Source organism: Myotis yumanensis, unplaced genomic scaffold, assembly GCF_028538775.1.
Source record: "Myotis yumanensis isolate MYYU_CA2020_CCGP unplaced genomic scaffold, mMyoYum1.0.hap1 SCAF_5, whole genome shotgun sequence".
In the NCBI taxonomy this organism is placed as follows: domain Eukaryota; kingdom Metazoa; phylum Chordata; class Mammalia; order Chiroptera; family Vespertilionidae; genus Myotis; species Myotis yumanensis.
The window spans coordinates 85,292,450-85,350,335 of NW_027223756.1; the positions used below are offsets into that span (position 1 = coordinate 85,292,450).

Genomic DNA, 57,886 nt, shown 5'->3' on the forward strand with positions numbered 1-57,886 from the left:
CTGCTGTCTCCTGTGGGGCAGAGCTTCAGTTTCCATCATCAACCATCCAGGGAGCAATTCAGACTTCCACACGGAGACCTTCCTCTCAGAGACCCAATGACTCTGGGAGGCCAGTAGGTACATCAGGAGAGGGTCTGAGAGGATGGAACCTGTCAGCCTTTACCTGACATACCTGGGAGCACAAACAGCCTAGCCCAGAGACAAGAGATCACTTTGTCTGCATTCTTGGTTAAGTAACAATTTGTAATTTATTGAACACATTAAGAAAGATGTGCTTGATTAATTTGCACTACAAGGGCCATAGTTGACAATTAAGTGAGGGATATGCATATACAGTGGGGCCTTGACTTGTGAGTGTCCCAACTAATGAGTTTTTTGAGATACCAGCTGTCTCTCAGCCGACTTTTTGCATTGAGTTGATAGAGTAATTTGAGTTAACGAGCTCCTTAACGAGCTCGGTCTCAGAATGAAATAAACTCGTAAGTAAAGGCCCCACTGTATAGTTGAATGACACTGTAGAATGAATGAATGCATAAAGTGATTGCAGTAAAATGAAAATGTATCTGAGATTTGTTTTTCAGGGAGGAGGTAATTGGGTATTAGGTGGGAAGAACAGTGCAGTGGATGGGGAGTGTTTGCATTAAATTTATTTTTTTTTTTAAATTAAATCTTTATTGTTCAGATTATTACAGTTGTTCCTCTTTTTCCCCCCATAGCTCCCCTCCACCCGGTTTCCCCCCCCTCCCTCTGCCCTTACCGCCCCCCACTGTCCTCATCCATAGGTGTATGATATTTATCCAGTCTCTTTCCACACCCCCCACACCCCTTTCCCCCCCAGAATAGTCAGTGCACTCCCTTTCTATGCCCCTGATTCTATTATATTCACCAGTTGATCTGTTCATCAGATTATTTATTCACTTGATTTTTAGATTCACCTGTTGATAGATGTGTATTTGTTGTTCATAATTTGTATTTTACCTTTTTCTTCTTCTTCCTCTTCTTAAAGGATACCTTTCAGCATTTCATATAATACTGGTTTGGTGGTGATGAACTCCTTTAGCTTTTCCTTATCTGTGAAGCTCTTTATCTGACCTTCAATTCTGAATGATAGCTTTGCTGGTTAAAGTAATCTAGGTTGTAGCTTCTTGCTATTCATCACTTTGAATATTTCTTACCACTCCCTTCTGACCTGCATAGTTTCTGTTGAGAAATCAGCAGACAATCGTATGGGTACTCCCTTGTAGGTAACTGACTGTCTTTCTCTTGCTGCTTTTAACACATTGCATACCGCATAGAAATCTCTAAGACATACGCCAGGGACCGCATGTTTTGGGGGCAAACTGCATGTTATTTAAATCATCATAATGCACTTTAGGTGTTGTTTTTCAATAATTATAACATTTTTATTTACAAAAACAATTAAACAATTAAAGTTCCTAGTACTTTTTTAACTTATGGTACTGCGTAAAACATTTTCCTCTAAGAAGAGGGACCAAACAAAATTTACATAAGTATCTAGATTTGCTCCTTTTTCCATGGGCATGAAAAACGAGAACACTCGTGAGCGGTCCTTAACAGATGGCGCGCGAAACACGAGAAAACTCCTGAGCGGTACGAAATGTGTTAAGATTCTCTCTTTGTCTTTTGCTCTTGGCATTTTAATTATGATGTGTCTTGGTGTGTTCGTCTTTGGATTCCTTTTGTTTGGGGATCTCTGGGCTTCCTGGACTTGTAAGTCTATTTCTTTCACCAGGTAGGGGAAGTTTTCTGTCATTATTTCTTCAAATAGGTTTTCATTATCTTGCTCTCTCTCTTCTTCTGGCACCCCCATAATTTGGATGTTGGTACGCTTGAAGTTGTCCCAGAGGCTCCTTACACTATTGTTGGGGTCCAACCTCAGCAGGTCCAGGGGTTCCCAAAGGTGAGGATGGAGTTGGCGAAGAAGGAATGACATGGAGACAGCGTTCAGTTGATCAGCAGCCTAGCCAGGTTCTATAGCCAGGTTCTAGCCAGGATCTGTTATATTAATTTTTTTGTAACTGGTAGCCAAGGCACATGGACATAGAAATGTGTATTGCACAGGAAGGGCTAGAGGAGGCAGAAATTTGGAAAGAAAAATTAAGATGTGGAGAAGTGGGCAGTGGTGATTCTCAACACATGGCATGTTGACTTGCTTCAAAGATGACGGTTGGATGGATGGACAGATGGAACAAGCCACACAAAAAGTTATTTGTGACTGAGTTGTGTTGTTCTAAAGAACAGGGTAAGAGAAAAAGATGGCAAAGAAATTGTTAGTACTCCAGATGTGTGCCTCAATTTTTAATTCTTTGCATACACCTTCATATTTATTCCATTTCCATATGCTATCCTCACTAACATTTTCTCAATTCAGGTATCTACTGCTTAATGTCAGTTATGCCTAAAAAGCAGATGCACACGAAAAGGTCCATTTTGACTCTATAGTCCATTATTTTAAATTAGAGGCCTGGTGCATGAATTCGTGCACCAGTGGGGATCCCTTGACCTGGCTTGTGGGATTGGGCCAAAAGAAGCTCTCCTACATCCCCCAAGGGGTCCTGGATTGTGAGAGGGTGCAGGCCAGGCTGAGGGACCCCACCAGAGCAGTATCAGGACTAGGGAGAGATGCGAGAGGTTGGCCAGCTGGGGAGGAACTGTGGGAGGGCTCCAGGGCATTTCCAGCCCATGTTGCCCAGTCTGGATCAGCCTGACCTCAGCAGCAAGCTAACCTACTGGTCGGAGCGTCTGCCCCCTGGTGGTCAGTGCACGTCACAGCGAACAGTTGAGTGACCTTAGCATATCATTAGCATATTATGCTTTGATTGGTTGAATGGCAGACCAGACACTTAGCATATCAGGCTTTCACTATATAGGATGGGAAAGATTGTATTATAACTCTCCACCAATTTCCTGAAGTATAGCTAAAACCAATTAAAGGTTTATGTGTCTGTAATAAAATACCATGTTAGGATATAAAATACTTATAACATTGCTTCCTTTTGACTGCCAAATGAACATAGTTGCTAACACTATTTTGGTAAGAAGTCATATTTCTACTCCGTTGGTCACATTTACAAGATGTTCTTTTTACTCCCTCAACTTTTGGAGGACTGACTCATTGTAGAAAATAACCTTTGCTTTTGGCAAAATGTAGAAAGTCCCGAGGAAACAAGTTCAGGATGAACCCACTGTAGTAGGAAATGACTGACATTGAGTGTGATGTTATGATGACCTCTCTTAGCACCAACAATATCTGACACACACACACTTTACTTTGTTTTCACTTGGGGCACTTTTTCTACACATTGTTTTATTTGAAATCATGTATTTAGTTCGAGATATAAACTTTTCCTGTGTAATCATGGGCCAGAAAATATTATACTGAGAGATACACACATTTTAAAAAGTTCAGACATTATCACACAAACACACAAAACAACAGCACAACAACAAAACAAAACAAAAAAAAACAAAATAAAACCAACAACAACTGCATTCTACTGGGAAAAGTTTAACGAGGGAGATAGTCTGTGGAATATATCCATGTTTCTTCTTTCTTTCTTTCTTTCTTTCTTTCTTTCTTTCTTTCTTTCATATTGAGGCAGCATTGGTTAATAACATTATATGTTATAATGTTAACATTAAAATAATTTGATATAATTCAGCAATTTTTCTTCTGAGTATCTATCTGAAGAGCATAAAAAACCAATTAAAAAAGATATGTATACCCGTATGTTCATTGTACTATTTACAACAATCAAGATATGTAAACAACACGTGTCCATTGATGGTTGAATTTATAAAGAAGATGTGGTACATATATGCAATGGATTACTATTCAGTCATAGAAAAGATCAAATATTGCCATTTGAAACATCAATTCTGAGAGTATTAGGACATAAGTGAAATAAGTCAGACAGAAAAGGACCCAAATCACATGATTTTACCTGTTTTTCTTTAATCACTCACCTTTAGTTTTCTTAGAATTGACTTAATTTTCTTTTTTCTGCTGTTGTTCCATCACCTTTTACCTGGGGAAGAGACAAAACTAAAATGATGGAAATGGCTAATAAATAAGTAAGTAAATAAATAAATATTCAAGTCTTTTCTCAGTTTTTCTGGAAAATTTAAAGAAACATTCATGTACCTTCAAGCAATTATTCTTGTGTCACATTGTTTTATCTCTATGCACACAAACACACTTTCACTTAATATCAAATTTACAAACTTATGTAATACATGAGATTCACATAACATAAATTAAGTCATTTTAAATTATACAATTCAGTGGCAGTTAGTACATTTGCTACATGCATTCATCCCCAGTATCTAGTTCTAAAACATTTTCATTACCTCATGAAGACTCCACGTTCATTAGGTAGAAATTTCCCATCACTGTCTCCAAGCTCCTAGCAACAACCAATCTACTGTCTGTCTCCACAGATTTATCTATACTGGATATTTCATATGAATAGAATTGTCCAATATATAACCTATTATATCTGATTTTTTTTTTTTTTTTACTTAGCTTAATGTTTCAGAGGGTCATTCATGTTATAGCATTGTTATTGGTTGAATTATATCCCCTAAAGATTCATATGTTGAAATCCTAACCTCCTGGACCTCAGAACATGACTCCCCTTAGACAAAGGGTTTTAAAAGAGGTTTTAAATTAAAATAAGGGCACTAGGGTGAGCTCTAACTCAGTATGACTTGTGTCCTTACTCAAAGAAGGGAGATTAGGGTAAGATGGCAGAATAGGAAGCTCCAGATTTCCTTCCCCTCATGGACACATCAATTCAACAAAAGTACATGAATCCATTTCCTTTGTGAGAAATCCAGAGATCACTTGAGAGGCTCCTGCACCCCAACTGAGTACGACACCAGCTGCATTGAAGTAGTAGGAAAATTCATGGCACCATCTTGCCACAGGAGATGGCTGAATTATACCGTCAACATTCTAACATTTTGAGGGTCTGCCTGAGAGTGAGTTTTGTCACGCCTGAGAATGAGCACCAATGGGAAAGTGCCACAAGTTAGGATGCACTGAGAACAAAGGGGATAGATTAGACCAGCACACATTCACTGTCATTGACCTTTCCCCAGACTGCAAGAGGGCACAGGACGGGCTCTCTCTCTATATATGGAAATCTTATCCTTTACGACAGCATGAATGGACCTGGACATTATTATGCAAAATGAAATAAGAATACAAAGACCATATGATTTCACTTATATGTGGAATCTAGTGAACAAAATAGTTTAGCAAAATAGAAACAGAAGCATAGATACTTAGAACAGATCGACAGCTGTCAAAATGGAAGGGTTTTGGGGAGCTGGATGAAAAAGGTGAAGAGATTAAGCAAAAAAATAGATACATATGACATATAAACATGGACAAAAGTATGGTGATAGCAAGGGAGAAAGGTGGGTGGGGGGAGGGGGAGGTGGGCAAAGGAGGATAAATGGATGCAAAGAGAATTTGCTTTGGGCGGTGAGCACACGATGCACTGTGCAGATGATGTTTTATTGAGTTGCACACTTGAAACCTGTCTGTTTTTTTAAACCAATATCATCCAAAACTCGACAAGAAGTTTATAAATACTGTACTTCAGGAAATTATTCAGAACTAAACAGAAGAGAAAGTACATGTAACAGGTTTAACACAGGAGTGTCTAGATTTCATTAGTGTTTTGAAAGAATCCCTCTGACTTCTGTGTAAAGAGGAATTGGAAGGAGACAAGAGTAGGAAGGGGTAGTTGGTCAGAAGGGAATTGCAGTGGTTCAGACGTGAAGATGGCAGCCTGGCTCAGGAGGGGGTGATGGAGACTGAGCCATCTGGGCACATGAGGGACATACTGAGAAGATAAGAACAATAGGGCTGTATAATGACTAGGTTGTAGGGGGAAATAAGGGAATGGATGTAGTGCCATTCAGAGACACAAAGACACCATGGAAAAGGATGGGATTAGGGTGGAGATGGTGAGTCATAAATTGGAAGGCTGAGTTTAAGGTGCCTTGGTAATATTAAAGATATCAAGTAACTGGAAATACTCCTCTAGTTCTCAGAGCTAGAGAAACGTATGTGGCCATCATTTGCATCTATATGGTGACTGACACTAAGGAATGAATTCTATTGCCTAGGAAGAAAGAATTTAAATTGGTTGAAGCTATAAAAGAAACAAAGAGAAAAGCTAGAGATAATGGAGAAAGACATGGAGGAAGGGCATGTGAATAGATTCTAGACAGGATAAGGATAGAGTGTTTCATGAGAAAGAGTGATAAATAGTTAAGAAGTTTCTGGAAAGATTTTAGGGGCATGGAGATCATTGTAAACCTAAGAGATATTTGCTTTGATGGAATGATTTGGGAAAGAAGCCAAAATACATGAATTGAGGGAATGAATTTAAGACAAGGAAAGAGCGACAAAGAAAAGTCAATTCTTCACTGGTAACTAGAAGGAAATGGTAGGCCAAGTGGTACATGTTTGTAACATGGAAAAAAATCAAACATGTTGCTACAACATTGGGAAGAATGCTTTTTAGATGGTGAGGGAAGAATGAAGGGGATAAGGGTGGGAGAAAGGCCAAGAGGGAGGAGAGAGAATGTGTGAACAATAGTGTAAGAAGAATTCATAAGGCAAGAATGATGGGATTCAAAGTGAAGGTGAATGTTGTCTTCAGAGAGAAGGGAAATGGTGTGAATGATATGGCAATGTGGAGAAGGTGCCTGCTAATTTATGTGTGTTCAGAGGGTGCACTTCACAGAGTGCTTGCAATTACTCAGATTTTCTCTGTGGAATATATGGTACGAATATTTGCTGAGAAAGGGAGAGGGGATAGAAGATTCAACTGTGAAACCAGTGTTTGTGGAAGATGAATGAACAGGTGAAAGATATACAGAACTTCCTGGGTGTATACCAGACTTCTTCTTAAAAAAAATTATTTTAAAATATGTTTTTATTATTTGAGAGAGAGTGAGGAAGGTAGAGGGATAGAGAACAAGAAACATTTATCCACTGACTCCTGCATGCCCCCTACTGGGTATCAAACCCACAACTCAGGAGTGTGCCCTGACCAGGAATTGAACCAGGGACCTCTTGGTGCATGGGTCAATGCTCAACCACTGAGCCACAGTAGGGAGGCATAGTAGGCTCCTTTAAATGGGAAAGAAGACACAAGGGGTTTAATGGAAGATGGAAGAGCTAAGAAACTGTAAGTAAAAGAACTGTCTATGTCTGAAAATTTTTTAAAAAAGAATTTGGTAAATCTAAACCACTGGTGGTTCTTAATAATTATTGCCATGAATTATCACATGCAATGATGGCTTTTCCTTCCTGGTTTTACAGTGGATGGAGGGTGCCGAACATATCAAGCAGCCTCCCTAAGTCTAAAATGCTAGCTAACACTTATTTCTTTTTATTTCTTAAACATGTACATCATATCCTCCAATTTTGACTTTTGTTGTTTGGTGCTGAGTGACTACAAGATAGAGGTGAATAGAGGATAAGATAATGTGGGACTGAGTGGAATGTGAATCCCTGCTTCAGAGCATTGATTCTTGCTTATTTAGCTAACCATGCATGGCACACGGCAGGTGTTCAATAAGAGTGCTAATGTGTAAAAGTCAAGATGAGCACAGTTCCTCAGGGGCAAGAGCAAAATATATATTTTCTAAGTGAGACCATTGCTAATGGTTAAGAAATCAAAGAGTAAATTCAGTGGGAGCCATCCTAGGGCATCACCTGCTGCATACCCAGGTTGTCCAGTGTGTTGGGCATGAGGTACTCTAACAGTTAGTGAAGTGCTCTGGGAGCAATGCATGGCCTTACCACACTGTGTTTACGGGCATTCGACAGTAGTCCGCTGGAGAGGGTGTATTGCTCAGACTCCACTTGGATTTTCCCGACTTGTTTCAACCATTTCCTGTATTGTTCCCGGACCTGCAGAGGCAAAGCATGCTCTGAGTCAGCTCACTGAGAGGAGTGTGAATGGAAAGAGTCCTGGGTGGGAGGTGGACAGTGGTACCTGCTGGCTGAGGAGACAGTACACCAGGAATATGAAGACACCCTGCAGGCTGTTGATGATGGTGAAGAGATAGGCCATGGCGTGAGCAGCTGGACCCACCTGCAGGATTCCCAGACACCACGTGCAGCCCAAGATGAAGAGTTGAGCTATCGCTTTAAATGTCAGCATCCTGGGTAGAACGAGAAGAGAGGCCCATAAGCACCCAGAAGAACAGGATCAAGGCCATTCTCATCTCCTCCCAGTGAATGCTCCTGCCTTCCCCTGTGGGTGATGAGGTCACAGACAGACTTGTGTTCAGCTTTGACCTTTACTGTCAATGATTCTCCCTTGGGTCCAGGATGGCATTTGGATTGAACTGAGTAGGGTCTCGACACTTCAGAATGTAAGTTCAAAAAAAAATTCTATAATGCTCCATGGCAATGCCTAATTTTATCTAACCAACATTACCAAGTGTTTTCTGTGCATCAGGCTGTGTGCTGGGACCTGCTCATTAAAAGTTACAGAGGCAAGATTTCCATTTTCATAAAGGTCACAGGCTATTCCAATGACTAATACAGCGGAATAATGACATCCAAAATGTAGAAAGGATACTGGAGAGGGGTGAGAAGGAGCCTGACTGAGAGTGAGTATGGAAGTGTAGACTGGGTTGTGGGAGGAGTCGCAGATTTTTCTAAGTGAAAACAGTTTCTTTGTACTTTTGCTGTAGGACTGCTGACCAAAGGCCAAAGAGTGTTTATCAACCAATGTCAATTCCTCCTATTGCTGAGGGAGTTACAAGATGGGATTAGAGACAGAACACTGTGGCCAGGAAGTCAGCAGCCCACCACTAAATCCAAGCTGGCTGCCATTGGAGGACAGCTGCATCTCTTTACTCTGGGGTCCTCAGAAGACTCCAAGAAGGGACGCCAGGGCTGCTGAGGCACATGGATTTGCTCTTGGGACCACACATGTCTGTGGGGTTGTCACCCTCTTCTCCATTTTACCTTGTATTCTTGAGGGTGGACACATCACTGTTGAGTGAAGAGAGTTTGCTTTTCAAAATGCAGAGGGTCATCAGAAAGAAAGCTAGATTGACCTTTAGGAAAACACACAAGGTTTAGTGAATAACATTTTAGTTTGTTATCTCTAGTCTAGCCCGTCCAACAGAAATTCCACATTTAAGAACTTTTCATATTTAGTAAGAGTGTTAGAGCTTGTAGTTTTGGGAGGAGTCTTAGAAAACCAAAGCAAACCCAGACAACACAGGGACATTCTTGCTCATGTCATCCTCCCGCCTCCTCATAAGTCTAATGACCCTCAGCTGAGCTTTAAGGATGCTCTGATGTCATCACTCACAAAGAGGATGGCGCAGACTGGTCCAAGGAAGCCCCATATAAATCCCTTTTCCAGGTGGAGCCAGCAGCTAAGAAAGAGAGAGAATTAAAAATGCATTGGTCCTTAGAATGTAGAACAATTATGTAAATTCATTCATTAATTCATTCATCAACAAACATAGAGTGTCTCTTCTGTGATAGGCTCTGTGATTGGCTCTGAAGATAGAGTCATGAAGAAAGTAAGCATGGTCTTCAATCCCACACATCTCACAGACATACAATGAGACATACTGCAACAACAAAATAAAAATGGGAAGCTAACGCTCTGTCCAACTGAGCCAAAGCAGCTAGGGCGGAGTTTTTTAAATTATGACTTTTTTGAGAGGTAGCTTACATACCATAACATTCACCCATTTAAACTGTACAGTTCAGTGACCTTTAAAATATTCATAGAGTTGCCCTAGCTTGTTTGGCTCAGTGGATAGAGCATCGGCCTGCGGACTGAAAGGTCCCAGGTTTGATTCTGGTCAAGGGCACATGCCCTGGTTGCAGGCTCGATCCCCAGTAGGGGGCATGCTAGAGGCAGCCAATCAATGATTCTCTCTCATCACTGATGTTTCTATCTCTCTCTACCTCTCCCTTCCTCTCTGAAATCAATAAAAATATATTTCAAAAAATTCATAGTGTTGTGCGATCATCACCACAACCTAACTTTAGAACATTTCTAACTCCTCTAAAAGAAACTCATTCATACTAGCAGTCACTCCTCATTCCTGCTCCCATGCACCCCCACCGCCCATAGCCCACAGCATCATTAATCTACTTTCTGTCTCTATGGATTTGCCTATTTTGTACATAAATGGAGTCGTATGATACATGGTATTTTATGACTCGATTCTATCACCTAGCATGTTTTCAATCAAGGTTCATCCATGTTGCAGCAAGTTTTTATGGCTGAATAATATTTTTTTAAATTCTTCTCCTTATTTTTGTTGTAATTACTCACCCGAGGATATTTTCCCATTGATTTTTTTAGGGATAGTGGAAGAGAGAGGGAAAGACAGAGAGAAACATCGATGTGAGAGAAACACATCGAATGGTTGCCTCCTGCAGGCGCTCCAGACCAGTGCCTGGGAGGAGTCTGTAACCAACACATGTGCCCTTGATGTGAATTGACCCAGGACCCTTTGGTCTGCAGGCCAATGCTCTATCCACTGACCCTAACCAACTAGGGCTGTTTTTACATTTTAACACTTTAACCTAATCGCTGTTATGTGACATCTCATTTTGATGTTTTTGATTTTCATTTTCGTAATGACTGATGATGTTGAGCAACTTTTCATACATTCACTGGTCATTTACATATCTTGGAAGAAATGTATATTCAAATCTACTCTTGTGCTAGGGGGAGGAAATGAAACATGAGAAACTTATTGAATGTGTTGGGGGGAGAGACTGCGGCCTGGAAAAAGCTACGGATTATGTCAAGGGCAGGGACCAGGGGAGAGAAAAATTGCTAATTATCTTGCTAGAAAAGGAATGTATTATGATTGAATCCAGCCAGGTATGACCCTGCTCATAATTTTATATAAACTTTTTACCCTGCCAGTACTTAGAACGGCTAATGAACTGCTTTGTAGTTAGTTTTTTCTTTTTTTTTCTAACACTGTGTAGTTGACAATAAAAGATCTTGCTGCACCCTTGGTGGAGGCCACATGCTGCAAACCTTCCCAGAGGGGGAAGGTGTGGGCTGTGGTCAGCTGGCCAGCTTCATAAAGGCTCTTAAATTTAAATTCTGAGTCGGTGGTCTATCTCGCTGAGCCAACCCATAACACTGTCCATTTTCATTTATTTATTTATTTATTTATTTATTTAAATATTAAAATTTTTTAGTATATATTTTATTGATTTTTTACAGAGAGGATAGGAGAGGGATAGAGAGTTAGAAACATCGATGAGAGAGAAACATCGATCAGCTGCTTCCTGCACACCCCCAACTGGTGATGTTCCTGCAACCAAGGTACATGCCCTTGACCAGAATTGAACCTGCGACCCTTCAGTCCGAAGGCCAATGCTCTATCCACTGAGCCAAACCAGTTAGGGCTAAATCTTAAATTTTTTAAAAATTGATTTCAGAGACGAAAGGAGAGGAAGAGAGAGATAGAAACATCATTGATGAGAGAGAATCATTGATCAGCCCCGCACTGGGGATCCAGCCTGCAATCTGGGCATGTAACCTGATCTGGGAATCAAACTGAGGACCTCCTGGTTCCCAGATCGACCCTCCACCACTGAGTCACACCAGCTAGGCTATTTAAAACTTTATTGCTGAAAGTATTACATCGGTCCCCTTTTTCTTTTGTCCATTTTTAAATTGGGTTGTCTTTTGTTATTGAGTTGTTCCACCTAATTTTAACAACAGTGCTAAACAGAAGTTCTCTTATGATTTAGGTTTGTAACTGAAGTGTAAAGGGCTTAGTTAAGTCTATTTCTTAAGATTTTACTGTGACAGAATTTACTCTTGATTCACATGAGGGTAAGAACAGGGGTGGGCAAAAGTAGGCTTACAGTTGTGTGTATGTGAAACAGGTTATTCTTGTACTATTATTTATTATTGTATTATTTTCCATACCAACAATTGTAAACCTTCTTTTGCCTACACCTGTACAGAGGACATTTCAGGTCAATGGAGAGTGTAGTAGGACATTGAAATATACACTGAGAAAAATATAAATAGGAAAGAACTGATGTGTCCAGGAAGGAATCTCTCTAGAGTTGAGCTGATGCAGGCGCACGTAAGTTTGAGCAGCATATTGTGGATAAGAGTGCAGCTTCTGCGAGACTGACTTCCTGAATGTAAGTGTGCAGACTTGCTCTCCTTCTAAAAACAACAAATGCTTAAGCAAAATAACTAAGACCAGCCATTTCAAAACTCTGACAGCTACCCAAAGCCTCAGAACAAACTGAAATAGTCTCTCCGAGAGAAACTACCGAAGCTGGGTAAGATTGGTGAGGAAGGACTCTGTGGTGTTTCAACTCTGAACTCTTTCCACTCCTTCTCTCCCCAGCTTAGTGGTGAGGCCGCCAAAAGCTGATAGCATTGCAGACAGCAGGGAGATCTGACATTTTTGGAGGTCCTTTGAGAGCATCATCATTATCCCCAGAGCATCGTCAGTATTTTTTTCTGACCCTTTAGTTCTCCAGGCACCCTGTATTCTCCAAATTTGGTGTATATTTTATTCCACTAAAAGCTCATCTCAGTGAGAGACAAACAGCTTGCCCCTAGGGCATTGCCAAAATAATAGCAAATGCCTGTCAATAACTTTGCTAACTGCCTAAGGCTGTGATTTCAGGTGATGTCAACAAGAATTTGTCTTAGGCCCTGGCTGGGTGGCTCCGTTAGTTTGCATATGGTCCCAATGCGCCAGGTTTGCGGGTTCAATCCAGATCAGGGCATATACAAGATTCAACCAATAAATGCATAAATAAATGGAACAAAAATTGATCTCTCATTCTCCCTCTCTTTCTTTCTCTAACCCCCTCATTTTTTAAAAATACATATTTGTTGTTGTTAATCCTCACCTCAAGGATATTTTCCATTGATTTTTAGAGAGTGTGGAAGGGATTGGGAGAGGCAGAGAGACAGAGAGAAAAATCAATGTGAGAGGGCCACATCGATTGGTTGTCTCCTGCATGAACCCACAACCAAGGCCTGGGAATCTGCAACCAAGGTAGGAGCCCTTGACCGGAATTGAACCTGGGGCACTTCAGTCCTTGGGCTGTCGCTCTATTCACTAAGCCCAACCAGCCAGGGCTCAACCCCCTCATTTGTATGTCTTCTTGGGAGAAATGTCTATTCAGGTCCTCTCCCCATTTTTTATTTGGATTGTTGTTGAATTGTATGAGTTCTTTATATATTTTAGATATTAATCCCTTATCAGAAGTGTTGTTTGCAAATACCTTCTCCCATTCAGTGGGTTGCCTTTGAATATCTATCCAAACATTTTTAAAATATTTGTTCACAAAGATATGTGCATGACTATGTTCATTGCAGCATTATTCATGGTGGTCAAGACATGAAAACAACCCAAGTGTTCTTCGATAGATGGTTGGATAAAGGAGATGTACTTATTATATACAATGGAATACTACTCCACCATAAGGAAACATGAAGTTCTGTCTTTGTGACAACATAGATGGATCTTGAGACTATCATGCTAAGCGATACAATTTAGACAGAAAAAAATCAAGAATCCTATGATTTCACGCATATGTAAGATACAAAACTGAAAGCAAGAAATGAACAAACAAGACAAGCAAACAAACAAAAAATCATAGACACAGATAGTAGTATGGTGGTTACCAGAGGGAGAGAGGGGTGGGAGGAGGTAGTAAAGGGTAAAGGGGAAAATATAGGTTCATGGGAGGAGATTTGACTTTGGATGGTAAACATACAATGCAATATACAGATTATATATTATAGAACTGTACACTTAAAACATATATGATGTTATTAACCAATGTCACCTCAATAAATCTAATTAAAATATTTTAATTTGTCCATGTATGTTGATAGCAGCATTTTTCATCATAGTAAAAAAATGGAAACAATAAAAATGTTTGTCATTTGTTGGATGGATAAAAAATGTGATGTATCTATATAATGGAATGTTATTTACAAAACAACAATACCAGCAACAACAATTCCAGGCGAGGCTGGAAGCTGCAGAAATGACCACAATCACAGCCAGGACTCCGTAACCCACAGGTCATGATACTTGCTGCAACATGATGAACCTTGAACACATCATGCTAAGAATCCAGTCACAAAACACAACATTTATGATTTCATTTATGGGATCATCCAGGATAGGCAGATCCATGGATTAGTGGTTGTCAGGGGTTGAGGTATGTGGACTGTTAGTGGTATGTCAGTGGTAACAGGAAGGAGGACTGCATGATATTGTGTACAAGATTTCTTGCTTTTTGTTGTTGCTGTTGTTGTTAATCTTCACCCGAGGATATTTTTCCATTGATGTTTAGAGAGAGTAGAAGATAGGGGGAGAGACACAGAGAGAGAAACATTGATGTGAGAGAGACGTATTGATTGGTTGCCTCCGGAAAGCATGCCAACCAACTGGGTCCCAAACGGGGCTGACCGGGGATCAAACCTGCAACCGAGGTACATGCCCTTGACTGGAATCGAATCTGAGACCTTTCAGTCTGCAGGCCACCACTCTGTCCATTAAATCAAACCAGCTAGGGCATGAGGTTTTCTTTAGGGATTTGAAATCATTGTGAAATTTGATTGTGGTGATAGCTGTACCACTCTGCAATTATTGTGAGAACCCTTTAAAGATATGTGAAATGTATTTCAAAAAGAAGTGAAAACATTAAACTTAGTGTAAAAAGCTGACAATAAAAGAGTGCAAGCTCTGGAGAATGACTCCCTTGATTTGAATCCCAGCTCTGCTACTTACTAGCTGTGCCCCTTTGGGCATTTATTTAAACTTTGTGCCTCTATTGACTTATCTGTAAAATGGGTCAAATCACAGGGTCTAGTTCACAGTACTGGTGTGAAGATGAATTGCATTAGCTAATATAAAAATGGTTAGAAAAGTTCCTGGCACAGCCTGGCTGGTATGGCTCAGTGGATTGAACATCATCCCATGCACTGAGAGGTCGCTGGTTTGATTCCCAGTCAGGACACATGAATGAATTGTGGGCTCCATTCCTAGTAGGGGGCACGCAGGAGGCAGCCCATCCATGTTTCTACTCTCTCTTTTCCCTTCCTCTGTCTCTAAAAATCAACAGGAACATATTTTTTAAAAAGAGATAGAAAAGTGCCTGGTACAGTCCAGCTTGTGTGGCTCAGTGGTTGAGCGTCGATCTATAAACCAGAAGTTCATGGTTTGATTCCCAGTCAGGAGGTCACAGTTCGATTCTCAGTTTGTGGGCTCAATTCCCAGTGTGGAGGGGGCAGGAAGCAGCCTATCAATGATTAATGTTTCTCTTTCATCATTGATGTTTCTCTCTCTCCCTCTTCCTTTCTCTCTGAAATAAATATTTTAAAAAGTACCTGGCACAGAGTAAGCACCATGTTAATCTCAACTATGTTACAATCTATAGTTTAGTTTATTTAAATCAGCTCTATTTTTCCAAACATAAATTAGGGACAACTTGTACTATTTGGATAAAGAGGTAGGTTAAATTGTTTATAATGATGTCCTAAGCACCTTTTTCATGACACCTTTGTTATTTTAAGGAGAGTTTTAGAGACATTTTTCTTAATTATTATAAACTAGAGGCCCAGTGGATGACATTTGTGCACTGAGGGGGGTCACTCAGCCCAGCCTGTGCCCTCTCAAAGTCCAGGACCCCTCAGGGGATGTCCGAATGCCAGTTTCAGACCACTCCCCTAAGCTGTTAGTCGGACATCCCCTGAGGGGTCCTTAGCGCTGCCATGGAGGTGGGTGGGGTCAGTGGGAGGGCATTGACCACCAGAGGGCAGCTCCTGCATTGAGCATCTGCACCCTGGTGGTCAGTGAACATCATAGCAACTGGTCATCCTGCCATTTGGTTGATTTGCATATCAGCCTTTTATTATATAGGATAGCCATCTGAAAGATGCCATAACCATCATCACTTATTGTCTCTATTCATATGATCTGTCATAATCAGAATGCTATGTTGGTTCCACAAAGCCATGCTCATGGGGAAGAAGAAAAAGAAAACACAGGAATTTTCCCTTACCGGGCAGGTGTTCCATAAAGGTGAGACCTGGATGCTGCAGAAATGGCCACAATCACAGCTGGGACTCCGTAGCCCACAGGGAGCATGAACTTCTGCATGAACCTGCTCACATTGGAGTAGTTGACGACCGTCAGGTTGCGTGCAGTGAGGAAGAGGTGCAGGCCCTCCAGCAGCATCCAGGTGAAGGAGGCCAGGTAGAGATAGTGTAAGACACCTGCGATGATGGCACACAGCACCTGGGGAGGAGTGAGTCACCAGGTGGGATTGTCAGGGTGGAGCATGGCCCCCAGGACCTCTCCTATCACTTGGCATTTGGGAGAACTCTGCTATATATGAAGGAATTGTCAAAAGAAGGTGTGATTTCTAGTTGGGACAGTCAGTGTAAAATTGGCTACTTACCCCTCTAACATTTCCCAAACCCAAAGTCATTTTATTAAGGTGTCCAATGCAAGTGTACTCCTCATTCCATGGTCAGGGCATGCTTCCTTTGGGACAGTGTCGGTACCTTAGGCTCAGTTCTGTCGATGGCCATGAGGAAGAGCAGGTGGGCCAGGAAGAGGCAGACCGAGAGATGCAGGTGGAGTGAGGTGCTGGTGTTCTGGATGGCTTTGCACAGCAGGAAGGTGAGGGCCGCCAAGAGGAGGCACAGCAGAGAGAGGCTCAGCCCCACGTAGGTGATCACAGCCAGGGCGGGATCCTCCTCCTGGGACCCAGCAAAGAGGAGAAAGCAGTCACACTCTCCTAATCTGGGTTAATGACCCTTCTACCATTTTGAGTTTGGGGTGGGTGCAACAAAATTTGGATTGGAGGAGCCAGGTAAATTTGTGATGTTTATGGACACTGTTAGAATTCTAGGGGGTTCTGGACTGATTCATTCAGATCCTGTAAACATTGAGGGATAAGAGAGTCTCATTCAGGACCAAGCCCTGGAAATCATAGGGTTGATTTTCCTTCATGACTATGCTTATAGGTTATCATGCAACAGTCACAGAAGCACATGGCTTTGTGTTGAGCACCATCCTCCATCCCCATGATGTGATACTGTGTGACACAGTCTGCATCCAGAGACTCGATGTCCAGGGATCAACTCCCCACCTTGGACTTACTCACCTCATCCCTGCAACACCTGTTCCTTACAGATTTAGATCCTTGGTTAAAGAAGGGGAAGTACTGATGATGGTGGTAGCTTAAAATTAATATTTCCAGCCTAATGTTTTATTTGTTTTTTAAAATATATTTTTATTGATTTAAGAGGAAGGGAGAGAAAGAGAAAGATAGATACATCAACGATGAGAGAGAATCATTGATCGGCTGCCTCCTGTATAACTCCTACCAGGGATTGAGCCCATAACCCGGGCATGTGCCCTTGACCAGAATCAAACCTGGGACCGATCAGTCCACATGCTGATGCTCTATCCACTGAACAAAACTGGCTTGGGCTCCTGACTATTTTCTAAAGATTAAAATTTTTCCTGCCTGATTTTTCGAATCATCTTAAATCCATAAGGAGAACTTAAAAAAATTAATTTTAGTGTAAGTATGTGAGAAGGAGAAAGAGGGAAGGACAGAGAGAAAAACAGAAATGTGAATGTGATAAAGAAAATGGAGGACAGCAATCCTCAATGGAGATGCTTGTGTATGACCCTGACTGACAACCCAGGTGCACCATGTTTATTTATTGACTCACATAAATTTCAGAATAATAAATTATATTATTTTAGGTGCAACTTGCATGGGAACTTATTACATAGCAATAGACATTGAACAAAGTCCCTTCTCAAGGCTCTCACCTGCACATCATAGTGGGCCATGAGGACGGCAAAGCTGCTGAGGTGGCTGCATTGGCAGGTGGTGCTGGTGTCTCCGGTGCCCACCATCCAGCAGCCTTTGGTGGACCAATGACCACTTCCATTCTGGCCAGGCTCCCAGAAGACACAGAACACCTTCTGCTTTGGCCCCAGGGTCACTGTCTGTAGGAACAGGGCAAGGTGTGAGCTGATGTTTCTGGTGCTCAGAAATGCTGACCCAAATCTTGCTTGGGATGGGCTTTCCTGGGGAGATGATGTACCCATGGGAGAGCCCCTGAACCCCAAGACTGTGTCCAGGACTCAGGCCTCTTCCACCCCTACAGCCCCGTTTCACCAGCACTCACATGCTTGAAGACAAAGGTGACTGGGGAGCTGAGGTTCTGAGTGTCCTTGTTGCTCACAAAGGCAGATTTGATATCTGAAAGCAGGACAGGGGAGACTTCCTGCTGCAGGCCCTTGTGTGTCTCATTCAGAACTGACTGCTCCTCAGTTTCCAAGACCAGGGGGGCCCCAACCAGCAACTTGCCCATCCCTGGAGAGGAGACAAGGCCCACCACAGCAGGGCCTACAAGACAAGGACAAGGTTCACATCTTGGGTTGTCCCAAAGGCCCCCTTCCTTCTGGGATGCATTCTCTCCTTTGACCCACCACAGCCTACACTTCCCTTTAATATGTAATTTTCTGTTTGTCACATCCATGGGTGTCTTGTTCCACTTGAAGCCTCATTGACCTTCTGTCCACCTCAGTCATTACCTGAGCCACCTGAGTCCTGCACCTCATCCCAGTTCACCAGCATCTTTCCCTGATTAATGCTCAGGGTGACATTCTTGTCTCCTTGCTTCTTCACCTCCAGAGATAGTTCTATGAGTTGTGGGAGTTACATAAGGGAGTTAGATTAGTAACTGTGCCAGAAGATGTAGCTATAATATCATTTTATGTATATATATCTTTTATATGTATTATGTTACACTATATACCAAATGTTATCTGTAACATTATTATAGATATATCAAATAATGCCATATATATGTTATAATAATACACATATTTTGTATACATAGTAATGATATATACCAATCTGAATTTTCTTTTTTTTTTTTTAAATATATTTTATTGATTTTTTTACAGAGAGGAAGGGAGAGGGATAGAGAGTTAGAAACATCGACCAGCTGCCTCCTGCACACCTCCCACTGGGGATGTGCCCGCAACCAAGGTACATGCCCTTGACCGGAATCGAACCTGGGAACCTTCAGTCCGCAGGCCGACGCTCTATCCACTGAGCCAAACCGGTTTGGCCCAATCTGAATTTTCAAAGGATTATCAGACAAACTACAAAATATATAACCTGAATGAAATAAACAAATTCCTACAGACCCATGAACTATAAAAGTAACTGAAGAACTGGAGTATGAACAGACCTGTTATAAGAAAGGAGATTGAATCTCTAATGAAAACTTTCTAGATGAAAGTTAAGACCTGAATTCGACTAACCATTTAAGGAAGAGTTAACACAAATTCTTGTACACTCCTAAAAAATAGAATTAAAAGGAACACTGAATAATTTTATGAGGCCACAATTACTCTAAAAACCAAACTAGAAAAAGATATCAAAAGAAAACAAAACTATAGACCATTAACTCTTATGAACATAGATGCAAAAATCTTCAGCAAAATATTAAAAAAAAATTATCCTAGAAGTCTCAAGGCTTGTCCACTGAAAACTATAAAATATTGTTAAAGAAATTTAAAAACCCTAAATACATGGAAAGGTATCCTGTGATTATGAATTGGAAGGCTTAATATTTTAAACATTGCAAGATTTCCAAAAGTGTCCTACAGATTCAATGCAATACTAACAATATTTCAAAAGAATATATATTTTTTGCAAAAATAGAAAAGCTCATTTTAAAATTCATATGGTATTGCAAGAGGCCCCAATACCCAAACAATATTGAAAATGAAAAGCAAAGTTGTAGGACTCATTCTTTCTGATTTCAAAATTTATTACTAGTATACAGTAATCAGAGCAATATGGTGCTGCCATATGAGTAGACATATAAATCAACAAAATAAAATTGAGAGTCCAGAAATAAACCCATTTATTTATGGTTAACTGATTTCAACAGACCCTTCAATGAGGGAAAGAATAATCTCTCCCTTATTTGGTCTTGGGGCATCTGGCTCTGCACAAGTGAAAAAAGGAAGATGCACCCACACCTCATACAACACACAAAAATCAGGTCAAAATGGGTAAAGACATACATTTAAGAGCTAAAAATAGAACAGTTAGGCCCAGCCCATGTATTTCAGTGATTGAACATCTACCTAGGAACCAAGAAGCGCCCCAAATCCCCCTGTCTTCTCCCCCACAGCCCGCCCGTCTTATTTGATTTCCAGACAGGCCACATGCCAGGGTTACAGGCTCTGTCTCCTGTGGGGGTGTGCAGGAGACAGCCAATTAATGATGTTTCTCTCTCATCGATGTTTCTATCTCCTTCCCTTCCTCTCTCTATAAAAAATCAATAAAAACATTAAAACTACAATAAAAATAGAAGTTAGTAGAAAACAGGAGTAAATGTTCATGACCTTGCATTTGGCAAATCAATTCTTAGATATGACACAAATATATAACAACAAAAGAAAAAATGAGTAAGACAGACTTTACCAAAACTTAATGCACCTATTTATTAAAGTAAAAGGACTATGAAGAAAGTGAAAAGAATCTATAGTTTGGGAAAACATATTAACAAATCACATGTCTCATGAGGGTCTACTAGCAAATATATAAAGAACACTTAAAACTAAACAACAAAAAGCCAAACAGCCCAATTAAAAAATAGGCAAAGAACTTGAACAGATATTTCTCAAAAAAAGATATACAAATGTTGAACAATCATATGAAAAGATGTTAAATATCAGTAGTCATTAGGGAAATGCAGATCAAAACCTTAATGAGTTGTCACCTGCCACACCAGAAAGGCTTTAATAAAACCAAAGCAAAATGGAAGTGAGATGTTTTGTTGGGGTTGGGGGACACAGCCATTTTGCAAAATAGTTTGGTGGCTCCTAAAGGTTGAACATATAATTATCATATGTTGATGAATTAGCAATTCATCTCCTACATATGGACCCAAAGAACTGAAACAGTTATTCAACAGAAACTTGCACACCAATATCATAGTAACTCTATTCACAATAGCCAAAGGGTGGCAACAATTCAATGTCCATAAGTGGATGAATGGATAAACCAAAGGTGATGTATACATGCAATGGAATAGTATTTAATCATATGATATATGCTACCATGTGGATAACCTTGAAAACAGTATGCTAGGTGAAAGAAGCTACTATAAGGTCATGTATTGTATGATTCTATTTATATGAAATGTGCAGAATTGGCTAATTCTTAGAGACAGAAAACAGATAAATGCTTGCCAAAGGCTGGGGGAGGGAGAAATGAGAAGTAACTGCTTAGTGGGTGCAGTGTTCATTTCTGGGATGATGAAAACACTTTAGAAATAGAGGTGATGGGAGCTCCAGTGGTGCAATCGGTTAGCGCATGGTACTTATAAGAAATAGAGGTGATGGCCTGTCTGGTGTGGCTCACTGGTTGAGCATCAACCCACGGTTGGATTCCTAGCTTTTCAGCTTAATCCCCAGTAGGGGGCGTGCAGGAGGCAACCACTATTTTAAAATATATATATATTTTTATTATTGATAGTATTACAGATATCTCCCATTTCCTCTCCTTTACACCCCTCCTCCCAGCCCGTACCCCTACCCCCAGATTTCACTACTCTATTGCCCCTGTCCAAGGGCTATGCATATAAGTATATAGGTTCTTTGGTTTATCTCATCATTGATGTTTCTATCTCTCTCTCCAGCTCCCTCTCACTGAAATCAACAAAAGCATATTAAAAAAAAATAGAGTTGATAGTTGTTCAATTCTGTGAATGTATTAATGTCACTGAATTGTACACTTTGATTAAAATGGTGGATTTTATGTTATGTGAAATTTACCACAATAAAACAAATAACTTAAATATCAGGTAATATTAAATTGTATTCTTCCAAATTTAATAACTCATTTTCTTTTGAAGCCATTTCTATTTTATCTTAAATTATTTATTATAATTATTTCGTCTGCCGATAATTTATATTACAATGAAAATGTGTAGTATTGATAATGCTTTTCATTTTCTTTTAATCTTATATTTTAATGTTTATGAGCATAACAGGGAGGTACAATGCTGGAGGCTAAGAACAGTAGTTAGCATAATAAATGGGAAAAGTTCAGAAGGCTGATGGACATCTTCAGCAGGGCTGAAGATCTGCATATTTTTACCTGCTGCCAAACAGCTGAGGGCAATTCCCCTAACCTGATCATCCTTTATTGTTTACCAAACCTTACCTTTGATATGTATATCTGCTTTGCTAAAGGGCAAAATGTGTGAATAAAAAGCTGTGGGTCCTGAGTGGGGGGTTGGGGGTGGGGAGGAACCCACTCCCCTAGAGGGTGATGTCTCAGGCTGGCTCCCACAATGCCTTCCAAATTTATATTTCCTGTCTAGTTTATCCATTTATGCTGCAGCCCCTTCTCCAGATTCCTGAACCCTTGCTGCAACAGGTTGCAGCAGCACAAGTGTGATCACTCAGCTCTAGTGTGATGGGAAGAGGAATGAGGTGAGGAGCAGGCAGCGCAGAGCCTGCTGGAAGGCAGGGTTACTTGCCTGTTCCTGCAGCTGTCCTGAAGGTCAGTGGCCCATTGGGCAGGGCCTTGCTCAGCTCTCTCAGGACGTGCTCCCAGCCAGTCAGCAGGTTAGTGGCCACACAGAGCTGCTCTGAATGAGGCAGAGTAAGCAGGTCCCCTGGGTTCTCCAGCAGATTATCCACCTCCTGTATGATGTCCTGGGGGGATGGGGACACAGAACCAGTGGATCTTGTGCCAGAGAAGCTTCAGGAAGACCCTGCCCACTCAGCTTCTGAGAACAGACCCTAGAGCAGCCGTGGGCAAACTACGGCCCGTGGGTCGGATCCGGCCCGTTTGAAATGAATAAAACTAAAAAAAAAAAAGAAAAAAAAAAAGACCATACCCTTTAATGTAATGATGTTTACTTTGAATTTATATTAGTTCACACAAACACTCCATCCATGCTTTTGTTCCGGCCCTCCGGTCCAGTTTAAGAACCCATTGTGGCCCTCGAGTCAAAAAGTTTGCCCACCCCTGCCCTAGAGCCTGTCTATTTGGTGATAAAGGTGGTACTGAATGGGATTCCCTGGGTCTTTGCTAGTGCAATCTGCCATTCAGAGGTCAATCCCTGGTCAAGACTACCACGGACAATGCAAGTTCAGTGGCCAGAGCAAGAGGAAAGGTTTTAGTGCATCTAAGAGTGAATACAAATACTTGGTCTGCTCTTCCCACCCACCCTGGGAGAGCGGGGCCTCAGAGCAGGGCGCCATTGTGTTGGGGTTGGTCTCCTTCCAGACCAAGGCTTCCTCAGGTCTCTATGGGATGCCTCCACCTGCCTCCCCAGGGTCCTGTCCTTACCTGGATGGTGTCCTGGGCTGAGGCAGACTTGAAGTTTCTGAGCAGGTCCTGAACTCTTTCAAAGAAGCGGCAGAGACTCTGGGGAAAGAGGAGATGAGGCCTTAGAGGCCTCATGCATGGGCGGGGGAGCGTGGGGAAATGGGTAGACAGTAGGCTGAATGGAGGGACCTTGCCTCTGGTCCCAGCTGGAGTCACTCACCTGGCTCTTGATTCCAGGGGGCGGGTTCCAGGTAAGGAAGGAGATCTCTGCAGGGGACAGAACAGCAGTTCATTAGCTGTGTGAGTGTGTGTGAGTGTTTGTGTGTGTGTGTGTGTGTGTGTGTGTGTGTGTGTGTGTGAGAGAGAGAGAGAGTATGTTGGAGGCAGGATCTAGGGTCAGGCCCTACTTTCACACTGAGTAGTCCTTTGTTTATTCAGGAATCTGGGGCCCTCTCCTCTCTGTGCTCTACCCACTTTCTGTGTCCAGTCCCCCTCCACCCGACACCTTGTCTGGAAGTGATGACACCTGCTGACTGCACATCCCTGGGGGGCAGACGCAAGGGTTATGGGAAGTGTGCAGAGTCCTGACCCACAGCCGGTAAGCCCTCACAGAGGTACAGGTTGTGAGATATCAAGTACCTTTGTCCCAGTTAGTAATTAGCTGCTGCCTGGGGTCCCCCAGGAGCCTTTCCCTTGGTACCCCAGCTTGTTCTGCAGGACCCCCAGATCTTTTTCCATTTAGTGTCAAAGAATGGAAGCCTGGCCCAGCAGGGCACCCCCCAGCATTCATTGTTCTGAGTTCCTGTGGCTGCTGGTGAATATGTGATCAGACAGCTTGAGTTGTGGGTCTTTGGGAATGTGGGATCTGAACTCCGAACCTTGTTCACAGATGGTGTTGTGTGGGCCATTGGGGGACCCAGGAATCGGCTTCCAGCCAGACCTGCAGCGGCACTCATAGCTGCCCTTGGTGTTGTGGCATTGAGTGGATTTGTGGCAGGAGTTTTTCCCCGAGATACATTCATTCACATCTGAGGACAAAGCCAGAGAGAATGTGAGGTCCTCCCTCCAATCCTTGCTCACATCCTTCCTGCTCCTTCTCTCAAATCCTTTAGCAATTCACACCGAGGACACCCCACTATGCCCCGCTCACCAGCCTAGCCCAATGGGATACATACTAGTGGTGCCATTTTCCACTGTGAAAGCACCATAAACTCAGAGTGCCCCTGCAAGATGGACAGCACAGGACTGTGTGTGTGCAAGTGACATGCCAAAGCTGAAACAGCTAACTGGAGAGCACAAGGCTTGAGCCTTACAAAACCAAACAAATGTCAAAGGAAAACTCATTCGGCAAGCCCAAGCATTGTAGAAACATGCCCACTTTGAATGAATATATTACAGGTACTTCCGAGACCATAACCCTTGCACAGCCCCTAGGAGGAAGGACGTCTGGCAGAAGGGCAAAGAGCAAGGCCATAAAACAACCACTGGCAGCACGCTCCACATATGCATCAGCAGAAGCTGCCCATGGCCCATCCCCGATATTGTGTTATCAGAAGCCGCCTGTAGTGCGGTATAGACATGAGTGTCCACCAAGGCCTGTAGCTCTCCCCACCTGCATAAAAAGCCAGTCCCCTTTCCATGCAGCACTGACTCTTTCTCGAGATCAGTCCACCTGCACCCAGGTGCCATGAATAAATATTATTATTATTTTTATTTTTTAAATTTTTTTATTGCTTAAAGTATTACAAAGAGTATTACATATATCTCCTTTTTTCCCGCCCTTAACAATCCCCCTGCCTTCTCTACCCCCCAGTGTCTTATGTCCATTGGTTATCCTTATATGCATGCATACAAGTCCTTTGGTTGATCTCCTACCGCGCCCCCCCCGCCCCCGCCCCTCAACCCTCGCCAGCTTTCCCGCTGTAGTTTGACAGTCTGTTTTAGGCAGCTCTGCCTCTGTATCTATTTTTGTTCATAAGTTTATAATGGTCTTTATTATCCATGAGTGAGTGAGATCATGTGGTGTTTTTCCTTCATTGACTGGCTTATTTCACTTAGCATAATGCTTTCCAGTTCCATCCATGCTGTTGCAAATGGTAAGAGTTCCTTCTTTTTAACAGCAGCATAGTATTCCATCGTGTAGATGTACCACAGTTTTCTAATCCATTCATCTACTGATGGGCACTTAGGCTGCTTCCAGATCTTAGCTATGGTGAATTGTGCTGCTATGAACATATGGGTGCATATATCCTTTCTGATTGGTGTTTCTGGTTTCTTGGGATATATTCCTAGAAGTGAGATCACAGGGTCAAATGGGAGTTCCATTTTTAGTTTTTTGAGGAAACTCCATACTGTCTTCCATAGTGGCTGCACCAGTCTGCATTCCCACCAGCAGTGCATGAGGGTTCCTTTTTCTCCACATCCTCTCCAGCACTTGTCGTTTGTGGATTTGTTGATGATGGCCATTCTGACAGGTGTGATATGGTACCTCATTGTTGTTTTGATTTGCATCTTTCGGATGATTAGTGACTTTGAGCAAGTTTTCATATGTCTCTTGGCTTTCTGAATGTCCTCTTTTGAAAGTTGTCTACTTAGATCCTTTGCCTATTTTTTGATTGGATTGTTTATCTTCCTTTTGTTAAGTTGTATGAGTTCCCTATAAATGTTGAAGATTAGGCCCTTATCAGATATAACATTGGCAAATATGTTTTCCCACGCAGTGGGCTTTCTTGCTGTTTTGTTGATGGTTTCTTTTGCTGTGCAGAAGCATTTTATTTTGATGTAGTCCGATTTGTTTATTTTCTATTTAGTTTCCAAAGCCCTAGGAGCTGTATCGATGAAGAAATTGCTTCGGCATATGTCTGAGATTTTGTTGCTTTTGGATTCTTCTAGTATTTTTATGGTTTCCCGTTGTACAATTAAGTCCTTTATCCATTTTGAGTTTTTTTAAAAAAATATATTTTATTGATTTATCACAGAGCGGAAGGGAGAGGGATAGAGAGCTAGAAACATCAATGAGAGAGGAACATCGATCAGCTGCCTCCTGCACACCTCCTACTGGGGATGTGCCCTCAACCAAGGCACATGCCCTCGGCCAGAATCGAACCCGGGACCCTTCAGTCCACAGGCCGACGCTCTACCCACAGAGCCAAACCGGTTAGGGCTTGAGTTTATTTTTGTGTATGGTGTAAGTTGGTGGTCTAGTTTCATTTTCTTGCATGTATTTGTCCAATTTTCCCAACACCATTTATTGAAGAGACTATCTTGACTCCATTGTATGTTCTTGCCTCCTTTGTCAAATATTAATTGAGCATATTGGTTCGGGCTGATTTCTGGGCTCTCTATTCTATTCCATTGATCTATATGTCTGTTCTTATGCCAATACCAGGCAGTTTTGAGAACAATGGCTTTGTAATACAGCTTGATATCTGGTATTGAGATCCCACATACTTTGTTCTTCTTTCTCAGGATTGCTGCAGCTATTCAGGGTCTTTTTTTATTCCAGATGAATTTTTGGAGAGTTCGTTCTAGGCCTGTGAAATATGCAGTTGGTATTTTAATGGGAAGTGTGTTGAACTTATAGATTGCTTTGGGTAGTATGGACATTTTAATGATGTTGATTCTACCAATCCAAGAACATGGTATGTTCTTCCATCTGTTTATGTCTTCCTCTATGTCTTTTTTCAATGTCCTGTAGTTTTCTGAGTAGAGGTCTTTTACCTCCTTAGTTAAGTTTATTCCTAGGTAGGTTAATTTTTTTTGGTGCAGTGGTAAATGGGATTGTTTTTTCAGTCTCTCTTTCTGTAAGTTCACTATTGGTGTATAGAAATGCCATAGATTTTTTGACGTTAATTTTGTATCCTGCTACATTGCCAAATTCATTTATTATTATTAAGTTTAATAGTTTTTTTATGGAGTCTTTAGGGTTTTTTTATGTATAATATCATTTCATCTGCAAATAATTACTTCTTCTTTTCCAATTTGGATGCCTTTTATTTATTCTTCTTGTCTAATTGCAATGGCTAATACTTCCAGTACTATATCAAACAGGAGTGGTGAGAGTGGGCATCCCTGTCTTGTTCCTGTTCTTAGGGGAAATGGTGTTAGTTTTTGTCCATTGAGTATGATGTTGGCTGTGGGTTTGTCATATATGGCTTTTATTATGTTGAGATATGATCCTTCTATTCCCACCTTGCTGAGAGTTTTAATCAAAAATGGGTGTTGGATTTTGTCAAATGCTTTTTCTGCATCAATTGATATGACTATGCGTTTTTTTCTTTCAATTTGTTTATGTGATGTATCACGTTTATTGATTTGCGGATATTGTACCATCCTTGCATCCCTGGGATAAATCCTACTTCGTCATGGTGTATGATCTTTCTGATGTACTGCTGGATCCGATTTGCTAAGATTTTGTTGAGGATTTTGGCATCTATGTTCATGAGGGATATAGGCCTGTAATTCTCTTTCATTATGTTGTCTTTACCTGGTTTTGGTATTAGAGTGATGCTGGCTTCATAAAATGAGCTTGGAAGTGTTCCTTCCTCTTGAATTTTTTGTAGTAGACTGAGGAGGATAGGTTTTAGTTCTTCCTTGAATGTTTGGTAAAACTCCCTTGAGAAGCAGTCTGGTCCTGGGCTTTTGTTTGCTGGAAGCTTTTTGATGACAGTTTCAATTTCTTCCATAATTATTGGCCTGTTGAGATTTTTAGATTCTTCCTGATTGAGTTTTGGAATGTTGTATTTTTCTAGGAATATGTCCATTTCCTCCAGGTTGTCTAATTTGTTGGAGTAGAGTTGTCCATAGTATTGTTTAACAATCATTTGTATTTCTGTGGGGTCTGTTCTTATTTCGCCTCTATTATTTCTGATTTTGTTTATTTGGGTCCTCTCTCTTTGATTCTTGGTGAGCCTGGCTAGAGGTTCATCAATCTTGTTTATCCTTTCAAAGAACCAGCTCTTGGTTTCATTGATTTTCTGTATTGTTTTTTGGTCTCTATGTCATTTATTTCTGCTCTAATCTTTATTATCTCCTTCCTTCTGCTCGCTCTGGGCTTTTCTTGTTGCTCTCTTTCTAATTCTTTGAGTTGTAGAGTTAGATGATTTACTATTGTTTTTTCTTGTTTTTTGATTGGCCTGTAGAGCTATAAACTTCCCTCTCAGGATTGCTTTCATTTGCCCATTAGGTTTTGGATTGTTGTGTTTTCATTGTAATTAGTTTCCAGGATGTTTTTAATTTCTTCTTTGATCTCTTTGGTAACCCATCCAATATTTAATAACATGCTATTCAGCTTCCAAGTGTTTGAATATTTTGGGTTGTTTTTTTTTTGTAGTTTATTTCTAATATTATGCCATCGTGGTCTAAGAAGATGCTTGGTATGATTTCAATCTTCTTGAATTTGGGGAGACTTTATATTTGTGACCCAATATGTGGTCTATTTTTGAATATGTCCCATGAAGCCTTGAGAAGAATGTATATTCCGTGGCTTTGGGGTGAAGTGTTCTGAAGATGTCAATTAAGTCCATCTGATCTAGAGAGTCATTTAGGATTGCTGATTCTTTGCTGATTGTTTGTCTAGAGGATTTATCCAGTGATGTCAGAGGTGTAGTAAAGTCCTCTACTATGATTGTATTGTTGTCGATCTCTCCTTTGATATCTTCCAGGAGTTTTTTTTATGTATTTGGGTGCTCCTGCATTGGGTGCATATATGTTTATCAGGGTTATATCTTGTTGTTGTATTGATCCCTTTAGTATTATGAAGTGGCCTTCCTTATCTCTTGTTATGGCCTTCACTTTGAGGTCTATTTTGTCCGATATAAGTATTCCTACCCCAGCTTTTTTTTCATTTCCATTTGCCTGAAAGATATTTTTCCATCCCTTCACTTTCAGTCTGTGTGAGTCCTTTATTCTGAGGTGGGTCTCTTGTAGACAGCAAATGTATGTGTCATGTTTTTTTTTATCCATTCAGCCACTCAATGTCTTTTTTTTTTTTTTAATATATTTTATTGATTTCTCACAGAGAGGAAGTGAGAGAGATAGAGAGTTAGAAACATTGATGAGAGAGAAACATCAATCAGCTGCCTCCCGCACATCTCCCACTGGGGATGTGCCCGCAACCCAGGTACATGCCCCTGACCGGAATCGAACCTGGGACCCTTCAGTCCGCAGGCCGACGCTCCATCCACTGAGCCAAACCAGCTTCGGCCACTCAATGTCTTTTGGTTGGAGCATTTAGTCTGTTTACGTTTAAAGGTATTATTAAAAGGTACTTGTTTGTAGCCATTTCTTTTAGTGTGTGGCTGTTTTCTTTCTGAGCTTTTTATTTCTTCTTTTTACACCAGTCCCTTTAGCATTTCTTGCATTGCTGGCTTGGTGGTGATAAACTCCCTTAGCCTTTTTTTGTCTGTGAAGCTTCTTATTTCCCCTTCAATTTTGAATGATGCCTTGCTGGATAGAGTATTCTTGGATTCAGTCCTTTGCTTTGCATCACTTTGTAAATTTCCATCCATTCTTTTCTGGACTGATGTGTTTCTGTTGAGAAATCATTTGATAATCTAATGGGAGATCCCTTGAATGTAACTTTCCATCTCTCTTTTGCAGCCTTTAAGATTCTCTCTTTGTCCTGAACATTTGCCATGGTAATTATGATGTGTCTTGGTGTGGGTCTTTTTGGGTTCACCTTGTTTGGGACTCTCTGTGCTTATGTGATATTTTTCTTTCCCACCTCTGGGAAGTTTTCTGATATTATTTCTTCAAATAGGTTTTCTAACCATTGTTCCTTTTTCTGCTGTTCTGGAACCCCTATTATTCGTATGTTGTTTCGTTTCATGTTGTCCCATAGCTCCCTTAGGCTCTCCTCCTGTCTTTTAATTTTTTTCTCCAATTGTTGTTCAGTTTGGGTGTGTTTTGTTTCCCTGTCTTCTAATTCACTAATTTGGTCCTCCGCTTCTCCTAGTCTACTGTTGAAACTTTCAATGGTGTTTTTTATTGCAGCTATATCACTCTTCATTTCTTCTTGGTTCTTACATAATTTATTGATTTTTTTCATCTGTTTCTTCTTGCTTCTTGCATAAGTTGTTGATTTTTTCCTCCATCCGGTTTATGCACTCAAGGACCAGTAATCTGAATTCTTTTTCTGTCATGTTGCTTGCCTCTGTATCACTTAGCTGCTTTTCTGATGAGTCCTCCTTTTCTTTCCTTTGGGGGTTTCTTTGTCTACCCATGTTTGATCGCACCGCCATATCTAGATGTTGAGTCGTTCAGTGGCTGCTCCTTTGGTGGCAGTGGCTCCTCGGGTTGCGGTTGCTCCTCGGGTGGTTGTGGTAGCAGCTGCTCCTCAGTTGGTAGCAGCTCCTCTGGTGGGTGCTGTTCACAGTTGTGGTGGCTCCTCTGGCTGGTGCGGGGAGGCTTCACACACAGCTGCTGTTCCTCAGACAGAGGGTGTGGTGATCAGGAGGCTGCTGTTTCTTGGATGGGGGTGGGCTACACAAGCCATAAATACTATTTTGATTACACTAAACTTGAGTCCGTTCTGTGTGACCTGGCCCAACCTCCAACCTTTCAAAAACTGTTCACCTTTGCACTAGGATGGACTGTGACAGGACCTGTGATGGACATATAACAAGGAATAATACCACACTGATAGCTCCCAAGTGCTGAGGCGGTGGGCTGTGGGCTCTGGGCTGTGTTACCACTGGTACAGAGCTGCACTCATGCCCTTATTAGAACAGATTCAGAGGCTCAGCCCTGCCTGGCCCTGGTGCCCTCTCCTAACTGCCTGGACTCTGTACACATCATTGCTGAAAGTGCTGCCCCTTCTCTGCCAAAACGCCTTATGGCGCTGCCTTTAAGATGACCCAGCAGCATAAAGAAGATGTGGTACATTTATGGCATCTGAACTCCAAACCTTCACAGACGGTGTTGTGAGGGCCATTGGGGGACCCAGGAATCGGCTTCCAGCCAGGGTGGCAGCGGCACTCATAGCTGCCCTCGGTGTTGTGGCATCGGGTGGATTTGTGGCAGGAGTTTTGCCCCGAGGTACATTCATCCACATCTGAGGACAAACCAGAGAGATTGTCAGGCCCTCCCTCCACTCCCTGCATGTAACGCTCCTGCTCATTTTTACAAATTACACTTAAGACACCCCACTAGATCCTGCCTATAACGCACCTAGCCCCACATATACAAAGTTGTGGTGACATTTTACACTGTAAAAGCCCCGTGAGCTCAGAGCACCTCTAAGGGTGACAGGACAGGGCTTTGTGTCATCCCAAAGCGGTGTTCCCCAACTGTGGGGTGCGAGAGTAAGGGAGGACCTGTAATGGATTTCTAACCAGGGAGGCTGACACACTGATAGCTCCCACGTGCTGTGGCTGTGGGTTGTGGCACCACTGTGCCCAGAGCTGCACTCATGCCCTTATTAGAACAGATTCCGAAGCTCAGCCCTGCCAGACCCAGGTCTCCTCTCCTCACTGCCTGCACTGGGCACACACCATTGCAAAAAGTGCTGCCCCTTTTCTGCCAAAGCTCCTTATGGCACCTGCCTTCCAGGTGGCTCAGCAAAGTAAAGAAGATGTGGTACATTTATGGGATCTGAACTCCGAACCTTCACAGATGGTGTTGTTTGGGCCATTGGGGGATCCAAGAATCGGCTTCCAGCCAGGGCTACAGCGGCACTCATAGCTGCCCTCGGTGTTGTAGCATTGGGCAGATTTGTGGCAGGATTTTTGCCCGGAGGTACATTCATCCACATCTGAGGACAAACCAGAGAGAGTGTCAGTCCCTCCTTGCATTGCCTGCACATAAACCCTCCTGCCCCTCCTCTCAGAGTACATTCTGGACACCCCACTAAACCGTGCCTGAAAGCCACCTAGCCCGACATATTCAAAGTTGTGGTGACATTCTCTAACCTTAAAAGGACATTAAGCTCATAGCACCCCTGCAAGGTGGACAGGGCAGGGCTATGGGTGTGCAAGTGTCATCCCAAAGCTGTGTCCCCTAACTGTGGGGCAGGAGGGACAGGGGGAGGACCTGTGATGGACTTCTAATCAGGGAGGCTGCCACACTGATAGCTCCCCATGCACTGAGGCTGTGGGCTGTGGGCTGTGGCACCGCTGGGCCCAGAGCTGTATTCCTGCCCTTTTTAGAACATAATCTGAAGCTCAGCCCTGCCTGGCCCAGTTCCCCCTCTCCTCACTGCCTGCACTGGGCACACACCATTGCTGGAAGTGTTGCCCATACTCTACCAAGGCTCCTACTGGCAGCTACCTTTAAGATGGCTCAGCCCAGTAAATAAATGTGGTTCATTCATGGCAGCGGTTCTCAACCCGTTGGTCATGACCCCGTTGGTAGTCAAACAACCCTTTCACAGGGTTTGCCTAAGACCATCCTGCATATCAGATATTTACATTACGATTCATAACAGTAGCAACATTACAGTTATGAAGTAGCAACGAAAATTTTATGGTTGCGTCACAACATGAGGAACTGTATTTAAAAGGCCAGAAGGTTGAGAATCACTGATTTATGGGATCTGAACTATGAACCTTCACAGATGGTGTTGTTTGGGCCATTGGGGGACCCAGGAATTGGCTTCCATCCAGGGCTGCAGCGGCACTCATAGCTGCCCTCGGTGTTGTGGCATTGGGTGGATTTGTGGCAGGAGTTTTGTCCTGAGGTACATTCATCCACATCTGAGGACAAAGCAGAGATAGTGTCAGGCCTCCCTCCACTCCCTGACCCCAAAACTCCTGCCCTTTCTCTCAAATTACACTCTGGACACCCCACTAAACCCTGCCTAAGAGCTACCTAGTCAGACAGTTATACACAGTTGTTGTGACATTTTCCACTGTAGAAGCACCATAAGCTTAGAGCGCTCCTGCAAGGTGGACAGGGCAGGACTGTGTGTGAGTGTGTGCCAGTGTCATCTCTAAGATGTGCCCTAACCTGTTGGGCAGGTTGGACTGGGCAAGGACCTGTGATGAATTTGTAACCAGGGAGGTTGCCACACTGACTGCTCCCATGTGCTGAGGCTGTGGGCTGTGGCACCCCTGCGCCTAGAGCTGCACTCCTGCCCTTGCTTAGCCCTGCCCAGCCCAGCCCACCATCTCCTCACTGTCTGCACTGGGCACACATCATTGCTGAAAGTGTTGCCCTTTCTCTGCCAAAGTCCTATGGCAGCTTCCTTCAGATGGCTCAGCCAAGTAAAGAAGATGTGGTTCATTTATGGGATCTGAACTCCGAACCTTCACAGACGGTGTTGTGTGGGCCATTGGGGGACCCAGGAACCGGCTTCCAGCCAGGGCTGCAGCGGCACTCATAGCTGCCCTCGGTGTTGTGGCATTGGGCTGATTTGTGGCAAGAGTTTTGCCCGGAGGTGCATTCATCCACATCTGAGGATGAATCAGAGAGAGTTTCAGACCCTACCTCCACTCTCTGCACACAACCCTCCTGCTCCTTCTCTCAAGTACACCCTGCTTAACAGCCACCTAGTCCTACAGTATACACACTTGTGGTGACATTTTCCACTGTAAAAGCAGCATTAACTGAGAGCACCCCTCCAAGGTGGACAGGGCAGGACTGTGTTGTGTGTGTGTGTGTGTGTTTGTGTGTGTGTGTGGGCTAGTGCCATCCCAAAGCTGTACCTCCATCTCTAGGGCAGGATGGACTGTAGCAGGGCCTGTGATGCTCTTCTAACCATGGAGGCTGCCACTCTGAGAGCTTCCACATGCTGGTGCTGTGGGCTGTGGCACCCCTGTGCCTAGAGCTGCACTCCAGCCCTTATTAGAACAGAATTTAAGCTTAGCCGTGCCCAGCCCAGCCCAGCCCAGCCCACCATCTCCTCACTGTCTGCACCGGGCACACATCATTGCTGAAAGTGTTGCCCTTTCTCTGCCAAAGTCCTATGGCAGCTTCCTTCAGCTGGCTCAGCCAAGTAAAGAAGATGTGGTTCATTTATGGGATCTGAACACCAAACCTTCACAGACGGTGTTGTTTGGGCCATTGGGGGACCCAGGAATCGGCTTCCAGCCTGGGCTGCAACGGCACTCATAGCTTCCCTTGGTGTTGTGGCATTGGGTGGATTTGTGGCAGGAGTTTTGCCCAGAGGTGCATTCATCTACATCTGAGGACAAACCAGAGAGAGTGTCAGGCCCTCTCGCCACTCCCTGATCTCAAAGCTCTAGCACATTCTTTCAAATTACACCCAGGACACAATGCTAAACCCTACCTAAAACCCACCTGGACCCACATATACAAAGTTGTGGTTACATTTTCCACTATAAAAGCTCCATAAAGTCAGAGCACCTCAGCAAGATGGACAGGGCAGGGCTGAATGTCATCCCAAACCCTTGACCCCTACTGTGGGGCAGGACAGTCTATGGGAGGGCCTGTGATGGACTTCTAACAAGGGAGGTTGCCACACTCATGCCCTTATTAGAACATTTCTGAAGCTCAGCCCTGCCTGGCCCAGGTGCCCTCTCCTCACTGCCTGCACTGGGCACACACTGTTGCTGAAAGTGCTGCCCCTGCTCTGCCAAAGCTCCTTATAGCACCTGCCTTCCAGGTGGCTCAGCAAAGTAAAGAAGATGTGGTTCATTTATGGGATCTGAACTCCGAACCTTCACAGATGGTGTTGTTTGGGCCATTGGGGGACCCAGGAATAGGCTTCCAGCCAGGGCTACAGCGGCACTCGTAGCTGCCCTCGGTGTTGTGGCATTGGGTGGATTTGTGGCAGGAGATTTGTCCCGAGGTACATTCATTCACATCTGAGGACAAACCAGAGAGAGTGTCAGGCCCTCCCTGCATTCCCTGCACATAAACCCTCCTGCCCCTCCTCTCAGAGTACACTCTGAACACCCCACTAAACCGTGCCTGAAAGCCACCTAGCCCGACATATTCAAAGTTGTGGTGACATTTTCTAACCTTAAAAGGACATTAAGCTCATAGCACCCCTGCAAGGTGGTCAGGGCCTGACTATGTGTGTTTGTGCCAGTGTCATCGCTAAGCTGTGTTCCCTAACTGTGGGGCAGGATGGACTGGGGGAGGACCTGTGATGGACTTATAACCAGGAAAGCTGACACACTGATAGATGCAAAGTGCTAAGGCTGAGAGCTGTGGGCTGTGGCACCGTTGTGCTCAGAGTGGCACTAATGCCCTTATTAGAACAGAATCCAAAGCTCAGCCCTGCCTGGCCCAGGTGCCCTCTCCTCACTGCTGCACTGGGCACACACCCTTGCTGATGATGCTGCCCCTTCCCTGTCAAAGCTCCTTATGGCAGCTGCCTTTAAGAAGACGCAGCCAAGTAAAGAAGGTGTGGCTCATTCATGGAACCTGACTCCGAACCTTCACAAACGGTGTTGTTTCGGCCATTGGGGGACCCAGGAATTGGCTTCCAGCCAGGGCTGCAGCGGCACTCATAGCTGCCCTCGGTGTTGTGGCATTGGGCTGATTTGTGGCAGGAGTTTTGCCCGGAGGTGCATTCATCCACATCTGAGGACAAATCAGAGATAGTGTCAGGCCTCCCTCCACTCCCTGACCCCAAAGCTCCTGCCCTTTCTCTCAAATTACACTCTGGACACCCCACTAAACCCTGCCTAAGAGCTACCTAGTCGGACAGTTATACAAAGTTGTTGTGACATTTTCCACTGTAGAAGCACCATAAGCTTAGAGCGCTCCTGCAAGGTGGACAGGGCAGGACTGTGTGTGAGTGTGTGCAAGTGTCATCCCTAAGATGTGCCCTAACCTGTTGGGCAGGTTGGACTGGGCGAGGACCTCTGATGGACTTGTAACCAGGGAGGTTGCCACACTGACAGCTCCCAAGTGCTGAGGCTGTGGGCTGTGGCACCCCTGCACCTAGAGCTGCACTCCTGCCCTTATTAGAACAGAATCTAAGCTTAGCCCTGCCCAGCCCAGCCCACCATCTCCTCACTGCCTGCACTGGGCACACATCATTGCTGAAATTGCTGGCCTTTCTCTGCCAAAGTCCTATGGCAGCTGTCTTTCAGCTGGCTCAGCCAAGTAAAGAAGATGTGGTTCATTTATGGGATCTGAACTCCGAACCTTCACAGACGGTGTTGTGTGGGCCATTGGGGGACCCAGGAACCGGCTTCCAGCCAGGGCTGCAGCGGCACTCATAGCTGCCCTCGGTGTTGTGGCATTGGGCTGATTTGTGGCAAGAGTTTTGCCCGGAGGTGCATTCATCCACATCTGAGGACAAATCAGAGAGAGTTTCAGACCCTCCCTCCACTCTGCACACAACCCTCCTGCCCCTTCTCTCAAAGTACACCGAGGACACCCCTGGTACAGCCTGTTTAACAGCCAACTAGTCCTATTGTATACAAACTTGTGGTGACATTTTCCACTGTAAAAGCAGCATAAACTCAGAGCATCCCTCCAAGGTGGACTGGGCAGGACTGTGTTGTATGTGTGTGTGTGTCTGTGTGTGTGTGTGTGTGTTTGTGTGTGTGTGTTTGTGTGTATGCCAATGTCATTCCAAAGCTGGACCCCAACCTGTGGGGCAGGGTGGACTGTGGGAGGACCTGTGATGTTCTTCTAACCGGGGAGGCTGACACACTGATACCTGCAATGTGCTGAGGCTGTGGGCTGCGGCACTGTTGTGTCCAGAGTGACACTGCTGCCCTTATTAGAACAGAATCCGAAGCTCAAACCTCCCTGGCCCAGGTGCCCTCTCCTCACTGTCTGCACTGGGCACACACCACTGCTGATGGTGCTGCCCCTTCCCTGCCAAAGCTCCTTATGGCAGCTGCCTTTAAGAAGACTCTGCCATGTAAAGAAGATATGGTTCATTTATGGGATCTGAACTCCGAACCTTCACAGACGGTGTTGTGTGGGCCATTGGGGGACCCAGGAATCGGCTTCCAGCCTGGGCTGCAACGGCACTCATAGCTTCCCTTGGTGTTGTGGCATTGGGTGGATTTGTGGCAGGAGTTTTGCCCAGAGGTGCATTCATCTACATCTGAGGACAAACCAGAGAGAGTGTCAGGCCCTCTCGCCACTCCCTGATCTCAAAGCTCTAGCACATTCTTTCAAATTACACCCAGGACACAATGCTAAACCCTACCTAAAACCCACCTGGACCCACATATACAAAGTTGTGGTTACATTTTCCACTATAAAAGCTCCATAAAGTCAGAGCACCTCAGCAAGATGGACAGGGCAGGGCTGAATGTCATCCCAAACCCTTGATCCCTACTGTGGGGCAGGACAGTCTATGGGAGGGCCTGTGATGGACTTCTAACAAGGGAGGTTGCCATACTCATGCCCTTATTAGAACATTTCTGAAGCTCAGCCCTGCCTGGCCCAGGTGCCCTCTCCTCACTGCCTGCACTGGGCACACACTGTTGCTGAAAGTGCTGCCCCTGCTCTGCCAAAGCTCCTTATAGCACCTGCCTTCCAGGTGGCTCAGCAAAGTAAAGAAGATGTGGTTCATTTATGGGATCTGAACTCCGAACCTTCACAGATGGTGTTGTTTGGGCCATTGGGGGACCCAGGAATAGGCTTCCAGCCAGGGCTACAGCGGCACTCGTAGCTGCCCTCGGTGTTGTGGCATTGGGTGGATTTGTGGCAGGAGTTTTGTCCCGAGGTACATTCATTCACATCTGAGGACAAACCAGAGAGAGTGTCAGGCCCTCCCTGCATTCCCTGCACATAAACCCTCCTGTCCCTCCTCTTAGAGTACACTCTGAACACCCCACTAAACCGTGCCTGAAAGCCACCTAGCCCGACATATTCAAAGTTGTGGTGACATTTTCTAACCTTAAAAGGACATTAAGCTCATAGCACCCCTGCAAGGTGGTCAGGGTATGACTATGTGTGTGTGTGTTCCAGTGTCATCGCAAAGCTGTGTTCCCTAACTGTGGGGCAGGATGGACTGGGGGAGGACCTGTGATGGACTTATAACCAGGAAAGCTGACACACTGATAGATGCAAAGTGCTAAGGCTGAGAGCTGTGGGCTGTGGCACCGTTGTGCTCAGAGTGGCACTAATGCCCTTATTAGAACAGAATCCAAAGCTCAGCCCTGCCTGGCCCAGGTGCCCTCTCCTCACTGCTGCACTGGGCACACACCGTTGCTGATGATGCTGCCCCTTCCCTGTCAAAGCTCCTTATGGCATCTGCCTTTAAGAAGACTCAGCCAAGTAAAGAAGATGTGGTTCATTCATGGAACCTGACTCCGAACCTTCACAAACGGTGTTGTTTCGGCCATTGGGGGACCCAGGAATCGGCTTCCAGCCAGGGCTGCAGCGGCACTCATAGCTGCCCTCGGTGTTGTGGCATTGGGCAGATTTGTGGCAAGAGTTTTGCCCGGAAATGCATTCATCCACATCTGAGGACAAATCAGAGAGAGTTTCAGACCCTTCCTCCACTCTCTGCACATAACCCTCCTGCACCTTCTCTCAAAGTACACCGAGGACACCCCTGGTATAGCCTGCTTACCAGCCAACTAGTCCTATTGTATACAAACTTGTGGTGACATTTTCCACTGTAAAAGCAGCATAAACTCAGAGCACCCCTCCAAGGTGGACAGGGCAGGACTGTGTTTTGTGTGTGTGTGTGTGTGTGTGTGTGTGTGTGTTTGTGTGTATGCCAGTGTCATTCCAAAGCTGGACTCCAACCTGTGGGGCAGGGTGGACTGTGGGAGGACCTGTGATGTTCTTCTAACCAGCGAGGCTGACACACTGATAGCTGCAGTGTGCTGAGGCTGTGGGCTGTGGCACCGTTGTGTCCAGAGTGACACTGCTGCCCTTATTAGAACAGAATCCGAAGCTCAAACCTCCCTGGCCCAGGTGCCCTCTCCTCACTGTCTGCACTGGGCACACACCACTGCTGATGGTGCTGCCCCTTCCCTGCCAAAGCTCTTTATGGCAGCTGCCTTTAAGAAGACTCAGCCAAGTAAAGAAGATATGGTTCATTTATGGGATCTGAACTCCGCACCTTCACAGACGGTGTTGTTTGGGCCATTGGGGGACCCAGGAATCGGCTTCCAGCCTGGGCTGCAGCGGCACTCATAGCTGCCCTCGGTGTTGTGGCATTGGGTGGATTTGTGGCAGGAGTTTTGCCCCGAGGTACATTCATTCACATCTGAGGACAAACCAGAGAGAGTGTCAGGCCCTCTCTCCACTCCCTGATCTCAAAGCTCCGGCATATTCTTTCAAATTACACCCAGGACACAATGCTAAACCCTACCTAAAACCCACCTGGACCGACATATACAAAGTTGTGGTTACATTTTCCACTATAAAAGCTCCATAAAGTCAGAGCACCTCAGCAAGGTGGACAGGGCAGGGCTGAATGTCATCCCAAACCCTTGACCCCTACTGTGGGGCAGGACAGTCTATGGGAGGGCCTGTGATGGACTTCTAACAAGGGAGGTTCCCACACTCATGCCCTTATTAGAACATTTCTGAAGTTCAGCCCTGCCCGGCACAGGTGCCCTCTCCTCACTGCCTGCACTGGGCACACACTGTTGCTGAAAGTGCTGCCCCTGCTCTGCCAAAGCTCCTTATGTCACCTGCCTTCCAGGTGGCTCAGCAAAGTAAAGAAGTTGTGGTTCATTTATGGGATCTGAACTCCGAACCTTCACAGATGGTGTTGTGTGGGCCATTGGGGGACCCAGGAATAGGCTTCCAGCCAGGGCTACAGCGGCACTCGTAGCTGCCCTCGGTGTTGTGGCATTGGGTGGATTTGTGGCAGGAGTTTTGTCCCGAGGTACATTCATTCACATCTGAAGACAAACCAGAGAGAGTGTCAGGCCCTCCCTGCATTCCCTGCACATAAACCCTCCTGCCCCTCCTCTCAGAGTACACTCTGAACACCCCACTAAACCGTGCCTGAAAGCCACCTAGCCCGACATATTCAAAGTTGTGGTGACATTTTCTAACCTTAAAAACATTAAGCTCATAGCACCCCTGCAAGGTGGTCAGGGTATGACTATGTGTGTGTGTGCCAGTGTCATCGCAAAGCTGTGTTCCCTAACTGTGGGGCAGGATGGACTGGGGGAGAACCTGTGATGGACTTATAACCAGGAAGGCTGACACACTGATAGATGCAACGTGCTAAGGCTGAGAGCTGTGGGCTGTGGCACCCTTGTGCTCAGAGTGGCACTAATGCCCTTATTAGAACAGAGTCCAAAGCTCAGCCCTGCCTGGCCCAGGTGCCCTCTCCTCACTGCTGCACTGGGCACACACCCTTGCTGATGATGCTGCCCCTTCCCTGTCAAAGCTCCTTATGGCAGCTGCCTTTAAGAAGACTCAGCCAAGTAAAGAAGATGTGGCTCATTCATGGAACCTGACTCCGAACCTTCACAGACGGTGTTGTGTGGGCCATTGGGGGACCCAGGAACCGGCTTCCATCCCGTGCTGCAGCGGCACTCATAGCTGCCCTCGGTGTTGTGGCATTGGGTGGATTTGTGGCAGGAGTTTTGTCCTGAGGTACATTCATCCACATCTGAGGACAAAGCAGAGATAGTGTCAGGCCTCTCTCCACTCCCTGACCCCAAAGCTCCTGCCCTTTCTCTCAAATTACATTCTGGACACCCCACTAAACCCTGCCTAAGAGCTACCTAGTCGGACAGTTATATAAAGTTGTTGTGACATTTTCCACTGTAGAAGCACCATAAGCTTAGAGCGCTCCTGCAAGGTGGACAGGGCAGGACTGTGTGTGAGTGTGTGCAAGTGTCATCCCTAAGATGTGCCCTAACCTGTTGGGCAGGTTGGACTGGGCGAGGTCCTGTGATGGACTTGTAACCAGCGGGGTTGCCACACTGACAGCTCCCAAGTGCTGAGGCTGTGGGCTGTGGCACCCCTGCACCTAGAGCTGCACTCCTGCCCTTATTAGAACAGAATCTAAGCTTAGCCCTGCCCAGCCCAGCCCACCATCTCCTCACTGCCTGCACTGGGCACACATCATTGCTGAAAGTGTTGCCCTTTCTCTGCCAAAGTCCTATGGCAGCTGTCTTTCAGCTGGCTCAGCCAAGTAAAGAAGATGTGGTTCATTTATGGGATCTGAACTCCGAACCTTCACAGACGGTGTTGTGTGGGCCATTGGGGGACCCAGGAACCGGCTTCCAGCCCGTGCTGCAGCGGCACTCATAGCTGCCCTCGGTGTTGTGGCATTGGGCAGATTTGTGGCAAGAGTTTTGCCCGGAGGTGCATTCATCCACATCTGAGGACAAATCAGAGAGAGTTTCAGACCCTCCCTCCACTCTCTGCACATAACCCTCCTGCACCTTCTCTCAAAGTACACCAAGGGCACCCCTGGTACAGCCTGCTTAACAGCCAACTAGTCCTATTGTATACAAACTTGTGGTGACATTTTCCACTGTAAAAGCAGCATAAACTCAAAGCACCCATCCAAGGTGGACAGGGCAGGACTGTGTTGTGTGTGTGTGTGTGTGTGTGTGTGTGTGTGTGTGTGTTTGGGTGTATGCCAGTGTCATTCCAAAGCTGGACCCCAACCTGTGGGGCAGGGTGGACTGTGGGAGGACCTGTGATGTTCTTCTAACTGGGGAGGCTGACACACTGATAGCTGCAATGTGCTGAGTCTGTGGGCTGTGGCACCGTTTTGTCCAGAGTGACACTCCTGCCCTTATTAGAACAGAATCTGAAGCTCAGCCCTGCCTGGCCCAGGTGCCCTCTTCTCACTGCCTGCCATGGGCACACACCATTGCTGATGGTGCTGCCCCTTCCCTGCCAAAGCTCCTTATGGCAGCTGCCTTTAAGAAGACTCAGCCAAGTAAAGAAGATATGGTTCATTTATGGGATCTGAACTCTGAACCCTCACAGGCAATGTATTGTTTGCTGTGGGAGGATTTAGGAATCAGATTCCAGCCAGAGGGGCAGTGGCACTCATGGCTGCCCTCGGTGTGTGGCATATGGCTAATTGGCGGCAGGAGTGTTGCCCCGAGGTACATTCATCCACATCTGAGGACAAACCAGAGAGTGTCAGGCCCACCTGCATGCCCTGCATGCAAAGCTCCTGCCCCTTCTCTCAAATTACACTCTGGACACCCCACTAAACCCTGCCTAAAAGCCACCTAGCCCGACATATATAAATTTGTGATGATGTTTTCCACTGTAAAAGCACAATAAGCTCAAAGTGCCCCTGCAAGGTGGATGAGGCAGGACTGTGTGTGTGCAAGTTTCATCCCAAAGATGTGACCCACTCTGTGGGGCAGAATGGATTGTGGGAGGTCCTGTAATGGACTTCTAACCTGTGATGGCTGCCACACTGATAGCTCCCATGCACTGAGACTGTGGGCTGTGGGCTCTGGCACCACTGTGTCCAGAGCTATATTTCTGCTCTTATTAGAGCAGAATCGGAGCTCAGCCCTGCCTGGCCAGGTCCCCCTATTCTCACTGTGTTCACTGGGCACACACTATTGCTGGAAGTGCTGTCCTTCCTCTGCCAAAGCCCCTTATGGCAGCTGTCTTTCAGATGGCTCAGCAAAGTAAAGAAGATGTGCTTCATTTATGGGATCTGAACTCTGAACCTTCACAGACGGTGTTGTTTGGGCCATTGGGGGACCCAGGAATAGGCTTCCAGCCAGGGTGGCAGCGGCACTCATAGCTGCCCTCGGTGTTGTGGCATCGGGTGGATTTGTGGCAGGAGTTTTGCCCCGAGGTACATTCATCTACATCTGAGGACAAACCAGAGAGAGTGTCAGGTGATATCTCAACTCACTGCATGCAAAGCTCCTGCCCATTCTCTGAAATTACACTCTGGACACCCCACTAAACCTTGCCTAAAGCCCACCTAGCCCTACATATACAAACTTATGGTGACGTTTTCCATTGTAAAAGCACCATAAGCTCAGAGTGCCCCTGCAAGGTGGACAGGACAGGACTGTTTGTGTGCGTGTGTGTGTGTGTGTAAGTGTCATCCACAGCTGGTTCCCCCACCTGTGGCGCAGGATGCAGTGTGGGAGGACCTGTGATGGACTTCTAACCGGGGAGGCTGCCACACTGATAGCTCCCACGTGCTGAGGTGGTGGGCTGTGTGCTGTGGCACCACTTCATCCAGAGCTGCGCTCCTGCCCTTATTAGAACAGAATCTGAAGCTCAGCCCTGCTCAGCCCAGGTCCCCTCTCCTCACTGCCGGCACTGGGCACACACTATTGCTGAAAGTGAGCCCCCTTCACTGCCTATGAGCCTTTTGGCAGCTTCCTTTAAGATCCCTGAAAAAATAAATAAGACAACGTTTATGGAATTTGAACTCTGAACCTTCACAGACGGTGTTGTTTGGGCCATTGGGGGACCCAGGAATTGGCTTCCAGCCTGGGCTGCAGCGGCACTCATAGCTGCCCTCGGTGTTGTGGCATTGGGTGGATTTGTGGCAGGAGTTTTGCCCCGAGGTACATTCATCTACATCTGAGGACAAACCAGAGAGAGTGTCAGGCCCTCTCTCCACTCCCTGATGTCAAAGCTCCGGCACATTCTTTCAAATTACACCCAGGACATAATGCTAAACCCTACCTAAAACCCACCTGGACCAACATATACAAAGTTGTGGTTACATTTTCCACTATAAAAGCTCCATAAAGTCAGAGCACCTCAGCAAGGTGGACAGGGCAGGACTGAATGTCATCCCAAACCCTTGACCCCTACTGTGGGGCAGGACAGTCTATGGGAGGGCCTGTGATGGACTTCTAACAAGGGAGGTTCCCACACTCATGCCCTTATTAGAACATTTCTGAAGCTCAGCCCTGCCCGGCCCAGGTGCCCTCTCCTCACTGCCTGCACTGGGCACACACTGTTGCTGAAAGTGCTGCCCCTGCTCTGCCAAAGCTCCTTATGGCACCTGCCTTCCAGGTGGCTCAGCAAAGTAAAGAAGATGTGGTTCATTTATGGGATCTGAACTCCGAACCTTCACAGACGGTGTTGTGTGGGCCATTGGGGGACCCAGGAATAGGCTTCCAGCCCGTGCTGCAGCGGCACTCATAGCTGGCCTCGGTGTTGTGGCATTGGGTGGATTTGTGGCAGGAGTTTTGTCCCGAGGTACATTCATCCACATCTGAGGACAAAGCAGAGATAGTGTCAGGCCTCCCTCCACTCCGTGACCCCAATGCTCCTGCCCTTTCTCTCAAATTACACTCTGGAGACCCCACTAAACCGTGCCTGAAAGCCACCTAGCCCGACATATACAAATTTGTGGTGACATTTTCTACCTTAAAAGCACATTAAGCTCAGAGGGCCCCTGCAAGGTGGACGAGGAAAGGACAGTGTGTGCAAGTGTCATCACAAAGATATGTCCCACACTGTAGGTCATGATGGAGTAGGGGAGGACCTGCGATGGACTTCTAACCAGGGTGGCTGCCACACTGACAGCTCCCATGTGTTGAGACTGTGGGCTGTGGCATCGCTGCGCCCAGAGCTGTACTTCTTCCCTTATTAGAACAGAATCTGAAATTCAGCCCTGCCCGGCTCAGTTCACCCTCTCCTCACTGCCTGCACTGGGCATGCACTATTGCTAATAATGCTGCCCCATTCTCTGCCAAAACCCTTATGGCAGCTTCCTTTCAGATGGCTCAGCCAAGTAAAGAAGATGTATACTTATGGGATCTGAACTCTGAACCTTCACAGACGGTGTTGTTTGGGCCACTGGGGGACCCAGGAATCGGCTTCCAGCCAGGGTTGCAGCGGCACTCATAGCTGCCCTCGGTGTTGTGACATTGGGTGGATTTGTGGCAGGAGTTCTGCCCGGAGGTGCATTCATCCACATTTGATTTGTAATTACTCTAGTCTCTGTTGTTTTGTTCATATATCTAATTTTCCTCTTCCCTGTTCCTATTCAATATTCTTTTCTCTTTTTTTTGGACTACTCAATTTTATTCTCTCTTCTCTTTCTCTTCTTTTTCTCCTATTTTCTTATTTCACTTCCTTTATTTAGGTCTATCTGCTCTTCTTCTTTTCAATTTTTTTCTTATCTTCTCCTTTCTTTTCACCCTCATTAATTCTAAACCCTGCTCCTTATCCTATTCCACTAATTCTTTATTCTTATTTTCTTTATTTAAGTTCTGTATTTACAGGTTCTTCCCCCTATTATTTGGTGTTTTTGGTTTGTGCTTTTTGTTTATTTGTTTTTTGTGTTGTGTTTTCTTCCCATATTTTTTCTTTCTTTTTCTTTCTAACATTCTTGCTCTGTTTTCTCTTTCCTAATTCTCTTTTCTCTGGTGGTCACTTTTGTCTTGGCTATGAGGGTCTTGTGTACATTCTTGTTCTGTTTCTTCATTTTTATTTTTTGTGTTTTTTTTGTATTCTGTGCTGTTCAATCAGCACCTCCACAAAAGCTGGCACAACAGGGTCAGAGGTGAGTCACATAATCAGACACCCTGAAACGAGACTCCATCCACAAATGGGACAATAACACTCAAGACCCAAGAAAAACAGGAGAATCCAAATGACTAAAGTAGGGTGTCTTCCTAGAACACCCAGCCCAGGAGATCTGAGAAACTGTACTACTGGATCCCATAAAACACCTATTACATAAGACCAACCCAAATAATCTAGATGGTATAGCAATTTGACTTAATAAATAGAAACAAATAAAGGAACAGCAAACTGGGGGGGGGGGGGGGGGGGGGGCAAAGAAACAATCCACAAATGAAATAAAAGGAGGAATCACCAGAAAAGAAACTAGATGAAATGGAGGAAAGTAATTTGTCAGATAAAGAATTCAAAGTAATGGTTATAAGGATGCTCAAACATCTGAATGAGAATTACAGAAACTCAATGAGAAATATAATGAGTTGAATGAAAAGTACATAAACTTGAATAAGAATCAAGAGGAAATGAAGAATGACATAGCAGCAATAAAGAACACCCTGGATGGTTTAACAGTAGACTAGAAGAAGCTGTGGATGGAATCAGTGAGGTAGAAGACAAGGTAAAAAAAATACCCAAACAGAGCAACAACTGGATAAAAACAAAGACTAAAAATCAGAAAACTTTAGGCCAGCTTAGCGACAACATGAAACAAAACAATATCTGCATAATAGGGGTGCCAGAGGAGAGAAAGCTGAGCATAGAATATAAAACCTGTTCAAAGAAATAATGACAGAAATGATCTCTTATTTGGGGAAGAAACAAGTCACACAAGTCCATGAAGCACAGAGAGTCCCTATCAAGATGGACCCAAAAGGACCCACACCAAGATACACCATAATTAAATGGGCAAATATAAAAGACAGAAAAAGAATCTTAAAGACTGCAAGAGAGAGACAGAAAGTTACCTACAAGGGATCTCCCATTGGACTATCAATGGATTTCTCAAAAGAAACACATCAGGCCAGAAGGTAATGGCATGAAGTATATATAAAGTGATGAAAATCAAGGTACTGAATCCAAGAATACTCTATCCAGCAAGGCTATCATTCAAAATTGAAGGTAAAGTCAGGAACTTTCAGACAATAAAGGCTGAAGGAGTTTATTTCCACCAAACCAGCAATGGAAGAAATGCTAAAAGGACTGTTGTAAAAAGAAGAAACCTAAAAGGAGGGAGGAACACAGGCATAAAGAATAAAAATGGCAACAAATGAGTACCTATCAATAATAACCTTAAACATAAATGGATTAAATGTTCCAATCAGAAGGCAAAGGGTAGCTGAATGGATAAGAAAACAAGAGATCCATCTCAGAACAAAGGACTCATGAAATCTGAAAGTGAAGGGATGGAAAAGTATTTTTCAGGCAAATGGAAATTTTAAAAACTCAGTGGTAGCTATACTTATATCTGACAAAAGAGACCTCAAAGTGAAGGCCATCACAGGAGATAAGGAAAGCCACCTCAAAATACTAAAAGGATCAATACAATAACAGGATATAATTCTGGTAAAGATATATATACCCAAACATGAGCATCCAAATATATAAAAAGTACTTCTGGAGAATACCAAGGGAGATATCACAACAATACAACCATAATAGGGAACTTTAATATCCAACTGACAAAACTTGCTAAATCTTCTAGGCAAAAAAATATCAACAATGAAACAGCAATCCTAAGTTACACACTTGATCAGATGAAACTAATTGACATCTTCAGAACATTCCACCCCAAAGCTACAGCATATACATTCTTCCCAAGTGCACAAGGGGCATTTTGAAAGACAGAACACATGTTAGGACACATGCTAAGTCTATACAAATTCAAGAAGATTGAAATCATATCAAGTATCTTCTCAGACCACAATGACATGAAATTAGAAATCAGGTACAATAAAAGCACCCAAAAACAATAAAACATATGCAGGTTACATAGCATGTTATTAAGCAATGAGTGGGTTACCAAAGAAGAAATAAAAAACATCCTGGAAACAAATGAAAATGAACACACAAAAATCTAAAATATATGGGGCACAGTGAAAGCAGTCCCAAGTGGAAAATTCATAGCACTATAGGCCTATCTCAAAAAACAAGAAAAGCTCATAAGTTATCTAACACCACAACTTGAAGAATTAGAAAGAGAACATCAAGAAAAGTTGAGAGTAAGTAGAAAGTAGGAAATATATGACACAGAGTCCAAAAACAAACAAACAAACAAACAAACCACAAAAACCCAAACAAACAAACAATACAAAAGATCAATAAAACCAAGAGGTGGTTCTTTGAAAGAATAAACAAGATTAATGAACTTCTAGCCAGACTCACTAGGAAACAAAGAGGACTGAAAATCAGAAAGAAAAGAGGTGAAGTAACAACTGATCCCACAGAAATACAAAGGATCATAAAAAAAATACTATGAACAACTTTATTCCAACAAACTGGACAACCTAGAAGAAATGGACATATTCCTAGAAAAATACAACCTTCCAAAACTCAATCAGGAAGAATCAGAAAAGCTTAATAGGTGGATAACCTCCTATGAAATTGAAGTAAAAAAGAACAACAACAAAAACAAAAAACAACAAACTTCCAGCAAACAAAAGCACCAGTCCAGACAGTTTCATACGGAGTTTTACGAAATATTTATTTGGTTATTTATCAAAACAAAAATAACATCTATCCTCCTCAAATTATTTCAAACAATCCAAGAGGAAGGAATACCTCCAAGTTCTTTCTATGAGGCTAGAATTATCCTAATACCAAAACCAGATAAAGACACTACAAAGAAAGAGAATTACAGGCCAATATCACTGATGAACATAGAGGCTAAAATCCTCAACAAAATTTTTGCAAATCAGATCCAGCAATACATTAAAAAGATCATACACCATGATCCAGTGAGATTTATTCCAGTAATGCAAGGCTGGTACAATATTCACAAATATATAAATGTGATACAGCACATAAACAGATTGTAAGACACAAATCACATGATCATATCAATTGGTGCAGAAAAAGCATTTGACAAAATACAACCCCCTTTTTTGATAAAAACTTTCAGCAATATGAGAATAGGGGTATCATACCTCAAGATAATAAAACCCATGTATGACAAACTTACAGCCTATATCATATTCAATGGGCAAAAACTAAAAGCATTTCCCCTAAGAATAGGAACAAGACAGGGATATCTGCTTTCACCACTGTTGATCAACATAATAGTGGAAGTCCTAGCCATAGTGATTAGACAAGAAGAAGAAATAAAAGGCATCCAAATTGGAAAGGAGGTAGTAAAAACTCTGATTATTCACAGATGACATGATACTGTACATAGAAAACCCTAAAGCCTCCACCAAAATACTACTAGAATTAATAAATGAATTCAGAAAAGTAGCAGGATACTAAATTAACACCCAAAAATCCATGGCATTTTTAGTCACCAATAATGAACTCTCATAAAGAGAAACTAAAAAATAAACCCATTTACCACTGCAACAAAAGCATTAAAATACTTTGAAATAAACTTAACCAAGGAGGTAAAAGACCTGTACTCAGAAAAGTACAGGATGTTGAAAAAAGAGCTAGAGAAAGATATAAACAACTGGAAGAATATACCATGTTCATGGGTTGGTAGAATAATCATCATAAAAATGTCCATACTACTCAAGGCAATCTATATATTTAATGCAATGTGTATTAAAATACCAACAGCATATTTCACAGACCTAGGACAAACACTCCAAAAATTTATATGAAGCCCAAAAGACCCCAAATAGCTGCAGCAATATTGAGAAAGAAGAGCAATGTTGGAGGGATCACAAGACCAGATATCAGGTTATACTACAAAGCCACTGTTCTCAAAACAGCCTCGTCCTTGCACAAGAACAGGGATATAGTTCAATGGAACAGAACAGAGAACCTAGAAATCCAATCAAGCCATTATGCTCAATATTTGACAGAGGAGGTAAGAAAATACAATGGAGGAAAGACTGTCTTTTTCATAACTAGTGTTGGGCCCTAACCAGTTTGGCTCAGTGGATAGAGCATTGGCCTGCAAACTGAAAAGTCCCAGGTTCAATTCTGATCAAAGGCACATGCCTGGGTTGTGGGCTCGATCCCCAGTGAGGGACTTGAAAGAAGCAGCCAATCTATGATTCTCTCTCATCATGGATGTCTCTCTCTCTCTCTACTTCTTCCTTCCTCTCTGAAATAAATAAAAATATATTTTAAAAAATAGTGTTGGGAAAATTGAACAGGTACTTGCAATAAAAGAGACTAGACCACCAACTTACACCATACACAAGAATAAAGTAAAAATGGATAAAATACTTAAATGCAAGATGTGAAACCATAAAAATCCTAGAAGAAACTATAGGCACCCAAATCTCAGATATCTCTTGTAGCAATATGTTTGCCAATACATCTCCTAGGACAATGGAGACTAAGGAGAAAATAAACAAATGGGACTATATCAAAATACAAAGCTTCTGCAGAGCAAAAGAAACCATCAACAAAACAACAAGAGAGCCCACTGCATGGGAAAACACATTTGCCAATGACACATCTGATAAGATGTTAATATCCAAAATATACAGAGAACTCGTGCCACTTAACAAAAGGAAGATAAACAGTTCAATTAAATTGGGCAAAGGATGTAAATAGATACTTCTCCAAAGTGGACATACAGAAACCCAAAGGACATATGAAAAAATGCTTAAAATCACTAATCATCAGAGAGATGCTAATCAAAATGGCAATGAGATGTCACCTCACACCTGGCAGAATGGCTATTATCAACAAATCAACAAATGCCAAGTGTTGGCGAGGATGAGGAAAAAAGGAAGCCCTAGTACACTGCTCAGGGGAATGCAGACTGCTGCAGCCATTATGGAAAACAGCATGGAGCTTCCTCAAAAAATTAAAAATGGAACTCCCATTTGACCCAGTGATCCCACTTCTAGGAAAATATCCTAAGAAAATCAAAACACACATCAGAAAGAATATATGCAATCTTATGTTCATAGCAGTGCAATTTACAATAATTAAGATTTGAAAACAGCTTAAGTGCCCATCAACAGATGAGTGGATAAAAAAACTTAGGTACATTAACACCAATCTTGTCCAATTTGTGGCCTGCAGGCTGCATTGTCTCATTTATTTGGCCGCTGTTAGCCTTTGAGTTTGACATGCTTGATTTACACAATGGAATGCTACGTGGCTGTATGAAAAATAGAACTCTTACCATTTGCAGCAGCATGGATTGACCTGGAAAGTATTGTGCTAAGGGAAATAAGCCAGTCAGAGAAACAAAAGTAAAAAAGCTAATGAACAAAAATAGACCCAGAGACATAGAAGCATGGAATGGACTGTTGAACCTTAGAAGGAAGGCAGGGGAGGGTGGGTGGGAAGAGATCAACCAATGAACTTATGCATAACCCGTGGACACAGACCATGAGGTGGTGAGGACCTGAGGGGGCAAGGCGGGTGCGGGCTGGTAGAGGTTAATGACGATAAAATGGGACTTATGTTAATACTTTCAGCAATAAAGATAAAAAGTAAAGAGAAAGAATGAGTATAGTCTAAAAACCACTATGTTGTGCTCTATGATCACATATACTTTCCCAGCATTTTTGGGAGGTAAGCACCATTGTCACTCCCTTTTACAGATGGGTAAACTGAGGCACAGAGTGGTAAAGAACATGTCCAAGGTCATACAGTTAACAAAAGGCATAGCTACTTTTGGTTTTATCTGTAAAAGTTAGGTGCTCTTTTAAAAAACACTCACACACACACACACACACACACACACAATAACAGTTATATTATCACATCTCATCATTACCAGTAATTCTATATAATAAAAGCCTAATATGCTAAGTGTCTGGTCGACCAGTAGGCTGTTCAACCAATCAAAGCATAATATGCTAATGATATGCTAAGGCCCCTCAACCGCTTGCAATGATGTGCACTGACCACCAGGGGGAAGATGCTCCAACTGGTAGGTTAGCTTGCTCTTGTGGTCTGGCTGATCAGGACTGAGCAAGACGGGTTCGACACGCCCTGGAGCCCACCCTTGTTCCCTTCCCAGCTGGCCAACCTTCTGTGTCCTCCCCCAACCCGATAGTGCACTGGTGGGGTCCCTCGGTCTGGCCTGCACCCTCTCATAATCTGGGACCCATCAGGGATATTGGAGAGCCGGTTTTGGCATGATCCCACAGGCTAGGCCGAGTTACCCCACTGGTGCATGAATTCATGCACTGGGCCTCTAGTTTCTGAATAAGTGTCCTGGCTGGTGTTGCATACCCAGCTGTCAAAGTGCAGAACCAGGACCTGGGTCCTGGCTCAAAGGCCACCTCACCTCTCTGTTTTAGTGGGATAGGCACAGGCACACTTGTCCCGCTCAGACCTGGGGCTGCACCTATATCCAGGGCCTGGCACCCTCTATACTGCAGGAATGGCTCTGGTGACTCCAAACCTCATAGACGGGGAGATGGAAGATGCAGAACATTCTTACCTTGACATGTGTTCTCACTTGCATTATTAAACTTTCTTGCCCCAGAACCAGGCCTGTATCCTAGTCTGCATGTGCAGTAATAGCTCCCCTTCGTGTTATGGCAGCGTGCATCTATTCCACAGGTCACTATCACCCGTTGTTTACATTCGTCAATGTCTGGAATAAAATGGGGTAAAGGGTCACCTCCCAAAGCCATGTGTGCCCTCAGGGCAGAGAGCCTGGTTCCATACCTAGCATGGAGCCTGATGCTCAATCAGTGCCTTTTAGGAAATATTCAGACTCTCAGGCAGCCCTGATGTGGCTGAAGCAAGCCATTCCTGAAACTCACTAAATCAGCCCTGCCCTGCTCAGCTTTCTGTCTGTCACCTGGATTTGGATACAGGAGGAGGTGCTAAAGTGATGGGTGGGTGGAAGCTCAGTATCCCACTCCCCAGTCCTGGAAGAGTAAACTGAGGCATAGGTTCTGAAGCATAGTAATGATCCCGCCTTTGGAAAAACTGCTGTTTGAAATTTTCTGCTATTTTTAGATAGTCCCTTGCTCTATAAGTCAACTATGTCATTTTTAGATGGTCTCTTATTCTGTAAAAATAACTATTTTAGTTTGAATAATAGAAAAGATAAACTTAATTGTCTAACCTTATAAGCTAGCCATCTAACATAAGAGACTGATACGCTGATACTGATGCCAGGTATGGTATAGATATGTACCCAGGATTACAGGTGTCTGTACAGATATGACTGGTGTTTGCTAGATATGAGATATACTCAAGGTCACCAGCTGTCTGCAAAAATAACTTACACAAGGACCTCAGAAAATATAAAAAGAGAATACTTCCTCTCTTGGGTGTTCAGAATTTGACAGAGGTAATCTGCTCTGAACCTGCGCACAATAAAGATGACTCCTAACTAATTGGCTCATTAAGGTGTCTTGTCCAGCTCGCTGATTAGTGATACCACAGTTCCAGGGTCCTGGAAACACAGCTCCTCCTTCTGTACGAAGCAATGTTTATTCACTTCTCATTTTACACCTTCATATCTTTTTCTTTCTCTTTTCTCTGTCCTTCATGACGATCTGAGAACAAGGCTGAGGCCACCAACCACCATCCTGTCTCCATGTAGCCCTCCACCACCCCAAGCCTCTGTACCTTCACAAATCTCCCCGTGGTTGACTTTCTTCTTTCCAAATGGAGTTTCGAATCCTGGATCACAATAACAGGCAATGCCATTGACACATGAGGAGTCTGGAGGGCACTGCTGGGGACAGGCAGAGGCTGTGGGACGGAGACCATGGTCAGAAGATGAGGGCTGAGCCAGAGGCTGGGGAGGGGTGTTGGGAAGGGCAACCCTGAGCTTCCTCCTGCAACAGGCCTTTCTCTGCCTGGGCTAAGAGGTGCAGATGGGGGTTGGGACTCTGGCTGGGGACTGAGTTACTCCCAGCAGACTCACCCCTGGTGCTCTGGGGTCCATCTTCCAACAGAGTCAGCAGGACACACAGCGCTAGAACAGAGAGATGGAGGGTCAGGAGGACACAGAACGGGGAAGGGAGTCCTGAGGGTGACACATCTGAGGGAAGGGGCGGCTCACCCCTCCCAGGCTCGGGCCCTGTCCATTACTCAAGGTGAGAGTGGGCAGGTGGCACCTCCCTGGCCTCCAATGCCCATGGCCAGAGGGTCTGCGCCCATCGCCGGAAGGTGGCTTTCAGGAACTGAAGGATGGGGAAGGGCCTGAGCCTGGCAGAGGTCTTGGCTTCTGCTGACCTATGAGCAGCAGTTCAGGAAACATACTGGAGCCAATTGGCCTTGGTTCTACTCCCAGACCTTGGTCAGGTGCCTCAGTTCCTCAGTTTCCCCTTCTGTAGAATGGAGATGAAGAGGGGGCCCATTTCCTAGAGTGTGAGAGTTAAGCAGACAAGTACTGCCTGGTGTGTCAAAGTGCTTACTGCCGTCATTTCTTTATGTAAAAATGAAGGGTTTGGGCCAGGTGTCCTCTCAGATCTCCCAAATCTAAGGTGCTCCGGCCCACACCCTTCCTCAGGGACACAGGTGCAAGCACACTGCACCCACATCTGTCCACCACAACGACCAGCTTGGGACCCAGTGGTGACATTTCACACCCTGGCTCCCTGCACACAGGAAGATGCTGGGGGCTCATGTTAGGGGTGGTGCTGCACAGGCCCCCCAATCCTGCTCTTCCTGCTGCTCAGGGCACCCCATCCCAGGGCATGTCCTGAGGGTTCTCCTTAAGTCAGCAGGGGGTCTAGAGAGGAGGACCAGTTCATCAGAGAGACAGACAAGGAGACAGAGATGGAGAGAAAATAAAGAGGAGAGAGAAACAGAGAGAGACAGAAAGATAGAGAAGGCACTAGAGACTTGGAGGAGAAAAAGGGAGACAGAGAGGAGGGAAAATGAATGGATGAGAGAGAGACAGAAGACAGAGAGAGACATAGAGACAGAGAGACAGGAGAGAAACAGAGAGGCAGAGTTAAGAAGACAGTGATCTAGAGAGATGGACAGAGAAACAGGGAACTCCTAGAAAGAGAGAGAAAAAGACGCCAGAGAGACATGGAGAGATAGAGAGATGGAGAGCCAGATAGAGAAACAGAGAAGGGAAAGGGAGGGAGGGAGGAAAGGAGGGCAGGAGTGAGCGCAGGCACCTGGGCAGCAGGTGGGGTATGGAGAGGGCTTGAGGGATCCATCCAGTCTCTGCAGATCTAGAGATGCTGTGGGGGCATCCCAGGCCCAGATATCCAGGGAGGCCAGATAGGGGGCAGCAGGTGGAGAGATGGGGGCCAGGGAGGCAGGGCAGGAGTGAGTCACTTCCTGGGCAAATGAAGAGATAACTCATGGCTCCCAGTCCCCCATGGAGGGGCTCCCAGTCCCCCATGGAGGGGTTCCCAGTCCCCCATGGAGGGGCTCCCAGTCCCCCATGGAGGGGTTCCCAGTCACCCATGGAGGGGCTCCCAGTAGCGCATAGAGGGGCTCTCAGGGGAATTTTGGGGTCGGTCATTGTGAGCACAACTTGAGGAGCTGTGGAGGGTACAGACTGGAGGGTCTCTTGCACACTCAGTCCCAATATTCAAACTTGATACCCTCAGGCCAGCAGAGGGCAAAGACCCTCACACCCTCCCCGAGGCCTCGAAGACGCGGTGAACAGGCTAGAACTCCTGTCTTCCTCCTCTCTGTCCACAGGGTTTGGTCAGTTCTCCCTTTGGTGGAAACCCACTTCCTCTTTGTAGGACAGACCACAGAGTGACCTTCCCTGGCAGGGTGGGTCCTGGGCCAATTCGTCCCCAGCTCCCAAAGCCCCAGTAGCACCGTCCATGCTCACAACTGCCCTAAGGAGACAGAGGCTCTGTTTATGTCCACTCTGCAGATGGACACACTGAGGCTCAGAGCCCCGAAAAGGCTTATGGAGAAACTAGCGAAGAGGGGGCTGGGGAAGATGGAAGTGAGGGGTCAAGTTCCCCAGAGTCTGCAGGGAGGGGGTTCTTTGTGCTGAGCTGGGCTTTCCTGCCCCACCACAGAGGCTGCTGGGCCAGACCTCCACCTGGGGCCCAGGAAGCCACCCAAACAGGAGCCTGGAGAGGGGTGGCTGGTCGCTGCTCCCAGTCCCATCTGGTTTGCATTCCCCTAGCTGAGGCCTGGGCAGTCAGATTCCTGCCTGGGCCCCTGTGGCAGGGGTGGGGCAGTCATTCTCTCCTTGCTCCTCCTGCTAAGGATCCCTCCCTAGCCCATCCCCCAGACCTACCAGTGAAATAATAATAATAGTAACATTAACAACAACAACAACAACAATAATCTTACTTAATTCTTACTGTGAACCAGGACTCAACCCTTAACACAAGCCTGTGAAGAGGAGACCAGCCTTGCTCTGCCCCATTTCACAGACGTGGAAAGTGAGGATCAGGGGCTCTGTGACTTGGCCCCTGACACATCGCCGCCTCCAGCTGTGCTTCACACGGAGTCGGCAAATTTACTAAAAATCATTGAATTGTAATCATACAACTGGTGAATTATATGCTTTGTAAATTATACCTCACCTTGATAAAAACAAACAAACAAACAACAACAACAACAAAAACAGTTCACGTCTGGCACCCTGGGCCAGCACGGGCAGCCCCATCCCTGTGGCCTGGGGAAGTTCTGAGTGGCACCCCAAATGTCATTTCTTTTTTTTCTTTTTTAAATATATTTCATTGATTTTTTACAGAGAAGAAGGGAGAGGGATAGAGAGTCAGAAACACCGATGAGAGAGAAACATCAATCAGCTGCCTCCTGCACAGTCCCTACTGGGGATGTGCCCGGAACCAAGGTACATGCCCTTGATCCGAATCGAACCTGGGACCCTTGAGTCTGCAGGCTGACACTCTATCCACTAAGCCAAAGCGGTCAGGGCCAAATGTCATTTCTTAACTCTCTTTGTTGCCTGGTTGCCCAGGCAATGAGCTGCCCTGATAACCTGATAATCCTTGCAAAGTGGTTCTCAGCCTTCCTAATGCCGCGACTGTTTAATGCAGTTCCTCATGTTGTGGTGACCCCCAACCATGAAATTATTTTCGTTGCCACTTCATAACTGTAATTTTGCTACTGTTATGAATTGTAATGTAAATATCTGATATGCAGGATGTAGTTAAGGGGTCGCGACCCACAGATTGAGGAGAACCACTGCTAGAGCATCCCTGGGTGGGGCGGGAAGGGAGGCAAGAGGGAAGTCACAGCAGAGCTCAGGTTAAACCCACAGCAGCAAAGTCCTTCAAGGCACAGCTGAGGCCCAACTGGGTTTCTGGGAGCAAAAATGGGGAGTCTCCGGGGCATCCTCTGCCACACAATGGGAGAAGTGTGGGGCTCACCCTGCTGTGGAAGGGTCCCCCCTTAGCTCCCTAGCCCCCACTCTACCATCTGTTAAGAGTGACTTCCTGAGAGTGTCACAGCACTCATTCGCACCCCCTCTTCCACCTGCTTCAGTTTCCCCTCTTAGGGTGCAGCTTCCAAAGTGGATCTGGAAGGAGTGTGGAGATCACTCTGGGGTGGGGAACAGACCCTTAGAGCACCGGAGGGGTTCCTGCTGGGCGTGGGTGTTCCCGGGCACTGCCAGCTGCTCTCCCATGTGCTGCGGCTCCCGCCTAACCATGTGGCTTTCTCCATGTCAGGCCCAGAGCTTCCAGAGGTGCCTCCTATTTGTCCTCGGTGGGGGCTGGGCAGACAAGCAGAGGCACGGAAGGGGTACTGCCAGGGGTTCCCTTGCTCCTCCCATAGGGGCCCCCAAATTCTCACCCTGTAGGACGTGAAAGGCGCTGAGGTGGGAGCCTCCCATGGTCTGGGCAGGGCAGTTCGGTGTCACCAGGCTGGGCAGCTGTGCATCCTTCTGTACCCTCCTGGCCTTTATACTGTGTGTGAAGGGGCGGGCACTGCCCCAGGGCGTTGTCTCCACACCCTCCACAGAATCATCTATTGTTTTGACTTCTTCACCCTGGCTCCTGTCCCCACACTCTGTTCCCCTCTGTCAACCGAAGAAACATTCAAATCTGTAGAGAATTTTTATGATTTTATTTAAGACAAACTGACAGCAATTGCCTAGAAGCAAAATCC

The 57,886-nt window shown here is 44.7% G+C and overlaps 1 protein-coding gene across 1 annotated transcript; it reads right to left on the minus strand.

The window, feature by feature from the left end:
- Positions 1–3,967: 3,967 nt before the first annotated feature.
- LOC139009844 (adhesion G protein-coupled receptor E2-like) lies at positions 3,968–57,611 on the minus strand. Its single transcript, XM_070413961.1, has 18 exons — positions 57,572–57,611; positions 53,745–53,795; positions 53,444–53,569; positions 52,299–52,454; positions 34,422–34,568; positions 23,667–23,713; positions 23,468–23,545; positions 22,650–22,827; positions 18,673–18,780; positions 18,264–18,484; positions 17,902–18,081; positions 16,617–16,814; positions 16,112–16,347; positions 9,381–9,447; positions 9,029–9,120; positions 8,046–8,214; positions 7,850–7,960; positions 3,968–4,049 (listed from the first exon to the last, which is right to left on the minus strand). The coding sequence occupies exons 1-18, from the start codon at positions 57,609–57,611 to the stop codon at positions 3,999–4,001; spliced, it is 2,256 nt and encodes a 751-aa protein (XP_070270062.1). The 3' UTR covers positions 3,968–3,998.
- Positions 57,612–57,886: the final 275 nt, after the last annotated feature.

Bases quoted from the DNA above. Each gene is read 5' to 3' on its own strand.
- LOC139009844 (XM_070413961.1), bottom strand. From the start codon at position 57,611: ATGGGAGGCTCCCACCTCAGCGCCTTTCACGTCCTACAGG. The intron at 52,455-53,443 runs GTACAGAGGCTT...ATTTTATTCCAG, and splicing joins CCACGGGGAGATTTGTGAAG to ACATTGACGAATGTAAACAA. The intron at 18,485-18,672 runs GTAATGACTGAG...CTTGTCTTGTAG, and splicing joins GCAGGACTCAGGTGGCTCAG to GCCCTGCTGTGGTGGGCCTT.